We start from the raw sequence: 72,089 nt of genomic DNA, 5'->3' as shown, positions 1-72,089 counted from the left end.
CTACAGTTTTCTTCACCAATGTTCTGAGCCACCCAAGTGGGGAATGAAAGATATTTCAGCCTGCATGGAGAAAGGCTTTGGAAGGCATTAAATCACAGGGTCCAATTGAATTCATTCTTGGAAGTCTTCCTGTTTTAAACATTGTCTTAATTTACATCTGCTACTTGAGACTATTAATTCACAACTTCTTTTTTTCTGTTTGGCACCATGTGTTACCTATCACAAGTTATTTTAGGTAAGATTTTGCTCGCCTTTATTAGCTGATGTATTTAGAGACATATGTATTTATCTGCTTACTCATGTGAAATATTTATATTCTGCTTCTCTCTCAAAGAAGCAGATGGGTCACATTGCAGACAAGACCTTATTAATGTAAGAAAGAGGAATGGATGAAACCATGCAATGAGATGTTATTCTAGAGTTTCATTTGAAGCACTCTTGGATATGATAGTAACTCTTTTCTTCGATTTTTTTTAAATCAAAGCATTTTGTATAGCACTTTGGCAGCATAATAGACCGCCTTCCGATTGAGTCTGCCAATCAATTGGCAGGACATGGATTCTCTTCTAGTGACATAATTTTAAAATCATTTGCACTCTATCCATTCTGAACAGCGTTGATCCCGTAGATTTTCCCGTAGATTCCAAAGAGATCCAAAATTGATTGGTTAATCCAAAATAGGAGACAGACAAATGTTCTCACTCATCCCAAAGTGTCCTTCAGCATCTGTACTGTACTGAAATGGGCCTGGTGAGGAAAATCCTATTGCTTCCCAAGACATCCTGCTGGTGCTTAAACATCTATCATGGTGAAGGTATTTCTTCAACTGTTCCATCAAAGTGTATTACTCTTCAATTAAATAATTAATTTGGTAAATTTATTTAACTTCCCATCTCACATACATGATTCTGAACAGGATACAAAGTTAAAAAAAAACAGAAAAAATAATATAATAAAATAACCAAAAAAATAACAACAGATATTCTAGTTCTCTAGAGCAACTAAAAATGTCATTGTATTGTGTTCCATTGCATTCCATTGTATTGTGTTCCATTCCATTCCATCAGCTCCACAATCCTATTATTATTTGTGCATACCCATCCAGGATTCAATGACGTGCATTTGTGAAAAGAGGACAATTCAGCCCTTACTGTCACCCTTGGTTTTGATCTAGCACTTCACCCCTATTTCCCTAAACTGCAGTGGAGTGGGTTTTTTAAAAAAAACACTTCCCATTTTCTCACACCTTTGGCAAGAATTCCAGTGCCTAGTAAATAAAGCAGCTGCCTGCGTCCCTCTTAGCAAAAGCCATATATCTGCTCAGAGTTGTGATTTGCGCTGTTTATATCCTTTGCCCTTGAACTCTGCTTATTAATGCAATGTTTCTCCAAATGATGCCATATAAGTCTGCTGCGAGCATCTTCAGGGTGAGATGTACACAAAAGCAACTATAGGAGCAAAGAGGGAAAAGGTGGAGGGGGCAAGGGGAGAGGAAGGAAGGATGGAGGAAATTGAAGAATGGTGTAAAAGAAAGAGAAAGAGAGAATGAGAGAGGGAGGAAAGGAGGGAGGAAGGGAGGAAGGAAAGAAGGAAGGAAAGAAATTGAAAAATGGTGTAAAAAAGAGAGAGGGAGGGAGGGAAGGAGGGAGGGAGGAGGGAGGAAGAAAAGAAGGAAAAAAGGAAGGAAAGAATTGAAAGATGGTGTTAAAGAAAAAGAGGAAGGGAGGAAGGAAGGAAAGAATTGAAAGATGGTGTTAAAGAAAAAGAGGGAGGAATGAAGGAAGGAAGGAAGGAAGGGAGGGAGGGAGGGAGGGAGGGAGGGAGGAAAGGTAAAGGAAAAGAAACAATAATCAAGTTTCATGCAGTGCAGATCATTTGCTCATATACACAGATTTTTAAGCAACTCTCTCCAATTGTTTCAATAAGCTGTGAACTGTACGTCAACCTCTCTCTCTCTCTCTTTTTTTTTTTTTACCCAAAGCATGATGCCTGACTTTCTTGATGCATGACTTTCAAAGGAAAGAGAATGTTAATGCTAAGCTGATCTTCCCAACTATATTGTAAACCTGGGCAGTAATATCATCCCTCTATTTGACCCATTTTACTGCGTGGGAATGTAGTCAAGAGATTGAGGATGGCTTGTCTATTAGGCCTATGAAGATTTGGAAATGATTGCAGGGTGACTCTGTCATTACTCCACCATTTATTAAAGAAGCCAAGCCTTTTTTAGATCACAGTGAAGGAGTAAAAAAAAAAAAAAACATGTCTACCTTAGAAGTCACATGAAAATGTGTTGCTTTAATGATTTGATACATTAAATCAGCAGCAGATATCTTTGATCAGTTTTAAGGAGGTCTTCAAGTCCAACACCCTGCTCAAGCCTCAATACCATTCCAGACAAGTAACTGTCCAATCTCTTCTTAAAAGCCTCCAGTGATGGAGCGCCCACAACTTCTGGAGGCAAGGCGTTCCACTGGTTAATTGTTCTCACTGTTAGGAAGTTTCTCCTTAATTCCAGGTTGCTCCTCCAGGTAGGTGGGTAGGTAAGTAGATAGAAGAAGTAGGTATGAATGGCAGGACACCTGCATGCCTTGCTTGGGTGTGTTATCCATGTGGTAGGGTATGCTGAAAAACCCTGCACACTCCTATGAGAATTTCACTGTGTTTTATTCTCCTAAGAAGAAGGTGATTTCCATCAAACTGAACATGAATTATGTTTTTATTTTTTTATTTATTATTTTTTTAAAGAAGATTTCAGCAGATTACGTATCTCACCAGGGGCAACTTGTTTTATTTCCAAACACCCTTTGAGGTTGCTAGTTCAAGAGAGAGACATCTGTTTGTGCCAGCTCAATCAATGGTTGTTTGTCCTAATTGAAAGCTCAAGATCCTTTTATTCTGAGCTGAAGCATCCATCAATTTTACCCTGTCAGCCCTTTATTTCTCACATAGTGGAGGAGTCTGTGAGGTCATCAGCTCTCTGAAATTAAGACATTAGAACTGACCATTGCCTTTTTCAATAGGAAATCAATAAGTCCTCCACAGGGGCTAGCAAAGCTGGAAGTCACAAAAATCACAGGCTAGCAACCGAAGACGCCTTTACACATAGCCCTTAACTGACAACCACAATAGAGACCCAAAAAAAAATTTTTGGGGTGGGGGGGGGAGAAGGCAGTTAACTAGTTTTGCCCCATTTTATGATCTTTTTGCCACTGTTGTTAAGCTAATTGCTGCAATTGTTAAGTGATTTATGTGGTCATTAGGAAAATCTGTTTTCCCACATCACCCAACTCATCTGGGAAGATTAAAAATGCAACCATCATCAATACATGCCAGTTGCCTAGTGGCCGAATTTTGATCACGTGACCTTGGGGATGCTGCCATATTGGAAAGATGAAAACCAGTCATAAGTAACTTTTTTCAGTGCCGTTGTAGTTTTGAATGGTTGCTAAATGAATGGCTGTAGTCAAGGACCACCTGTAGTTTGAGAGAGCCTGCCCTATCATAGGATGATACCCTAGTGATCTAATGTGGAAGGGCAGGACATTTTGGAGATATGATGGCATTGTTCCAATATTTGAGGGGTTGCCACAAAGAAGAGGAGGTCAAGTCATTCTCCAGAGCCCCTGAAGGCAAGACAAGAAGCAACAGATGGAAACTAAGCAAGGAGAGAAGCAACCTAGAACTAAGGAGAAACTTCCTGACAGTGAGGACAATTGGAATGGCTTGCCTCCAAAACTTGTAGATGCTTCATCACTGGAGGTTTTTAAGAGACTGGACAGCGACTTATCTGAAATAGAATAGGGTCTTCTGCTTGAGCAGGGAGTTCGACTAGAAGACCTCCAAGGTCCCTTCCAATTCAGTTATTCTATGTTATTTTCACAATCCTGGCTCTGCGATCTAATGGTTACACTATTCTTCCCCTATAAATCTCTTTGTCGAATTATTTACTATTGGAGATATAGAAGGAAAGAGTAAATCTACTTTTCCTTTCTCTGTCCCCTCTGAGTTTCATGAAAATAAATGTACTTTTGAGATGGCTTTAACAGTTTTGATGAATTTTTATCAAGGGAGACTTTATTGGCAGTTACTTGGCAATGAGGTTATGGAGAAGGTGAGACTGTCCTGTTTTTCTTTGTACAGACTTACACTATTGTCGTCAGCTCTGCTTTTGAGGAAAATTTGAATATATTCCTCCTTTTCCTGAAGAAATGTGAAGAAGCCATCATCCTCAAAATTGCTCTGCCTACAAATTTGGTTAAAATAATACTGCAAGGATATTTGCATCCAATCCTGTATCAGTCAGTTTCCAGAATTACTTTTGTTAAGCGATTAATTATTTAGCTCCCTAATCAGGCATTTATATATATTTTTTGCTGTACTTAAAGTATTGCTTACTATGTGGTGGTGTCTGTCTGAAATGCTTTTTTGCTTTGTGTTTTAATTTCAGTTTTTTAAAAATGATCTCTGAGGGATGTTTTTAGTACAAATAAAAGAATAGATAATGTCTTCCTCACGCTGAGCTTGATTCCTGCTGACTGGATGGGGGTTGCTGGCTGAAAATAACATGGAAGTAGTGTGGCTTAGTCTTCTTCACAAATTTATTACAAATTAATAATAAATAACGTAGCTTAGTTATGTATGTCAGGGGAAATGATGCTATTAATAAGAGATTCTGATGTAGTTTTGTTGCATCATGGTATGATAGTATCACATTATAACGATGCCATGAAATGTGAGATTTTCCAAAGAGAAAGTATGGATGAGAAAAGGGAGGGAGGGAGGGAAGGAAGGAAGGAAAAGGGGAAGAAGGAGAAATGGTGGGAAGGAAGGAAGGAAGGAAAGAAGGAAGTAAGGGAGGAGAAGAGGGGCAATGTGGTTAAGATGTTCTTTGTGAGATGGCGGTTCAGAAAAACTCAATCAACTCTAGGAAAAGAGAGTTAACATGCACTTAACCTAGGGTAAAATGAAATTGAATGACATGTTAGTTACATCCGGCAGGAGACATGGTGGTTCTTTCCCCCATGCCTTGGAAGTGGTCAAATTTTCAGCTAGCTTTCAGAAGAACATCAGCTTTGTCCTTCTTTTCTTGTGCAGCTATTACCTGCATGATGATAAGGTTGATGGTACGCTGCATATACCGATTAAGGAGATATGGCAAATGTCCATTCACAAGAGAACAATTTTCCTCCCCAGATAGAAGGAGTTGGAAAGGATAAGGAGAGACAAAAAACAAAAGGGTTTTTTCCCCTTTTGAACTCCCCCACAGTTGATTATTCTACTTCCTGCTGCCTACCCATGTGTGGTTTGTTTATTTCATATTTTCTGAGTTTTTTTGGATGAGTAGAAGCATGGCTGATAATGCAAACCATAGCTGCTGCTGCATAATATCATTAATAGGAATTGGATGAATTTCTGCTATTAATAATCTTTTAGAGGATTTTAACAATTCCAATCAGATAACTCCTGTTGGCTTGTCTCCATTTGGGGCAACAGGAATTTGAAAGCTTGTTTATGCATCATTGTGAAATTAGCAGGAGAATCACTGTAAAGGAGGCAGAGTTACAGGAAAGGACTACAGTAAATCCATTCTGGTTTCTGGGGTCCATTTGACCTGTAAGGCACTCGGAGTAAATTTGTGAGATAGTTGCCCACCCCAGCTCCGGGCAAGGGGAAAAAAGTCACATTAAGTCACAACATGTCACACGATGTGGCGAGTTTGACACCCCTGTTCTAAGGTCATTTCATGCTACATATACACATGATTCTGAACTTCTAACAGTCAAGGCGACTTGGCATCCTCTAAGAGTTAATGGATCTGAGGATGCATTTGACCTCAGCCTCAGACTCAGCCTGGTCTTCTCCTACTTCAAGGGGATTTTGGGAGGGTTGGCAGTAATTTGTGTATGGAATTCGCTACCCTCCAGGCATGACCACCAGCTGACTCAATTTGATTTTACAACTTGTACTGATTAAGAAAATTGGTCCAATTCAATTTGGCTATTCTAATAAAACCTCGCTGATTTGATTAGGATTTCCAAATTGATGCATACAAACCTGTTTCTGTGAATGTCAGAACCACCCCCAAAATAGTCCAAACCCATTCAGACGCATTGTCAGAAGTCAATCTTCCACTTTCAAAAAGTCAATCTTGCTAATGAAATCTGTAAATCAAATACCAAGTAACAAAAGAGCTCTGCCTTTTGGTTGTTTTAGGTGACTAATCTTCTACAACCGTCAGTGATTTCAAATTACTTTTAATTTGTTATTACATCAAAGATGAATTTTCTTTCCTGTTTCTTTTCAAACCTTTGATAATATAATTGATACTTTCCCCATTTTTCTTGGGATTCCTCTCTCATTTTTTTTTTGTTTTTGTTTAACTTTAGCTACCACTTTCTACCAAACCTGAAATCTCAGTTTCTCTTCCAACTCTTGTTAGGAAGCGTCTGATGACTTTATCTCATATAATCCTGTCTCCCCTGTCTGAACTAAATGCATAATTTAAAGAGCTCTTAATCTATAATGTCATTCCCATTTGGTCGGAGGCAGCTTTCACTTTAACTTTTCCAGCAAAGGGCAACAACTTTTTCTTTCTTTTCTTTCTTTTTTTTTTCCTCCCCAAGGATGCACTGCAAGGCAATTTCTCATGTAAACCATTTATTCAAGACGTTTTGACATCTTAGCATAACAACTGGGTGACAATGGATAACCTTCATCCCTCCACTCTCTATGGGAGGAAAACACACTGATGGAGGGAAGCTGATCCAACAGGGCCACACAAAAGATCTTTGGAAGAAGGAAAGGAGGAAGGAAGGAAGTTAAACCAAGGTTGTCATTTTTTTTCTCCCTCTCCTGACACTTTCAAATTTATATTACTCACAGTCCATTCAATTAAAAGAACATTAATAAAAAGCTGTCCAGTGGACAAGCTTATAATCCTAGGAAGGGTGGTGCCACATGAGAAGTTATTTCAGGCTCTCTGTATTTTCTTTTGCCATTTGTAAAATTTCCTAAACTTGGTGCCTTGCAAATTTAACATCTCTTACTCCTGTCTCTCTCTCTCTCTCTCTCTCTCTCTCTCTCTCTCTCTCTCTCTCTCTCTGTGTGTGTGTGTGTGTGTGTGTGTGGTGGCAGAGGGGAGTTTTAATTGAGTTTAGGTTGATAATTCAAAGTTAACTCCATGGAAGATATGTTGGATATGTTCACTGCCTTGAGTTATTTGTAAAAATAATAAAGGTGTGACATACATAAAATAAATACATATTTATCTCTCGTCCTTTATAGAATAGAATAGAATAGAATAGAATAGAATAGAATAGAATAGAATAGAATAGAATAGAATAGAGTTGGAAGGAACTTTGGAGGTCTTCTAGTTCAGCCCCCTGCTCAAGCAGGAGAACCTATACCATCTCAGACAAGTGATTGTCCAGTCTCTTCTTAAAAATCTCCAGTGATGGAGTGCCCACGATTTCTGAAGGCAAGCTGTTCCACTGGTTGATTGTCCTCACTGTCAGGAAGTTTCTCCTTAGTTCCAGGTTGCTTCTCTCCTTGATCAGTTTCCAACCATTGTTCTACCTTTTTAATCTTTCTGCCTTGCCTCCCACCTAAACAAATCAAGAACAGTCCTTAACCCAGTAAAGCTGTGCGTCCTTGCGTTAGAAAATGAAGACCGAAAAGGCAATACTTCAGAATCTGTCCAATTACTACCAGCATGATGGTTTAATAAGAGCAAAGATGGAAGAGGTACACTGTGGGATCACAGCCACAGTAGGCTCCAGAGTATCTGGTTACTGTAGGCTGTATAAAAAATAATTGTTACTGTTATTATTTCAGCAGGAAAAACAAGAATGGTATTACTAGCCACAGCTTGAAACCAATGCAGCCCAATATTATATATGTTGAAAAAAAAATGCTCTATTACTATTGTGGGAAAGGATTCCTTTAAAAAAAAAAAAGTATGGACGTAGCTGTTACTTTTCCCTCTTCCCATCTTTTACTTTTTTTTTTTTTTTTTAAAAAAAAAGCCTATTTGTCCTTCATTTATAAAGAGCTTTGAGATATTGGAAAGTTAATATCCAAACATTTCACTAAGAAAGGGAACGAGATTCTAACAGGAGTCTCACAATCTGGGCCAGCCAAATTCAATAGTAGATTGAATTGAATAAAACTATCATTGTTCAATGTCTTGCAGATGTTGCTGAACATGTCTGCTGTGTGAAGTAAGAGAGGAAAAGATTTGGGAATTCTTCAGTACCATAAAAGATTTGTTTTGAGTAACTGCGTTTTTGAAATGACCTAAGCATTCTTAGATCTTGGTTGAATTTAACCATTTTGTTTCCATTTCCACTTGATTTAAAACCAACCACCTCAGGATTTTATTTTCCTGCTATCTCTGAAGAAATCTACATTTTTGCTAAGAAAGGAATGGAGCTACAGCCTTGCTCATCCCTCGTTTTCTTACATAGAAAAAAAAATCAGACTTTTCCACTTAAAGGTTGGTGGTTGGCAAGAAACAATCTTTGGAGTAGAGCTTATTCTAAATGGACTTTCTGTAGTCTATGATGTTTCAATTCAAAGGTCCATGTAGCCCCATCTTCTATGTTGATCTGTCTCTCTTCTGAATGGCCTCTGAAACCTTCTGCAGATCGTCTTGCAAAAATTTGTCATAGCTCTTGAAGTTCATCATAAAATAATTCTCTATCAAATAATTTTTCATGGTTCTTAAAATTCATCACCAAAAGCATCTTGCGTCCAACAGACAAATATATCAAAAAGTGCAACATGTTTCCACAGCAAATACAATTACCTCGTACAGGGAGAATGTGAGCACTTACGCGGATGCCTGTTTTTATCAAAGGACACACTCAAATGACAAAACAGAAGCTGTGCTAGAATTGAAGGATCTGCAAGTTCGAATAGCCCAACCTCAGACTCATTTTATGCAAAAGTACAGAACGGCGTTGAGCTGAAGGTCACGTCAGGGTCATGGTTTTAAGTGGATTTCAGTCTTGAAATGGCCATAAACGAAGACAATAGGAAGTCCGTGGTGAAGCTGAGGAATAATATTTAGATAATTGTGAGATCCTTCATCCGGGATTCAGAAGAAGTTCAACTCAGCAGGAAGTCAGACTTGTGTTTGAAGAGGCCTCCTTGCCTTCAGAGAGTTTGCCGGTACTGAGAGACAAGCAAAGCATAGAGTATCTTCTCGACCTTGGTCCTGGAGGAAAATCTATAGAGGAAACCAAACAATAAATAACCCAAATTATATTTATAATGGCTGTGGCAACCCATATACAGTATTGGCTAAGAGAAGGACAGGAAAATGTTTTCACTGTCATAACAACTTGAGGCCCTTTAATTCCAGCCTTTGCGAAACATGCTTAGCGGACGTCTCTTCTGGGCACATGTGCATTTAATTCAGTTGCTGTAATAAACATATATATATATATATATATATATATATATATATATATATATATATATATATCCCCTCCCCCACAAGAGGACAGAGCCGTGGCTATATAAAAGGACATAAAATGACACATCTTCCATCTTCCAGCAAATAAAAAAGCTATCAGCTCATAACAAGGCGGTGATAAAAGGTGCTGAGGCCAGTAAGATTAAGACTTTGTAATAAGGTTCGGGCGCCAAAACTGACAGCCATTTTCTTTTATATTTATCATGTCTTCACATAGGGGTGAGAAGCCATGGCTCTCTCCCATTGCCAGCCAGAATTTATGGCAGCACCATTATTAGGAGATTGAGCCAAAATGGGATTGAGGTCCATTTCCCCCCACCCTCCCTTTCTTTCTTTCTTTTTCTTTCTTTCTTTCTGTGGGACACCACAATAGCCTCTTCCATTATGAAGCTGACAGCTTTGTCAGTGCTTAGCACGGAGTCTTGTCGAGTACTTTAATATCATTAGCACTATTTTCTTAATGCGTCTGCTGTTTCCAACAGCCTGAAAAATATCATAGATCATCCCAAAGGGGGGGGAGACGTTATCTCACCCCACAACCCTGTTTTGAAGTCCACTAGTCAAGTGAGTCTTCAGAGAAGAGTGGATTTCTTCTTCCATTATTTTATTGCCATATCTGGGGAGGGGGGGGGAAGGAGCATTTTAATCAAAATAATGGGGCCATTCCTCTTTATTGATTAACAAGTAAATATGTATAAATAAGTAGTTAGCCTGGGCGACCATTTCAAGGGGATGTTGGAAACAATATCATTAATAGCTCCATGGGCAACATTAGTGAGTGTTTGTATTCATGCTGTACCTCGCTTCTTGTATTTTTTTTTAAATTTTACTGATGTTGCCAAGGTGTGTGCATGTTACGTACATGGGGTCAAAGGTCACAGAGAATGAGCTTCCTTCTCATTTGCTGCACACCCTGTTCATTCAGCTTTATCACCTCAAAGGTATGTAAATGTGCAGTTTGGGAACCAAATGCCACTGTGGTAACAGTCAATTATAATAACCACGATATTAGAAGAACATCAACGGTAGACCCATTAGGATATACTTAATTCTAGGGAGTGTATTCCATCCATAACTCTTCACCCTTAGTACAATTGCTCCTGTTCTATGTTTGGTATTGGTGATATTGGTTTATAATTGTTGAGGAGGGAGGGAAGGAGAAACTAGAAGCAGAAAAAGGGAGAAGTAATTATGATGTTTGATTGGGGAACTTCCATTGAAGGCACATGGATAGAAGATCCATGGCAGGGAAGGAATAAAATTTGTCAAGATGGGAGCCAGAACAATGCAATCAACCCACTCCCTTTCACGTATGTTGCAACTCACCCCAAAATGGGGTGGGTTTTGATCATGGGCATCCTGACTCATCGACATCCTGGATCCATGATATATGGATCTGATAGGACTTCCTTAAAGTCTTCCACATTGTTAGAGAACATCATCCCTCATTCTGAAACATGAATATAGAAGAAAGTGTACTTGGGCCATCCAGAAAGCACCAGGCTGGAACAAGATCAGTCTAAATTTTCCTGATTATATTTATATCCACTGAGAAATGGGGCATCTATAGGTGAGAATGCAAGAATCAGGATGGTAGACATGCCTATGCAAATGAAACCCCACCTACTGTCAGGCACAAAGAATCAGGACCATTTGTGAGGTTGCAGCAAAGAAGATTTTTTTCAAGCCTATACACAAGGATCTGATCAACTAAAGTTCACCACAAAATTGGCACCAGCTAACGGTCAATGGAATTCAGGAGGGGTTGGACTTGGAATGCTTGTGGGAATGCAACAACTCTAAACTGATGACATGTTTAACTCCACCCTCCCAGCTCTGCCTGCTGTTCTAGTCCAATTGTTTTTACATGCAATGCATGTAAAAAAAAGGTGGAGCTTTGATTGTGTGGTCAGAGCCACCTTCATGACTTTCTGGATTCCCCCATGGAGACCTCTGCCCCACAATGCAGCTTTCTCTCTTATAAAGCAAGGGCCTTTATTTAGTTTTATACTCATCAAAGCTTGAAATGAAAGGGGTCTTGTTGGCTTGAATGCCATGCAACACATCTGCCACAAGAGCTCTGGTTAATTTCATGACGTCCCCAAAGGATTTAATTAAGTAACCCTTCTAGAAAGGGTGAATTCACCCCTGGCTTCCTTCCCAAAGAGAGAGCAGAGGTATGGACTGGTTTTCTTAAAGATCCTTTTCATGTGCCATACCGACGTTCACAACATTATTGCTTCCATAATCACCCTCACTGAATTCTTTCCTAGAAAAATAATCTCCTATATCCATCACACTTCTTACCTTCACACTAGAAACAAACAAGTGCCAACAGAAGATGTTCATATTTGGAATTGACCCTGAGCTGTGTTTGCATTATACAGGAGATTTAATGGACATTCTGATCCTTATGTTTGGACTATCACAGCCCAGTGTTTGGTTCAGATGGATATCTGCTGATGCCTTGACTTACGTTAGGCAAAGGCTTATTTATTTATCCTTTTGTTTCCAAAGTGTCTCATATGCTCTTGAGCAAAAGAAGAAGCCCTTAAGGTGGGCTTCAAGAAATGTTAGGTTATTATGGGATGCTTCCCCTCCCCATTCCTTTTTTCTCTCACCCAGCATTGATGCTTAAGGTATTTCTTTTTCAATAGTGTTTGAATGCCGCTTATATAGTTATTATTTGTTTTCGTTATTTACAATTTGAGAAGTTTTCTTATTATTGATTTGTATTGTTAGCAGAATAACAGAGTTGGAAGGGACCTTGGAAGCCTTCAAGTCCAGACAAATGGCTGTCAATCTCTTCTTAAAAACCTCCAGGGATGGAGTTGTTCCAGGATGGAGTGTTGTTGTTTTCCATTCCCCAAACTGAATCAAAGATTGGATGCCCTTTCTATCTATGGGGGTCGTGGATGTTCAGAGGCATGTGTGTTTGTCTTTGCTTTGAAGAAGGCTTGAGAAAAAGTGCTCCCCCAAGACTGCTTTGTGAAATAGGAATAGCAAAACAAGAGCTTCTAGGGCCAATGCAAAGAGGCTTCTTCGCCTACTCTGACTGCCTTGGATGGCCCTTATAATATCCTGAAGAGGATCATGTCCATGGACAGCATTTTCCTCCAAAATTCTAGTCAATTGCTGGAAATGTCCAAAGAGATTTTTGCAGAGGACGCTTCTGACTTATTCAAGTTGAGCCTGCCACACAATGTTAAACTATCTCACAAAGATTTACCTATTTTTAAAAAAAGAATATTCCACCAACTTTTTCCCCGTTTTGTTTCATCAGGCATTTTGGTGTCTTGCTGGCGTGATAAAGGACTTTTAACTATATCTTTATTTTGCTCAATTAAGATGTAATTGTCACTGCAGATGGAGATGCCGTATCCAATTGCAAGAAAAGGTATCTATTATAAAAAAGACAGTGACACTATGAAAAGAGTGCAGAGAAGAGCAACACAAGGTGATTATAGGCTAAAAACATATAAAGAATAGTTGCAGGAATTTGGCTTGTCTAGTTTATTTATTTATTTTTATTTTATTTATTTTTTAAAATTTATAAGCTGCCCCACTCCCGAAGGACTCTGGGCGGCTAACAATAAAAAACACATAAAACAGAACAACAGTACAAAGACAATCATCCAGGGGTCAGGTTTTATAAACCCCAGGCCTACCGGAAAAGCCAGGTCTTAAGTAGCTTACGGAAGACCAACAGGGTGGGAGCGGTCCTAATCTCCGGGGGGGGGAGCTGGTTCCAAAGCGTGGGCACCATCACAGAGAAGGCCCTCCTCCGCGGCCCCACCAAATGGCACTGCTTGGCCAACGGGGCCTGAAGGAGGCCCAGCCTGTGGGATCTAACTGCACGTAGGGAACTATGAGGTAGTAGGCGGTCTCGCAAATAGCCTGGCCCTGAGCCATATAGGGCTTTAAAGGTAATGACCAACACCTTGAATTGGACCCAGAGACCAATAGGCAACCAGTGCAGCTCACGGAGGATAGGTGTAACGTGGGTGTATCGAGGAGCACCCACTATCACTCACGTGGCTGCATTCTGGACCAACTGTGGTCTCCGAATACTTTTCAAGGGTAGCCCCATGTAGAGTTGAGTGAAGAGAAAGACTAAGGGTGACATGATAGCAGTGTTCCAATATTTGAGGCGCTACCGTAAGAAGAGGGGGTCAACCTATTTTCCAAAGCACCTGAAGGCAGGAGAAGAAATAATGGATGGAAACTAATCAAGGAGAGAAGCAACTTGGAACTAAGGAGGAATTTCCTAACAGTGAGAACAATCAATCAGCGGAACAAATTGCCTTCAGAAGTTGTGGGTGTCCCATCACTGGAGACTTTTAAGAAGGGACTGGACAGCCACTTGTCTGGAATGGTATAGGGTCTCCTTCTTGAGTGGTGGGTTGGAATAGAAGACCTCCAAGGTACCTTTCAACTGTATTATTCTGCTATTTAAAAACCAGGGCACAAATCAAAGCTTCATCTTGCAAATGGAAAAGACTTTGGCTGCATTTTTTTTTTTTTTTTTGGCCATTAAACCCAGATTGGAAAGGCAGACAGGCTGCACCAGGAATACTTCTTACGAGAAACCTGGAGGCCTTGCAAACCATTATTTGATTGCTCTGGTTTTTGGCTGTCATACAACTCTACCAGCAAAAAGCAAGACTTCTGTAATACAAGAACCGGATGCTGCGGTTGTATTGACTTTTATGTCATGTTTGTTTCAGCGGCTCAGTCAAAACAACCTCAGTAAATTTTCCTCACTGTCCTATATGCCCAGGCAGCCTTATGAAAATGAAGCTGTCTTGTTTTCTACTTCATAAATCACTGTCAAGCCAAAGAAAGATGAGAGAAATGAGTGCAGATTTCTGAGATTATGACTCCTGGAAATGACGCTATTAACTCTACAGAGAACCACTTGATTTTCATAAGCCCTGTTGACTTAGCAGAACTGAGACCTTGCTGAGTATTAGTAGAGGTAGACAGTAATTGGAAATCAACATGCAAATCTCTTCACTTTTGCAGTCCTCCCCACATATGTTTCTCTTTTATCTTTTTTTGCATTCACAACCCAAGACATTTGTGCACTCATGAAAACCCCCCAAAGTAGACCCACAATCACCACCCTTACGGACCTTCTTCTGCCCAGCAATTTCATGATTTGTTATAGATTAGATTAGATTAGATCACCTTTACTGTCATTTTTTTCCCTGTGGGCAATATGGCACACCTTAAAAATGAAATTTAGTTGCTTGCTCTCCAAGTATACACATACACAGCTCAATTTGGGCATCTTCAAGTCAGTTTAATGATTTGATAGATGGGAAAAGAGCAATTTTTTTTTTACTCAGATGGTGAAATCCGATGGATCGTAGGCAACAATTCCAAGTGAAAATTTGAGTCAAACTAGTTGGAGGATTTGAATAAAAAATATACATCAAAGAATCAATTCAAACCAAGGCTGCCATACAGATGATACTATTTACCCAAGACCAAATATTTCAGAGAAATTAGTAAGATTACTATAAATAGTGTGTTTAACGGATGCTATGGATGACCCTCACTTTGACTATTGTTTTATTGTTTGAATTTTCTGCACTGCGTTGGTCATCTTCCAGAAGACGGTAGAAACTTTTTTATAGATGAGGACATTAACATGCCATGAATGTTATTTATTTTCAGTTCTAACAGCCTGTGCCTATGAAGAAAAGAAAACAAATAAGCAGTTTTTGTTATCATATATAATTTCCCAAATATACATCTTTTTAATATACTTTTCTGTATTGTGCACAGTTTTGCAAACAATAGTCTCTGCTGTTCATTGGGGATATTGAACTCTCTCCATTTCTAACACCCATTTTCCTAGCACCTTTTTTCCTCATATGAAGATTGTCCAGCTGTAGAATTTTTGCAGGCCCTCCTCAAATATTTATGCCTTAAGATGCAAAATCTGAAATCCAAGAATTATTTTGAGATGTTACTTGCAACTTCTAGGACTTTTCAGCTTGTTTAACTGACTCTTCTGGGAAGAAATACTTGTGGAAAAGTCCCTCAACATGACTCATTTAGCTCAATAGAAATGCAAAGTTTTCTATCATTAAAGTCACACATTGTGTTTATGCCAGACAAAGTACAGAGAAGAAAAATATCAAATTGGTTTCCTCAAAGGTTAGTGAACACTCAGAACTTCCTATGTCTCTACTCCCTAGAGCAGGGCTCTTCAAACTTGGCCCTTTTATGAGTTGTGGACTTCAATTCCCAGAATTCCTCAGCCAGCCATTTTGATGAAACTGCGGGCTTGGATCCAGACCAGGGGTCTTCAAAATTGGCCCTTTTATGACTTGTGGACTTCAATCCCAGAATTCCTTAGCCAGCGTTACAACATCAAATATTTCCTCTTTTTCCATTAATATCTGTTATCTCATTTGGGGCTAGTACAATTCTTATTGTTATCCACTAAATGAAAGCATCTTTGTTACAGTTATCAATAATTTTTAGCTTATACACATTTTAATTGCGCTTGCACTTAACCCTTGTATACAATCAATGTCCTGTTATTGGGTTGTTGTTTTTTCCCCCAGGTTTTAATTTCCCATCAAAATTCAAAGTAATGCCAAGGATTCGAATTTTGATCATGTGATCATGGAGACACTGTGATGGTCATAAGTGTGAGAAATGGTTGCAAGTTACTTTGTTTTTCAGGGCCGTTGTAACTTTGAATGGTCCCTATACAAACTGTTGTAAGTTGAGCATACACAGAAGATGACATAAGACGACTACAGAAAGATCCTGCAGAACATAGCTTGGATACCATGCCAGGATCTCCATGTGGGGCTTCTGACCTTGTTTATGGGGATCTACATTGATGTCTTCCATTGCAAATGTCCTCTACTTTTCACGTTGCACCGGACACCCTTCCTCCTCTCCCCGCCTCCCCCAACAGCTTAACAATACGAACAATAGATGTTAACCTTTGTCACTTTCCTTTTCGGTGGTTGTTATTTTATTATTCGTCTCTGCTTCCACTACCGACTCAGCGCAGAGGGCTTTGAGCTAATTATGTTCCGTGTGCCGGAGCCAAGACTCCGTTGCTTCATGCTGACATTCAGATACATCTGGGCCTGCTAACAATTACAAATGCTCTGAGCAAACATTAAAGAAAAAAGCAAAAGAGCTTACGTTTTCAATGTGAAACAGCATGCTTTATGGCTCATATAATGGTCAGATAAATACAATGGACTCGGATCTCTTTGAGAGCTTCCCCTCCCCTTGGAAACATTTGGCAAAGATTATTTCAGATCAGGAGACCATCAAACCGAGAGAGAAGCCAGGAACTTGTTTGCTTATTTGTTGGTTTAGCAAAGAATTGCCAGATTTAGGCAAGATATTTTAGCCAAGGCCTATATAAAGAAAAAAGTCTGGACTTCATTCCCTTGGTGGTCCTGTTAGGATAACAACTTTCTGCATATAAAGAATAACAGAGATAGGGAACCCTGGAGATCTTCTAGTCCAACCTCCTGGTCAGGCAGGAAACCCTATACCATTTCAGACAAGTGGTTGTCCAATCTTTTCTTATGAAATTATGTTGACCTTGATACAAAGGCAGTTCTTTGAATAATCCAATATCTGAGCTTGTGTGTCTTAATATAAGTTTTTTTAAAAATAATATCCAATATCTGAAGACATTAGGAACAGAAGGGTTAGTAGTTCAAAAGCTGCAACTGTATCATTGAAAATGCTAGATTTTAATAATTTTTTTCCCCAAAGATCTTGGTTTTAGGAACTTAATGGTGCAACTTTATATTTAAGTCCTGATGAAATGTCTCCAGATCCTCTGCTTTAGTAATCTTCTAGTTAAATCCTGCACTTTTAGTTTGATTTGCAACAAAAGAGATGGAGAGAAAGAGCAGAATAAAGCATTGCAAGAAATTTTAGCACACCAGGGCTCTTTCTTAGATTCCGTACGAAAAATAACAGGTAGATAAAATTTGGTCTCTGTGGTTTAAGTATGTACGCAGGCATGTAAGGTTGCATGTATATATGTATTCTACATTCGACTGAAATTCTAAAGAATTTCAGAATTCTGACATTACACAATAGGGGATTATGACTGAAGTTTATTGAAGTTTATAAATAAAAGAAGGAATTAATCATTTTGACCTCATAGAATTCTGCAGCAAAGTCCATAGAAAACAGGGAGAAATTAAAGATTTTTTTTTTCTCTTTCACTAGATTGCTCCAACTGGCCATTTCATAAAACGGAGCACTTATGTACTCTCTGTGTGTTATCATTATCAGAAGACATACATCTTTCCTTAGTAAACAGTTGTTCAGTCATAAAACTGAGTGGCATGGATAGGTTTAACCTGGCAAATTTCCCTGAATTTCATGTTTACATCTTCTGAAGTATATCTTTGTCATATGGCTGCAAGGCTGTTTTACAATCTCCAGTTTCTTTGGCAGGACAACAGACACTTTTGCTATCATATTTGCAAATACGTAATCCACTGGTTGTTATTCCTTTTGCTTTCGTTTGAAGTGAAAAATCCTTATTCCAACTTGTGCACAGAGTTAATTCTCCATCTCGGCACTATTGAGTCTCCTATTCTGAAATGCATTGAAGAAGAGATGTTTTAAGGGAGACATGGGTTTTCAGGAAACATCTACATATATATATATATATATATATATATATATATATATTATATATATATATATATATATATATATATATATATGTGAGTGTGTGTGTGTGTGTGTGTGTGTGTGTGTGTGATTTATGTGGGAGAATTAATTGTGCGGGTGTACTTGCCTGAAGGATGGGATAGAATTTTGTTTGATTTGCAAATGGAGAAGAAGTTAGTGGATTTGCACTTCCTACCTTAACACCCACTGAAATCAAACCAACTTTCCATATTCATACTTCTCAGAAATTTGCAGCACAATATTCTCAACGGGCCAAAAACAGCTTACTAAACAAAGTTTCTTCTCTTTTTCTTTTTGTAAAGGCATTTTACAATAGGAAGCTGCAAACCATAAAATGTGGTGAAAAATGCTTATTTTTGGAGGAAGACACATGAAATCTACCTGAATTTTGATGCAAAAATTGTAAATAAGTCTCAAACAGATGTAGAAACAGGGTGAAATACATGTTTAAGGTTGGAAATTTTGAAACTGAGAGAGACAGACTGAGTCTCTTGTGTTTGTGCACATGTGTTCACACCTCCAGAAAGAGAGAGAGAGAGTATAAGTTCTGTTCCTCCCCACCCCCAGTTTTTTTCCCTCCTTCTCTTTTCTTTTCTTTTCTTTTCTTCTCTTTTCTTTTCTGGAAACCTAGCTTCCTGCATTCTCAGGGGTTATAAAAATGGGAATCATTTTTATTGGCAATCCACTGGAATAGTGCTGAGACAAATGGAAACTTGAAGATAAGGATCCTCAGAGGTGAAAACATGCAGCTGTTGGGAATTGCCAGAGATTCTGTCCAATAAAGGAAGTTGATGTTTTTCCAGGCCTGAAGTGAATTATTGGCCAAGACGGGTGTTGTATATTTATGCAAGGGTGCAACAAGGGAGTTTCAACGCCCGTATATTGCTGAAAGAGCATCATTCAGATCCATGCTAAGACAAAAGGTGGAAATGAAGCCATGTCCTGAGTGAAGAAAAGCTCATGACAGTATAATAACATTTCAAAGAGGGGGGTGGTGGCGTGCTCGGCCGTGGGTAGGCCTCCGAATGAGGAAATGATCAAGATGCCTTGTCAAGCTTTTTCAAGAGAGGGGGGGAAAGAGAGAGGGAGAGAGGAAGGGGAAGAGAAACGAAGTCCAGATAAACACAGACTCCCCTTCACTAAGGTGGCCTCAGCAAGAGTCCTTGGGAAGAATGGCGATTTATCTTTCTGAGAAATGCATACACAATTACTCGCAAACTTCATCAGCAGAGTAGTAAGCCAGAGATCGGTCTGCCAAAAATCTTAAGAAATACATACATCACGCCGTGTATTATAATTTTGATTCTGAGGCACTACTGTATTTATCAGTCTGAGGCAATCTCCAAAGCTGATTGCATTCACCGGAAAGAGTTTGAAATCCAAGAAGTATCCAGATTTTGAAAGCAGTTGTGATTTTAGGAAGATATGTAGTGCAAAACAAAAAAAAATGTTGCTTCATTATGGCTTCCTTAAAGTCCCCACCTCTGACTCCTATTATTATTATTATTAATAATAATAATAATAATAATATTTTCATGGCCCCGTGGTTATCTTCCTGCAAATAATAGTCAATAGATAGAAATAGGAAAAAAAGAGAGAAATCACTCTAACAGCGTTAAACTATCCTTGATGAATCGTTCTTTCAATCCAGAAAAATCCTGCATCCCCCAGAAGCTCAGAGACAGGATGTGAATACATTTGCCAATTACCTACTGCAAAGAAAAAAATGCAGAAAAAAGTTATTTGTATGGTATTTCCCCTTTAAGTTCTCGTTCTTTCAAAGGAGAAGAGACTTTTGAGAAATCCTCATAAAAGAAGGGTGGTCTGAGTGAAGTTTTTTGTTTACAGAATGGCCAAAAGAGATACGCAAAAGTTGTTCTCCAGTGCAAAAATGTTCTTTTGGTGATCTCACATCCCTTGGCTTCTTAGATTGAAATATACACACATACACACATCCCAACTCCGAAGGGGGGGGGAAATCAAGGAAAGATAATCAGGAAGGAAATTCTCTTAGGGAATTTTTCAGATTAGGAACTGTAGTTAGCAAAGGAGATGCTGAAAGGCAATAAAATGTGTTACAGAAAATGCACTGTTCAGCGTCCAGTCATGGAGCACCCACAACTTCTGTTCCATTGGTTAATTGTTCTCACTGTTAGGAAATTTCTTCTTAGTTCTAGATTGCTTCTCTCCTTGGTTAGTTTCCATCCATTGCCTCTTGTCTGCTTTCAGGTGAAAAATAGATTGGAAAATAGATTGACCCCTTCTTTTTTGGGGCAGCCTCTCAAATATTGGAACATATTATTCAATGCCATTTAGTGCAATTCTTATCTATAGTTGTCCATAAGGTAGTCCTGGCAATTCCTGGTTTTTAAAGAGATAAATTCATATCCTAAACTATGCTCGAAATCTTTTGTTAATTTCTCATTTGAACATGCCCAAAAAATTGGTTTTCGTATATGAAATTGTTCAATTGTTTCACAATTGTTCAAATTGTGGAAAATATGTTGCCATTTTAGCCATTACTAGCTAAAGAAATGTTGAATTAATTTTGGAATCCTGATTTGGGACACTGTATGATTGAACCTGACTTCATTGATAGTTTTCAGAAGTTGTATATCAGGGGTCTTCAAACTTGGCCCTTTTGTGACTTGTGGACTTCAACTCCCACGCCTGGCTGAGGAATTCTGGGAATTGAAATCCACAAGTCATAAAAGGGCCAAGTTTGAAGACCCCTGCTGTATATGATGCTGTAATAGTCCCCATAATTAATTTTGGGACTTGCTGACTTAAACCAAGTTATACCCAGTCTATTTAGCAGTCTGTTCAGGATTTTGCTATTGTCAATGATTGTTCTTATTAAAATAGCATACACAGTATTTTAGAGAAGCTAATTACATATGCATGGATATTAACATGGTCTATTCTCTCTAGTATATTATCTATTTAATTCATTTTATCATCTATTAGCTTTTGAACAATCCCAAGACTGTGTTTTTAAAGTGAGAGGCAGAATTACTGTTGTTGCTATTTTTTTTCTATGTGTTCTATTTTAGGTCATAGGTTTATGCTTTTATAGTTATAATATTTTGCTTCTTATAGTTATGAGATGGCTTGAGAAGCATAATCTGAAAAGTATTCTACAAAAATAATAATTGTACAAATAAAACTGAGCATGCATAGGCTTTGCAGTTGGGTTCTCAATTGTACAAGTAATATCCACTGCAACAATAAAATATTCATCAATATATACTTAGCCAATATTAATAAAGGAATTTTTGAAAAAAAAATTCACAGAATGGAATTATAAAAGAGTTAAGGACAAATGCTAATTAGAAAAAAACGTTTATCTTTCTGTTTTTAACTAAATGTCAAAGTAATCCTCTCTGGAACCTTTGTCTGTATCATATATTATATACACTAATATATGAATTACCAGGAATAAAAACAATGATAAGTTAATGTGGAAGCTTTCTACAAGATGCAATTTTTAAAGATTCATTGTGATGAAATACAGCTATTTCTGCAGGCATAACAGGGAGTAACTTTTTTGAAAACTTGGGATTTACTTTTGAGTAAACATGGGTTGAACTCTGTGCAGACATATCATTGTTGCTCACGATGGACATCTGTTTATAAAGAAAAAAATGAACAAAAGCTCTAAGACAAATAAAAATATTAAAGTTTAAAAAGAAAAACACTGCAGCTTGCATTCAGGATCTAGAGCAAATTTATCTGAAGCTTTTTATCTTGTTTCTTAGATAAACCAATTCAGCTTCCAATAATAAAAAAGTCAATATCAAAAGAATGCACAATGCATCCCAAATAATTTTAGAAGACCTATTTTCCTTTTCCCAATTCCAGGATCTGAATTTTTGCTCAGCAATTTCTCCCATGTGCAGAGCTGAAAGCCAAAGTATTTTTTCCAAACGGATGGATTCCGTTCCTTTTTTACTTAACTTACCAAAATTATTACCCTTTATACATTTAAAAAGGCAGGTAAGGGGGGGGGGAAGGGAGGCAAAGTTCTTGCATTAGTCCTTTTAGTTGCAAGGAAATTACAAAATGCTTCCTTGCCGACTAAGCAATTTCTGCAGTCTGCTGGGACATCCATCTTTGTAATGAGTCTTGTTTATAACCCGACAACACATTCCAGTCACCTACCCTGTTTACGTCTTTGGCCCCTTTAATTAAGAGAAGAACCAGTTAAAAGAAAAGTAAGAAGAAATATTAATACGATCTGATTAATTCAGCTAGCAGGAGGTTAGGGGGGGACCAAGGTTATTATAACTTATAAAGGCAGCACAAGTAAAGCTACGTTCATTTGTAATTTTATTAGGCGGAGCAAATTAGCGAGTTTGCATGGCAGTGACAAAAGAGTCTTGTCTATGCGCACTTACCCCCTGCTGAAAGGGCCAGGAGCAGAAAGTTAGGCCCAATATTAAGCAAATGAGAACTGATAAATCTCAGACACGCATCTAATGAGGCCCTCCAGATACAGAACTGTGCTAATTTGAAAAGATTAGCTGGACTTTCTCTCCTCCCTCCCTTCTAGTTTATCCAAGAGGTCCAATGAACTCAAAAGCAACAATTCCAGAAAGAAAAGGAGATTCGGGGACAAAAAAAAGTTTATGTTTGGGAAAGAACACCAGTTTTAGGGAAATTGGAAAACATGACAACAGAATAGGCAGCACTATTATTAGGTGATTCCCAGGGTGCTATTTGCTTCATTGAGAGGAAGAGGAGTTTTTCAGATGTGGCATTTTTCTGCTTATTAGCTCTGGTTTGCAAGTTATAATTGATTAGGTTGAAATACAACAGCCAACTAATGAATTTGTCTTCAATGTGGAAATTTGTTCAGCTTGCAAATATCTATACGAATATATACTCTTCATATTCCACGAATGTGTAGCTGAAGCAGAATGATGTAGTATGTATAATGTAAGAGTGTGCAGAGACACACACATTTTAGAGAATGTACAGGAAAAAATAATGAGTTAGTGAAAGTTTCGTGAGAAGAGTTTCACATGCAAATGTGCACATTGAAAGATATGCATGAGCATGTACGCATATTTTCATGCAGTCTTTGTTGGAAAAGCATGCAGACCAATTCACTGAGCTGATTTAAGGTTGGAAAAATGAGAAACTGAACAAAATACAGTAATAATGGGTGGATTCTTCTGATACTCACAGAAAGGTAAGATCTGAAAGTCAATTCTTGAATCCCTAGATGTTATTTCTTTTATCAGATTTCTCTAACTTAGCATCTTTGAGTCTACCAGTCCCAGAATTCTTAAGGCAATAAGGGAGTTATAAGTATTACAAGTCCAAGATATCTGGAAGGAACCACTTTGGAGAAAGTTGTGTTAAGCTCTTTTTTTTTTATTATTAAATCTCTCCCATGCCACGGTTCATGAGAAGTTCAGATGCTAGGAGAATAACAGGAATAGTTCAGCATGAACTATGATCTACAGTTCAACTGGTGGCCTTGCTCTTCATTAATTGTTTATATATTTCAAGGTTAAAATGTTTAATTGATTGTTCAATAAATTATCACTTTACGGATCTGGCTGGTCTCTTGAACAACACTCTACTCATTGTGTTAACATGGAGATATAAATGATGTCTTCTCAATAGGATAAACACTATTCCCAACGTATGGTAGGTGTGGCAATTAGCTTATTGATTTTAGGTAAATGTCTTGTTAATTATGCAACAGACTTCATGTCTTCTGTTAATTAACTTACTCCTTCAAAAAAATCAATAAGAAATAGTCCATGAGGAGAAAAAACATTGACTTCATGGACAGCAGGCCAGAGGGAGAAAAAGGCGTGCTTGTCTCTATTGAAATGGGCATCTTTCCCATTTTAAGAAGATAAATGGCAATAGAATATAACAGATCTTGATACAGCTATATATCAAGCAAAGTTGAACGCACAAGTTTTTAAACTAAGGGAAGATATGTCTCATGTACATTAATGGCTGTCCAAGTTCCTCAAATAATTGAAAAGTAAATTCATTACTATTACTATGAGGTAAAGAGAAAACAGAAGACCTTGGAGGTGTTCTAGTCCAACCCCCTGCTCAAGCAGGAGATCCTATACCATTCAAGACAAGTGATTGTCAGGTCTCTTCTTAAAAGCAACCAGTGATGGAGCATCCACAACTTCTGAAGGCAAGCAGTTCCACTGGTTGATTGTTCCTACTGTTAGGAAGTTTCTCCTTAGTTGTAGGTTGCACTTCTCCTAGATTAATTTCTATCCATTGTTTTTTGCCTTGCCTTCTAGTGCTTGGAAAATGGAAAATTTTTTGTGGCAGCCCCTCATGTATTGGAACACTGTTATCATGTCATCCCTACTCCTTCTTTTGACTAGACTAGACGAGACACACCCAATTCCTGCAAGAGTTATTCATATATTTTAGCTCTTTGTGCTCTTCTCTGCACTCTTTCCAAAGTCTCAAGATTTGTGGTGACCAAAACTGGATGCAGTATTCCAGGTGTGGTCTTACTAACTAAGGTTTCATAAAGCCTTAGTAAGGAATGAAAAATAATATCTGGATTCCCATACTGGACAGGGAGCAGGAAAACTTGAGTTTGAGCCTCCCTTAGCTACACAACCACCTGAGTGATTTTAGGTCAGTTATTTTTTGAGTGAAGAAAACGCAGGATCAGCTATTTCCAAAAATGTTGCTAAAATAAATCCACGGCCTTGTCCATGTAATTGCCAGGAGTCAGGGTTGACCTGAAGGACAGTGCCAACAAGACATGCACAGATCTGACTAAATAAATATCTAACCCAATGCAAGAAACAGTATTTTCTTTAGTATCTATTTTAAAAGGATTTTGCATTCTGTTTTTAATTCAGTGCAAATCCAATTGTGTTGTAGAATTTCAGCTGTGGTTTTGAGCAGCTCGTATTGTTACATTAAGTTTTAGAGATTTTTTTTTTTTTTGCCTCAGAAAGTGAAACAAAAATATCTGACCCAGTGTTTCAACTGTCATCTTAAGCTGCTTATATTGAACATTGCATTTTAGAGTTTTTATCATGCTGCTTTGTCTTGTTTCAGAAAGTGATATGAAATATTTTATCACTAAATGATGAATGGGAACAATGTATAATCTATAGAAATCTATGCAAATAAATGTAGTAGTATTGAAGTAAGGAGATTGCAGATACATTTAGAAGTACACATTGATTCCTGTTATCTTTGCACAGAAAAACACAGATCTGAATTTAAAATAAAATAAAGCTTTTTTTTTATATCACTTCAGGAATATATAATAACTTTCAGCTCATCCAATCAGTTTATTCTTTATTGAGAATATTTTATTTTAGACTAAAATTGTTTATTCTAGTAGAGTCCCATTGTTTGAATTAAACCAACTCTATTCACATAAACAAACTGTAAAAATCAAATCGTTATTATGGTCATAAACCAGTGTATAAATTGCAAACAGAATTAATTATGGGTAAAAAGGTACAGTCCCAATCCTGAAGCTAAATAAACACATGGATATCAAAAGGAAAATGACTTTTCAAATTCAGGAATGAAAAACAAAACGAAAAATAAAGAAATGAAATGCCAAAAGAAAGCATAAAAATATATATTTTAAAATTCCTAAAGTATGTTTTGTATGAACTGCAAGTAACAGCAGTACAAAACTGTTGGCAGAGCAAAAAAGGCCACGAGAAAAACACAGTACCTTCTTAAAGCCAATCCTGATTAAACATGACACAGTTTACATGTCTCTGATGTCTAATCAAGTGCATATACTGTACATATCTCGGAGTCTGAAATTCTAAAATAGAGACATCCAGTTGAAGGCCTCCAGATGTTTTGTATTGCATTTCCCATCATCCCCAACAAGGAAGGACTAGAGGAGACATGATAGCAGTGTTCCACTATTTGAGGGGCTGCCACAAAGAAGAGGGGGTCAAACTATTCTCCAAAGCACCTGAAGGCAGGACAACAAACAATGGATGGAAACTAATCAAGGAGAGAAGCAACCTGGAATTAAGGAGAAACTTCTTAATAGTTAGAACAATCAATCAATGGAAAGACTTGCCTCCAGAAGTTGTGGGTGCTTCATCACTGAAAGCTTTTAAGAAGAGACTGGACAGCCATTTGTCTGAAATGGTATAGGGTCTCCTGCTTGAGCAGATGGTTGAACTAAAAGACTTCTAAGGTCTCTTCCAATTCTCTTATTCTGGGTATAGTCCTGCTGGTTTCATCTGAGCATTCATTGTGATATCAAAGGCCTCCTACACTGTTTTAACAGCAAAAGCCTTAATCTTTTCACCAAAAGCCATTCAAGTGACTTTGCTCATTATAGACACTTCATGTCTTTTTTACTAGGAGATAATTTGAGCATTAGCCATAATCATGGAGCGAAGTATGGGAAGGAAAAGTGCAGAAGACATTCCTCTTTTCACTTTTTTTTTTTAAAGGAGAAGGCACACCCCTCTAATAAAATAGTACAAGTTGGAGTGCGGTTCCACACTGATGTTTACACGAGAGCCTGTTATACATAATTCTCCGAAGCTGTTCTCAATCATGCAAATTATTTTTTTCTTTTTGCAATATGCTAATGCAATCTGATTTATTTCAGTTGTAAAAGTTAATTACAATGTGTTTGTGAGTCCCTAAAGATGATGTATTAAATGTTTATAACCAGGATTATTAAAATGTCCTGTCTCGATTACAGTGCTTTCTTTCAAACACTAGAACTAATTGTAGCCTTAAATCACAACAACCTCACTATTAAAATTAACACAAGGGCAACATTGCATAATTTTAATTAATTTTAATTTGGCCAAAGCAAATTAATTTTTGCTTTCTGGAAAGACCACTAAACTCTCCTGCAGCCATCTTCCTGATTGAATATTGAGTTCAAAATTCCTCCTGTTTTGTCCAGCCATCCAATTTTTTTTTATCTTTTTTTCATTATTCTGTATATTTATGTTTTGGTTTTTCATGTAACTTTAGTTGTGCTCCACTTATTCCTTTCCTGCTGTGTAGAACAAAACATTTCTCATTCAGTTCCTGCAGACTCATTCTTTATGGTGGAAATATTATTAATGTTTTATCAAAATGAATAAAAAAATGTTGGAAGAGGCTTCACTTTCAAAAATTATTTTAAAGAAGAAAATATTTCAGTGGAATGGTGATGTGATGTTCTTGGAGCTATGCAGCTAAGAAGCATATGAATGTCCTGTCCATCACTGTATCGTCATCCAGCCAGAGAGGCCATTAGAGTCGGAAGGGACCTTAAAGGTCATCTAGTCCAACTGCCTGTTACATATATGATCCTCTAGAATCTCCTTCTCTTCAATCAAAGGAAAAACATCAGGAGAGAATTGCCATTTTTTTTTGTTAAAAAAAGATCCTTTGATTTGTTAAGTGAGAGCAACCAGGGAGAATATACAGTAAAAGGGTGGAAAAACGTATCACAGAAAATAACACCAGCAAGAGTTAGCCTCTTCTGGCCCCAAGAGAAATTAAAATGGAACTCTTAAATTCTTTGAGAATAAGATAGGAAAAACAGAAAGCTGTTTTACAAGGAAAGAAAGCGCTGGAGAAAGCAGCAGACACAATTTTTTTGCTGGATATCAAGTAATATGCTCCTTTAAAAAAAAAAAAAAACATTTTCTCTTACTTCCAAAGTAAGGACATGGAAGTTATGGCGCTCCAACACTGGAGGTTGTTAAGAAGAAATTGGGCAACTATTTCTCTGAAATGGTAGAAGGTTATTTGTTCTTAACTGTCAGAAAGTTTCTCCTTAGTTCTAGGTTGCTTCTCTCCTTGATGAGTTCCCATCAAGGAGCCGAGGTGGCACAGCAGTTAGAGTGCAGTACTGCAGGCCACTTTAGCTGACTGTGTTCAGCAGGTCAGCGGTTCAAATCTCACCGGTTCAAGGTTGACTCAGCCTTCCATCCTTCCGGGGGAGGTAAAATGAGGACCCAGATTGTTGGGGGCAATGTAAATATATATATACATTGCTTACTGGTGTACACCGCTTAGAGAGTGCTTGCACTTAAAGTGGTATATAAGTCTCATAAATAAATAAATAAATAAATAAATAAATAAATAAATAAATAAATAAATAAATCCGTTGCTTCTTGTCCTTCCTTCAGGGGCTTTGGAGAATAGCTTGACTCCCTCTTCTTTGGGGTAGCCCCTGAGATATTGGAAGACTGCTATCATGTCCCCCCTCGTCCTTCTCTTCATTAATACTTTTTGAAGCACTTGCTGAATGAACCACGCACTAATTTGAGTTCTCTTGGTCCTTCCAGGAAGAGCTTTAAAAGGAATTATATCTGCATTGAGCACTGTTATAAACATGCGGAGGATTTTTTTTTTCCAGTAAGAGTTTAAAAAAATAAGTGATTCCCCCCTCCCTCCCAAAAAAAACCCTTTACCTTTTTTTTTTCAAAATTATGTAGCCACCTCTCCAATTTTTCCCTTAATGCCTTTCTGTCTGTCTATCTATCTATTCCACATAGCCAGCTATCAACAGAACATGTTTACACTAATTGGCACATCCCACATGTGTGGGGGTTTTTTTTTTATGTGTTGCAGCCTTAATCAGGACCATTGATTCTGAATGTGACCTCAGTCCACACACTTCCCCTTTCCAGAGGATTCTCATTCAACAGGAAGTGGAGAAGATTAATGAAGTTGCAGCTTGGTGTGGAATCCCAATGACTAAGATGATAAATCTCGCTCTGGACAAGCTTGCCAATAAGTAGACTGGCATCTTCTAGTTCTATTGGATTGCAACTTCAATAGTCAGCCATTGAGGTGACTGCATTACTGCTATTGGGTGGAGGGGACAAAAAAAAATGACCCAAGTGATTGATACTCGCTCTTGGCTCTCTAAAAACTCATTTATATTTCTTGGAGATCATGGCCGGGTGTAGAAATCTTCTCTGGCACTAATTCTCTGAGTCAGAGTGTTGTGGCAGCCGCCAAAAAAAAAACCAAAAACAAAGCCAATACGATTCTAGGTTGCATTAAACCTAGAATCCAGTTCGGGTGAATTTTTAATACAGCTTTATAAAGCTTTAACAAGACCACACTTGGAATACTGCATCCAGTTTTGGTCACCATATTAGAAAGATGTTAAGACTCTGGGAAAAAAAGTGCAGAAAAGAGCAACAAAGATGATTAGGGGGCTGGAGGCTAAAACATGTGAAGAATGATTGAAGGAATTGGGTATGTCCAGTGTAATGAAAAGAAAAACCAGGGAATGACATGATAGCAATGTTCCAGAAAGAAGTTGCCACAAAAGCACCTGAAAGCAGGTCAAGAAGCAATGGAGGGGAACTAATCAAGGAGAGAAGCAACCTAGATCTAAGGAGAAATTTCCTAACAGTAAGAATAATTAGCTAATGGAATAGCTTGCCATCACTGGAGGCTTTTATGAAAAGACTAGACAGCCACTTGTCTGAAATGGTGTAGGATCTCCTGCTTGACCAGAGGGTTGGATTAGGAGAGCCCCAAGGTCCCTTCCAATTCTTTTATTCTGTTAGAGTATATTTTCTGCTTCTGAGGTCTGGATTGTTTAGTAGCTATTAGGAATGTACAAATCTTAATGTGAAATCTTCAGAGCAAAGCAAATTGCATCTCAATATAGAAACCAATCTGGCTTGAATCTTCTTGTGTTTGAACTTAAGTTTAAAATGAGTCATGCCATATTTGAATCTGCAAATTTGGGTCAAATTATGGTAGGCTCAGACACCCCTACTAAATATTCTTGGCCCAAATAGATGGACATAATGAAGAATCAAGCAATGATCAACATGCAAGCTCATTAAAGAGTGACCCAAAACCAAGGATCAAGGATACATTTTCTGACAGCAAGAACAATTAATTAGTGGAACACTTTACCCCCAGAACTTGTAGGATGCTCCAGATTCATTTCAAGAAGAATCTGGAAAACCATTTTTTCTGGAATGGAATAGAGTCTCTTACCTGAGCTGGGGGTTGGATTAGGAGACCTCCAATGTCCCTTCCGACCCTATTATTTTATAGTCTATGACCATTTGACAGAGTTTCAGATATCTGGATGCTTAAGGTAGATTTTCATCATCATCATCACCACCATCATCAAAAATAACCAGAGCTGAGAGGCAAATTGGTCTAGTGGTTAAGGCATCTGACTAGAAAGTTCTAGTCCTGCCTCAATCATGAAAGCCAACTGGGTGACCTTGGGCGAGTTAATCTCTCTCAGCCCAACTCATCTGAGAGGGTTCTTGTTGTGGAGAAAATAGGAGGAGGGATATGCTATTTGGGTTATTTGTAAAAACAATAAAGTTGGGACACAAACAAACAAACAAATAGCAACGAAGAATGATGCCCTTTGATGGTATTCTTCCCCATCCATGAACTAACTCCAGCTCATCCTGTCTGAGGGTAGAGAAGATGCTTGCTCAAACTCCTTCTGACATCTTATGAATGGAACACCTATATTTAGCTTCTCACCAGGGGAACTTTGACCTCCATTTAAATTTCAATCTTCAAATGATCTATGTTTTCCTCCCCTTTGGATTACAACAATGTCTGCATTTGCCTGGCAGACGTAGCATGTGACTCCATTGGAAGCAGCTGCCCCATTTTTATCCACTTTTGATCGAGGAAGTAAAAGTGCAATTAAAAACAGCATTGTTCTCCGATAGGCAGTCACGCTGAAGGGGGAAAAAATGTAATCAGCGGCTTTCCTTTTCAGCCCAAGGTGCGTGTGACCAGGAAGACCTTTTCAAATAAGGTTGTAAAAAGTAATGTGATATTAGATAAGACTTATTCTTCTATTCCTTAGGAGGAGATAAGCAAAAGAAGGAGAAGATAAGGCATCTTGCTAGTGAGACTCCTGTTTTTAGACAAACATATCTGGTGCTGAGCTTGATTTGGAGCACAGAATTCTCTTCCTGCATTTATTGGGTAAGAATGGATGTTACTGTGGGCACCAGATTAAAGCTGGAAGCCAGACTTCAAGGGGCGAACCTCTATTCATCCTCCCTCTACAAGTTATGGGTGCCTGACCTCCAAAGGTTATCAAGGATGTAAATGAAATTTTCCCTTCTCAGATGTTGCTGGGAATTCAAAGAACATTAGGAAAAGAGAAAATAATGTACGGAAAAGCCCCAGAATAGTTCTGTCACAATTGGCAAAGCCCATATATTAATGGGTTTCTCATAGGAAAATCTTTTCCTGGAGTAGAATGGAAGAAGTGGGGCTCTTCCTGAAAATGGTCTCTATCTCAATCAATCAATGAGATATGAGCGGGAAGGGGCCTTGAAGGTCTTCTAGTCCAACCTCCTGCTCAAGCAGGAGCCCTATACAATTTGAGACAAGTGGCTGCCCAGTCTCTTCCTAAAAACCTCCAGTGATGAAGCACCCACAACTTCTGAAGGCAAGTTGTTCATTGGTTAATTATTTTCACTGTTGGGAAGTTTCTCCTTCATTCCAGGTTGCTTCTCTCCCTGATTAGTTTCCATCCATGGTTTCTTGTTTTGCCTTCTGATGCTTTTGAAAATAAGTTGACTCCCCTCTTCTTTGTGGCAGCCTCTCAAACACTGGAATACAGCTATCCTTTTTTTCCTCTATACTAGCCAAATCCAGTTCTCTCTCTCTCTCTCTCTTGGTCCTGTTCCTCAAAGAATGTTTAGTGCAGGGAAAGAGGCAGACTTCCCAGGCAAGATGAATCACATTTTTCAGAATTTCCACATCATGGGGGTTGAGGACATGTTCTCCTAGAAGAAGCCAAATGGGTGTTCTCAAAAAGGGAGAGCAATTGGCTTCCCCAGACTGCCAGTTCATGGCCAGGCTGACCCTCCTCTTTCCCCCCCTCCATCACTCCCATTTCTGGTTTGTGTCTTGTCACCTAAAATATAAACAAAGCTGGGGAATTCAACAAGAATAATGAGAGGGGCACTGGTCCTTGGGGGAGGACAAGATGCCATTTCCTGCTTTTTCTTCCCACTATCTGCTCTGAATGGGAACATTCCAGTCCCACAGACTTTCAGGCAGATAGAGTCCATGTCACTTGGCATCCCTCAAGAGGGGTGGCTGCAAGCAGAGATTCTGCAGGGCTTTACTTCCTTCACCCCCTCCCGCCAACTAGCAAAATACTCATTTGTTTGATGTGTTCTTCCCTTAGAGGGGAATGTGTTTTGCATCCAGTGGGTGAAAAGGAGGAACCTCTATCAGCTTCCTTGGTGTCTGCAAGAGGTTTCAAGAAGTTTCAAATGAGGACAACTCTAAATAGTGACTAAGAGAGACATCCAAGGTGCCCCCAGCTGATAAGGATATCTCCATTTGAGAATATAAACAAGAGCTCTGAAATCCAGAACTGACCAGTTTTAAAACTCCTTAGTATAAACAGAGGCATAGAATCAAGATCACACGAAGTATTATTACCGCTTTATAGAAGCCAAGTAAGACCACACCTGGAATACTGCAGCCAATTTTGGTCAGCATACTACAAAAAAGATGTTGAGAGTTTGGAAAAAATTCAGAGAAGAGCAACAAAGATGATCCAAAGGCCTGGAGACCAAAAACATTTGAAGAATGGCTGCGGGACTTGGGTTTGGCTAGTCTAAAGAAAAAATAGAAATAGGGGAGACATGATAGCAGTATTCGAGTATTTGAGGGGCTGCCACGAGGTAGAGGGGGTCAAATTATTGTCCAAAGCACCAGAGGGCAGGACAAGAAACAATGGTTGGAAATTGATCAAAGAGAGAACCAACCTGAAATTAAGGAGAAACTTCCTGACAGTGAGGACAATCAACCAGTGGAGCAGCTTGCCCTCAGATGCTGTGGGTGCTTCATCACTGGAGGTTTTTAAGAAGAGACTGGACATTCACCTGTCTGAGATGGTATAGGTTCTCCCTCTTGACCAGGGGGCTGGAGTAGAAGACCTCCAAGGTCCCTTCCAGCTGAATTCTGCTCCGCTCCGCTCCGCTCCGCTCCATTCCATTCCATTCCATTCTATTCTATTCTATTCTATTCTATTCTATTCTATTCTATTCTATTCTATTCTAAAATCTTTAAACCCATCTTGTCCAACTAGACCTCTGCATAAAATAGATGGGATTTCTAAGAATGCTATCTTGGAAGTCCTGGATTTTAATCTGCTACTAGCAGCCTAAATTTGGCTTCCAGGAATGGTCGTTTACATTTGTCAATGTCACCTCTGGGTTAAGTTAGACTCTCTCTTTTTTTTTATTTTAATAATCACTTGGCTGGAAATTTGTCTTTAAATAGAACAGACCATCCCTGGTCTTCTAATGCCAAGTTTGAGACTACTGTAGTATATCCCTTGATTGTTTGGAGTATTGTTTCAAAGTTGCATGAAGTGAGATAAGAGAATTGGAAATTCCAGCAAAAGTAACAGGAACATCAGAAATGGCTTGTTAGATCTCAGGTTAATTGTTTTATTGCATGCATAAACTGAAATCACAGAACAGTCCCTCAAAGGGATTTCCTTAATTGATTAAACTTGCCCAATTTCTGATCATTGGCTTGTTAACAGGCTCACCTAAGGGAATTAAAAACTGCTCTTAGATCTTTAAGGTGAACAGAGAATTTTGATGCCATATGGCTCTATTCATTTTTAAAATAAAATATTATTAATGATAAACTACAAAAGCCCTTTTTAGGTATCCACATTAACTGCACCTCAACATCTTCTAAAAAGCATAAAAAATGAAATTTGGGGTTTTAATCATATTTTATAGTTCTTATGATTGCAGGATGGCAAAAATGAGTTTCCTATGAGTTATTTCAGAGATGCATGTACTGGATGCATGAAATATCCAGAGGGGATCAGCTTATCTTCCAAAGCGCCAGAAGGTAGGACAAGAAGTAACGGATGGAAACTAATCAAGGAGAGAAGCAACCTGAAACTAAGGAGAAACTTCCTGACAGTGAGAACAATCAACTAGTGGAACGGCTTGCCTCCAGAAGCGGTGAATGCTCCAACACTGGAAGTTTTTAAGAAGAGACTGGACAGACATTTGTCCGAAATGGTGTAGGGTTTCCTGCCTCAGCAGGGGGTTGGACTAGATGACCTCCAAAGTCTCTTCTAACTCTGTTATTCTGTGTTCTGAATGTAGATGAAATACAAAAATGGCTTACTCATTTGAATTAAGCACACTGAGGTGGGTTGGCCATATAGGGAGAATTCCTCAGCCTCAAACTGAAAAACAAATCTGTGAATCGGGAGTGAATGGTTGAATAGACTTGGTATGTTTAAAGAATTTAAAAAGTGGAGAAGATGAAAGAAAAAAAGTCAAGTTAAGAAGCAGTGAAAGGATGAGATGCAAGCAAAGATGACTTGCGAGGATAGGAAAGTTAGAAAAGGTAGTGTGAACGGTATTTCTCTAAACTAGATTTGATTGATTATGCGCCCTCAGATTGGTGTCATCTCCTAGTGCCCACATACGTAGCTCGTCTCCAGGAAAATAGATTTAGATATATTTCTTTTCCTACTTCATATCCTTAATTTATTTGAATTACTACCTCAAAAGAGAAAAACATGATGAATTTGTATGCATGTATATCTAACTATCCATCTTAATTCATAATAGCAAGCCCCAAATTTTCTTTTCCTTCTCTTTTTTCCTTTTGGAGTCTGGCTTTAGCACAGGAGAATTTTAGATTCCCTGACACTTAGACAACAGAATAGCAGAGTTAGAAGGGACCTTGAAGGTCTTCTAGTCCAATCCCCTATACCAGGGGTAGGCAACCTTGGCTCTTTTATGACTGGTGGACTTCAACTCCCAGAATTCCTGAGCCAGCATGGCTCAGCATGGAAACCTCTCCATTTCTCCTCAGCATGGCTGGCTCAGGAATTCTGGGAATTGAAGTCCACCAGTCATAAACGAGCCAAGGTTGCGTACCCCTGCCCTATACCAATCCAGACAAGTGGCTATCCAGTCTCTTCTTAATAGCCTTCAGTGATGGAACACCTACAACTCAAAAGTCATTCCATCGGTTAATTGTTCTCATTGTTAGGAAATTTCTCCTTAGTTCTAGGTTGCTTCCTATATATTCATAGCATTTATAAAATGTCTGGGAATTCCTGTTTTTCTATTAGGACACAAAGCAGCCTGAGATTAGCCAGGCGATCAGCCTACGGGAGGATCCTCATTTAATAAGTGCTAACTTTTATTTTACTAATAGAGTTGGGAACCAGTAACACCATGTCTGAGATATGATTTGATTAAATTGACCCAGACAGCTTGGAGAGCTTTAATATGATTAAGTGCCAGGATGCTCATTTTTCTGGGGCTGATGGATAAGATTCCTACTTTCCTATTCCCTTCAGAGACCACGGTTTGCAAGGATGTTAACCAGTTCAAGAAACCAAATCACTCCAGACCCCTTTCAAGGCCCGCAGTGTGTTCTTTGTTGGTCATTTAAACACAAGGCGGATTATTCTAAATGTAATACTTTTACTATTACCAACAATGTCACAACAAGAAGCCTGCGGTGTCATTTCTCATTTCTGTAGAAAGCTGTGGAATGTTCAAGTAGGGAGGGCATTGCCAACATCTGTGGTACATATGTGTGTTTGTGTGTGTGTGTCTGTATATGTTGGTAAAAGAACAGGCAGAATGTTGTCCTCTTTGGGTATGCACCAACATCACACATAAATTTGGTAGGGCTTACATGGAGACACCCTGTCCAACATCTTGCCAATTTGCAGACTGGAAAGTAACAATAACAGTATAACGGAGTTGAAAGGGACATTGGAGGTTTTCTAGTTTCCAGGAGAATTAGGGGAGGCAGAATACATATATGCATACACATACACAAGCATGAAAAGCATGCAATATCATCAAGAGAGTAAAAGAATTGAAATGGAAATGGGCTGTCACATAGCAAGAACAACTGGTGGCAGGTGGACCGAAGCAATCATAGAATGGAGCCCATCCACAAAACAGACACAAAACAAGATGGTCATCAGCAAGTATGGCAGACCCAGCTGGCAAAAGAAAGCTCAGCACCATAAGGGTTGGAAACATGAGGAAGAGGCCCTTATCCAGCAGTGGGGAGACAAAGGCTAGATTGCTGACATGCATGGACACGTAGACTCAAGTCCATTTACAGCCAGCTCAGAAATATCCCAGATAAATAAATATATCTTATATAAATACTGAACAATGTCTAGAGGTCATTGCCTCAAGACTCAGTAAGACCATGACTTTTCCCCATTCCACTGCTACAGACCTTTGGATTATGTTACAGTTTAAATACCACTCTCTCTAAGGGAACCTGATCCAGAAATTAAGTTCATTTGCCAGGACTTTGTCCAAACCCCACCCAGCCATCGTAAAGCCTGGAGACTGCTTGCTTGCATGCAACGTTCTACTCATTCCTGGGGTCTAAGGACCGTCTTGTAAGTCTCCAAGCATTGAGCTGGCAAGGAGAACTGTCTCCTTGAGTAAACTTCAGAGGCTCGCCATTATCACACTATGGCACAAATGCTATGACAGCATTTCAAAACAGGCTCAAGTTTCTGGACTTGCTAATTCTCTTACTCAGAAAAGGCAACTAAAGATAGTGTACAAAATGCTGGCAAGACTTCTCTGTTGGTTTGACACTGGCCAAGTCTTGCTATTTGACCCCTTTGCCCTACGAAGCATTTAAATATTCCCTGGACCTTCACATGTGATAAGGAGCCCAGTTGCAAAGAGGGAGGCCAGAGTTGAAATCAAAGTAGTGCAAGTCTGATCCTTCCTTATGAAAGTGGTGGCTTTAAAATTTGTCCTAAAAAGACAGGTGCTCTGCTATCTTAAGAAACTCTCTTTCGTCTATATCCTTCAGTTTGTTGTTTTTGGCAAGGGAAGGGGGACACAAAAAGACCTATCCTGACACCAGAATGCAAATAGCACAAATTATGAAATTGGCTGTGAGCTTTGTGCAGTAACTTTATAGAGTGTTGGGATCTGCAGCTCCTTGAATTTTCATAAGTTGTCCTTTTGGCAAAGGAATTCTGGGAACTGCAATCCCAACAGAGCCGGCGGAAGCTAGATTGAAGAAGAATGCTCTATGAGATATCATGACATTTACCCAGAAATTCTGAAAATAATATTTTTATTGCCATATAATTCTCTATGTCAAGAACAGAGAAGGGGACTCCCCCAATCCCACCATCCTAACTGGAACATTCTGGAAGCTGAATTTGAATGCTTCTAGATGATATCTAGCTGGGTAATGTCCTGACCAGTGAAGGGAACTAACTAAAGAGAGAAGCAGGATTGGCAATGATATTGCTGATAATAGTGGTAAGATCACACTTGGAATACTGGGTCCAGCACAAAAAAGATATTGAGACTCTAAAAAGAGTGCAGAGAAGAACGACAAAAATGAGTAGATGACTTAAATAGATAGTTTCACTCTAACAAAGAGAAGGACTAGAATTGATGTGGTAGCAGTCTTCCAATACTTGAGAGGCTGTCACAGAGAAGAAGGGGTTGACTTATTCTCCAAAACACCTGAAGGCAGGACAAGAAGTAACGGATGGAAAATCATTAAGAGAGATCCAACCTAGAACTAAGGAGAAATTTTCTTACAGTGAGAATAATTAATCAGTGGAACGGCTTGCCTCCTGATATTGTGTGCACTCAATCACTGGAGGTTTTCAAAAACATTTATCGAGAATGGCATAGAGTCTTCTAGACCCTTGGGCTAGCAAACCTCTAAGGCTCCTTTTCCAATTCTGTTATTTTTACCCTATATATTAGCACAGCCTTATGCTTGACTGTGGAAAAATGGGAGCAACGTTACAGAAACAGGATAATCAGACTGAAAAACCAGAGGCCTCTTGTGAATGTCCTCACCAGCTTCAAGGTAGCCTAAAATATTACCTCTCTAGCTGAGCTCACTTAACATTCTCAAAAGACACAGTAGCTGCATTTGCAGAATATATTAAGCTTGGTCAATTTTGATCGTGGTGACAGTTATCTTCCTATGGCTTAGCATTGTGTATAGATCTATCTGTTTGAGCAGTTTCTAATCCACTACATTGTAGAAAGATAGAATATGGGCAATTTAAAAACTGGTGGTAAAGCATGTTGTATGAACACAACCAAATACAAAGCCGAAGATGGAAGAGAAACATCATTGGTGACTGGGGAGGGAGAGATATAAAATGGGATGGAAAGCTAATTAGTGGAAAAGTTATGTTTTGGATCAAAGAGCAGAATCCTCAAATTCAACTCATTGCTTCAACTGTGAATAGGCCAGTCCCTGGAACTGATTTCATCTCTACCTTAAATCTTTTCCCCTTAGTCTTGTACAAAATTGTATTTGTTGACCTTTGATATTTTTAATATTATTACATTGTTTCTTCCCAGAAGAAAAAAAGAGAAACAAATCCGACAAACGTTACCTTTTTACTACCCCTATAAGCCAGATTATTTATTATTACTATTATTATTTAACACCACATTTCATCTTATGATACCTTGGTGGTATATAAAAGATAATTAAAACATGCACATACATCAATAAGATTAGATCCTCAATCCGCTCCTGTGAAAATTGTTGGCAATAAAATAATACCTTTAGTTTTTCACTGATTGGGGGGAAAAAGAGAAATTCCAAGCTTTATCTTATGAATTGCTGTAGAAAACAAACTATGGCTTTGTAATTGCACACTGACTTCAGCAGATATCCGGTTTGGTATGGAAGAATTTAAGAATCCCAAAGAAAAATTTTAAAGATAGATTATTAGCTGGAAGGTACAAGTAGTTATGATTTTACTTTTTGGGAAATTGATCTTGCCCGTTGGTTTAAACCCATTATTTCTCAAAGTTATCAAGCATTTTTCCTCTCACCCTACTCCATATCCCTGTTACTTGTAAATAGAAATAAATGAGCAAAATATTTATGCAATTTCCTTCCTGTCTGCCTGCCTGCCTTCCTTTCTCTTTTTTCCTTCCTTCCTTCCTTCCTTCCTTCCTTCCTTCCTTCCTTCCTTCCTTCCTTCCTTCCTTCCTTCCTTCCTTCCTTCCTTCCTTCCTTCCCCCACCCACGCCTCTTCTTTATACAAGCCTATACATTTCCTTTCTCTTCCCCACTTCTTGTTAATTTTTACTCAGCCAGGATTCACTTAGCATTTGCTTTGGAGGGAAATTGACAGGCAAGATGACACCTATAGGAAAGAAAGCCATAAATCAGAAATAATTTCCAAAATTGGTTGAAGGGCTGAAGTGTTGAATAGGCAAATACAGGTAAAAATCTCTTTATTAGGCTTGACAGGAACAGCAAATGTCAGCAGAGGATTTTTCTCTTGTGCTGGAGATTAATTTTGTGGGTCCTTCTTCTCAGCTGCTTTTGTGCTGGGCACATGACTGTTCTCTAACCAGTCTATCTGTGCCACTTGTTTAAGACAGGAAAGTAGGTTGTTCATTTGTCCTTACTTGATGAGTAATTACAGATATGCAGAAAGGGAAAACCATATTTATTATGTAGTTTACCTGCCAGGCTAAAATTCACTTGATATTGTAATTTCGTAAGGAGAAAAACACCTTGGAAGAATACCTGTGGAAACCATTAAGATCAATCTGTCCAAGAAACCTCCCAGTTCATTATCTCTGGAAAACTCAGAATCAGAATGGAGATGGAAGGGACTTTGGAGGTCTTCTACTCTAACCCGCTGCTCAAGCAGGAGACTCTCTACTATTTCATAAGAGCCGAGGTGGTGCAGCAGTTAGAGTGCAGTACTGCAGGCCACTTTAGCTGACTGTGTTCAGCAGGTCAGCGGTTCAAATCTCACCTGCTCAAGGTTGACTCAGCCTTCCATCCTTCTAGGGTAGGTAAAATGAGGACCCAGATTGTTGGGGGCAATGTAAATATATATATACATTGCTTACTGGTGTACACCGCTTAGAGAATGCTTGTACTTAAAGCGGTATATAAGTCTCATAAATAAATAAATAACTAAATAAATAAATAAATAAATAAATAAATAAATAAATGGTTGTCCAATCTCTTCTTAAAAACCTCCAGTGTTGAAGCACCTACAGCTTCTGAAGGCAAGTTGTTCCACTGGTTAATTGTTCTATTAGGAAGTTTCTCCTTATTTCTCTTCTTGATTTGTTTCCATCCATTGTTTCTTGTCTTGCCTTCTGGTGCTTTGGAAAACAAATTGACAACTGTAATACGAAGCAAAATGGTTGGTCACGCCAAAACAAAGATTCCCTTGAAATTCAATCCAGAGACAACAAAGATAAAAAAAATGTATCAAGGAGTGGATCTATTTCTTTCAATATCTGATGAAGCTCATATAATATACATTGACCATGCACATGTAGGATTGCACTGAAAGGAACCTTTAGTATGTAAGGCTATTTCTGCCTCTTGACATCCACTCTCCTACTTGGAGAAAAAGGCTGAAGAGGCTCTGTGCATCCTCCCAAACCACTCCAGGATAAGATGATAAGAAGATTACAAGTAAAGCCTCTGTTTAGCAGTTCCACCATTTCCCCGTCAGACAGGCAAGTTAAATTACTGTCCTGCCTGCCAATGAATTGATCATCCACTCAACCTCTACAACCTAGGGGTGAAACATCCTTGACAGGGATAAGTGAACTAATCTCAGGAAAGTTTATTTTACTTGGGCGGAGCTGAACAAGTGTGCTGTGAAGATCTTCTGTTAAGACACAGGGGCCAAGCAAGTCAATTCTCAGTTGTGTGTGTGTGTGTTTGTGAATGTCCTAAAGAGATTGATTCCCAAAAAACATCTCTCCCATTGTAATGCTACAACTCAAAGTAGTCCAAAACAATTGATTGGTAATACATTCAGGGACACAGTGACTATTCTTCCAATAAGGCAGTGGTGGTGAACCTATGGCATGCGTGCCAGAGGTGGCACTCAGAGCCCTCTCTGTGGGCATGCGTGCCGTTGACCCAGCAGAGTTCACCAGAGTAGTGGGCACATGGCGTTTGGAAGCGACAGGGCAGGAAGTGAGCAAGCAAGCAGCAGTAGCCTCCCAGGAATGCCCTTGAGATGGCAAGAGATGCTCTGGCCATGCTCACTCAGTCTGCTATGACCACTGCAGCCATGCCCACCCAGTGGGTTAGGTCACCATGACGATGTTGGCGATGTCCATTTTGCTCTATGAGTTCATGGTGACCTAACCCTAACCCTAAGTGGAATTTTCCTCCTATGGGATTTTCCCATGTATTTTACCAGGAAACATAGATAAGGCAGGCTAGAAAAGTCAGTGCCCTCCTAACCATACCCAAGCACTCCGAATTTGTTGGCGACATCCATTTTGCTCTATGAGTTCAAGGTGACCTAACCCTAACCCTAAGTGGAATTTTCCTCCTATGGGATTTTCCCATGTATTTTACCAGGAAACATAGATAGGGCAGGCTAGAAAAGTCAGTGCCCTCCTAACCATACCCAAGCATTCCGAATTTGTTGGCAACGTCCATTTTGCTCTATGAGTTCATGGTGACCTAACCCTAACCCTAAGTGGAATTTTCCTCCTATGGGATTTCCCCATGTATTTTACCAGGAAACATAGATAGGGTAGGCTAGAAAAGTCAGTGCCCTCCTAACCATAGCCAAAGCACTCCGAATTTGTTGGGGAATCATTTTGCTCTATGAGTTCATGGTGACCTAACCCTAACCCTAAGTGGAATTTTCCTCCTATGGGATTTTCCCATGTATTTTACCAGGAAACATAGATAGGCAGGCTAGAAAAGTCAGTGCCCTCCTAACCATACCCAAGCATCCGAGTTTGTTGGCGCTGTCCATTTTGCTCTATGAGTTCATGGTGACCTAACCCTAACCCTAAGTGGAATTTTCCTCCTATGGGATTTTCCCATGTATTTTACCAGGAAACATAGATAGCGCAGGCCTAGAAAAGTAGTGCCCTCCGAACCATACCCAAGCACTCCGAGTTTGTTGGCGCTGTCCATTTTGCTCTATGAGTTCATGGGGACCTAACCCTAACCCTAAGTGGAATTTTCCTCCTATGGGATTTTCCCATGTATTTTACCAGGAAACATAGATAGGGCAGGCTAGAAAAGTCCGTGCCCTCCTAACCATAGCCAAGCACTCCGAATTTGTTGGCGATGTCCATTTTGCTCTATGAGTTCATGGTGACCCAACCCTAACCCTAAGTGGAATTTTCCTCCTATGGGATTTTTCCATGTATTTTACCAGGAAACATAGATAGGGCAGGCTAGAAAAGTCCGTGCCCTCCTAACCATAGCCAAGCATTCCGAGTTTGTTGGCGACGTCCATTTTGCTCTATGAGTTCATGGTGACCTAACCCTAACCCTAAGTGGAATTTTCCTCCTATGGGATTTTCCCATGTATTTTACCAGGAAACATAGATAGGGCAGGCTAGAAAAGTCAGTGCCCTCCTAACCATAGCAAGCACTCCGAATTGTTGGCGATGTCCATTTTGCTCTATGAGTTCATGGTGACTAACCCTAACCCTAAGTGGAATTTTCCTCTATGGGATTTTCCATGTATTTACCAGGACTAGATAGGGCAGGCTAGAAAAGTCAGTGCCCTCTAACCATAGCCAAGCACTCCGAATTTGTTGGCGAGTCCATTTTGCTCATGAGTCCATGGTGACCTAACCCTAACCCTAAGTGGAATTTTCCTCCTATGGGATTTTCCCATGTATTTTACCAGGAAACATAGATAGGGCAGGCTAGAAAAGTCAGTGCCCTCCTAACCATAGCCAAGCACTCTGAATTTGTTGGTGATGTCCATTTTGCTCTATAAGTTCAGGGTGACCTAACCCTAACCCTAAGTGGAATTTTCCTCCTATGGGATTTTCCCATGTATTCAGAGTGCTTGGGTATGGTTAGGAGGGCACTGACTTTTCTAGCCTGCCTTATCTATGTTTCCTGGTAAAATACATGGGAAAATCCCATAGGAGGAAAATTCCACTTAGGGTTAGGTTTAGGTCACCATGAACTCATAGAGCAAAATGGACATTGCCAACAAACTCGGAGTGCTTGGGTATGGTTAGAAGGGCACTGACTTTTCTAGGCTGCCCTATATATGTTGCCTGGTACAATAGATGTGAAAATCCCATAGGAGGAAAATTCCACTTAGGGCTAGTGCAATGGTGGCAAACCTATGGCATGCGTGCCAGAGGCAGCACTCAGAGCCCTCTCTGTGGGCATGTGTGCCTTTGACTCAGCAGAGTTCACCAGAGTAGTGGGCACATGGCGTTTGGAAGCGACAGGGCAGGAAGTGAGCAAGGAAGCAGCAGTGGCCTCCCAGGAATGCCCTTGAGATGACAAGGAACTGGCCCTGGCCATTCTCACCCAGTCTGCTGTGACCACTGCAGCCATGCCCACCCAGTGGGCCACACCCCTCACGTCTCCCCTCAGGGCACCACAATGCTGATGCAGCCCTGGCGCTTTGTGATAAATAAGTGGGTTTTGGGTTGCAGTTTGGGCACTTGGTCTCTAAAAGGTTCGTTTTTTTTTTTTGTTTGTTTGTTTTTGTTAGCATGTGTCCAACTTTCAGTCTTTCCTTCAACTTTCCAACTGGCCAAGATTTGCTGTTGAAGGTTGCTCAAAAGTCAATTAATGCAAAGGCCACTCATTTGTCACATCGCATTATTTCTTTCCTGGCTTCTCTGACAGTGAAAATATGATAGCAGCATCTTCATCTTTGGATGGAAACGGGCCTGCTGTCCTGTAGTTCTTCGTTCCTGCTGATTCTGGAAAGATTATTGGGGCATTCTCTTGTGAATGTTTATTTGCCCAATTGATCTGTATCCCAATTCCACCTGCAGGAAACGTCCGCTGGTCCCAAATGCAGGTAAAGGAGAAACGTTGACCCCCTTCCCAAGAAACGATGAACAAAAACAGAAAATGCTACCACATTCTAGGCAATCAATGTCCCAACATTGGCACATCACTGGGGCCAGGTGGTGAAATGTTTGTGACTAGCCAAAAAACCGATTATGGGGGGGGGGGAAAACAAATTTCTTATATCAAAATTGGACTTCCACATAGCTACCTGAAATATGGCAGCACCCACAAATACAAAAGCTACTGAGGTGAATGCCTAATTCTACCAACCTTTGCAAAAAAAATCTTCCATTTTCACACAATGTTGAATCCTTATCTTACTTTCAAGAATATAGATATTTTCTTCTAGTTTGTTTCTCCATCTTATTTCTTTTATCACTTCAATTATGTTGGCTTCTTACAGTTTTATCTACCTGTATCTTCCAAATAGCTTAAGGGTTGAATTCTTTCCATATCATTTCATATTTGAAGTGAGCCGTGAAAGAGGTAAGACTGAACAAATAACCCTTCATCACAAACATCCAGGAAGCTATAAGGTTGGGTAGGTAGCAAAAAAATTAGGTGCAATTTTCTAATATACTAAACATGCACCCATGTTTTCTGTTGAAATCAATCCCTTCCTTCCTTCCTTCCTTCCTTCCTTCCTTCCTTCCTTCCTTCCTTCCTTCCTTCCCCTTTTTCAAACATTTTTATGATATACATCTATATGAAAAAAATAGAATTCCTCTTTCCTTCCCTTTACCTCTTTTCCAAACAAGTGCTATTCAGAATTGGTGGGCAACTGTCATGTTCTCTCAGTTAACATTTAGAGCCACCATAATTCAGATCGGACTGCTTATTTTAATCCTCTCTTCTCCCCAGTCTTTCTAATTCTACGGTATTATTCAGGGTCAAGTAAATTTTGCCTGGGGAGCGCTACTTAATTAATACCTGAGATAGGTTAGACAAATACAGTGGCAAAAGATCAGGTGGAGATATAATTATATCACTCAAAGCTTTGGACAAAGGATCTTCAGCTCTATTTCTCCTTTCTTCTTTCTGCATGTTTCAAAGGTGCTAAGAGGTGTCAACACATATTTTCTTATTTTCCAGCCCCAAATTAGTAAAAACATGGCACCACGTCCGTGATTTGCCAGCTCAGTCGATGGCATGATCTTGAAGAACTTCAAAATTGCAAATTAAAAGGATCAGGAACTATGTTGCTACAGGTGAGTAAAGGCTTGTCTACCTTTGGTCTACTTGGGTTGGTTGGTTGGTTACCACATTGATCTTCAAGTTGTGCATGACTTCTGGAGACCTCCAGAGATATATCCAAGTGGGTTTTTTTGTTTTTTTTTGTTTTTTTGATATGAGGTAGAAGTGGTTTTCTATTTCCCTTTTTTATGGACTCCCTTTACCTAGTTCCAGTTTATTAGCACAGGATATTCTGGATATACACATTAAAAAAAAGCTTACTCAGACCTTTCCACAAGCAGATTACTCTAGTGGAAGATCAACAAGGAGTTGCAAATGAAGAACTGATGAAGTGTGGAGAAGAAAAACCATTCAGCAGCCTAGTAGAAGTACTTGTGATAATAAGAGACGGAATGTATAATTGTGTTAATTAGAGACACTGGTTTATTTAACTTTATCATTAAAACATTGCCCTATTATTCGGGATGTTTCTAATGCAGGATCTGCTTAACAGCTATTCCTGCTTTGAGTTAGAGTGAGCTCTGGCTGAACCAAAAATGCAGAAACACAACCCTTGCATGCTACTCACCTCTCTTTGGGAGATGGGGAAAACCTTTCTTCAATAAAGGAGAATATTGGTAGCTCAGGGTTGAAATGAGAGGTCCTTGGTGCTCTCTGAGCTTGGTTGTTTTCTTGCAGATGTTTCATTACCCAAACTAGGTAACATTATCAGTGCTACTGATGATGTTTCTGCAGCACTGATCATGTTGCCTACTTTGGGTAATGAAACATCTGCAAGAAAACAAACAAGCTCAGAGAGCACCAAGGATTCCACAGTCTCCTCCTCCTCCTCCTCCTCCTCCTCCTCCTCCTCCTCCTCCTCCTCCTCCTCCTCCTCCTCCTCTCCCTTCTAGAACTGATAATGTTCCCTAGTTGGGTCATGAGACGTCTGCAAGGAAACCACCCAGTTCTGAGAGCACCAGGGACCCCCACAGTCCTTCCTCCTCCTCCTCCTCCTCCTCCTCCTCTCCCTTCGTTCTGCAAACTTCATTCCTTTCTAGTACTGATGTTATTATCTAGTTTGGGTAATGAAACATCTGCAAGAAGACAGCCAAGCTCAGAGAGCACCAAGGACCCCTCATTTCAACCCTGAACTACCAATATTCTCCTTTAGTTTAGTTTCCTTTTTCTTCTTTTTTTCCCTCCAGAGGCAGTTATGATGACTAAGACAGGAATAATTGGTCATAAAACCCTTTTTATAGTTTCACAATTATTTTTGCATTGACTAAAAGTGGCAAGGAAGATCTGGTTCTATGAGCAGGTCCTTTAATTTTGCTTTCATTTAATTTCCCAAGCTTCCCTCCCTTCTCTTCCTCTTCTCCTTCCCAATCTTCCTCTTAATCTTCAGATCCAGTGTATTTAAAAAAAAAAAGAATAGCAATGTTACTTTTCCAATTAAAACTAATCATCAGTCAGTCAATAATCTAACTTTAGCAAAGATTTCTTCTTCTTCTTCTTCTTCTTCTTCTTCTTCTTCTTCTTCTTCTTCTTCTTCTTCTTCTTCTTCTTCTTCTTCTTCTTCTTCTTCTTCTTCTTCTTCTTCTTCTTCTTCCCTCCTCCTCCTCCTCCTCCTCCTCCTCCTCCTCCTCTTCTCCCCTTCTTTACATTTGAAAAAAGAGCAGTTTTAACAACCTAAGTTTCAAGTAAACGAATATCATAATTTGTCAGGAATAGCAATTTGGAACATGGCAAAGAAGTAGGAAATAAGCAAACATTGGAGAAGCAATTCAGGCAACGACTAAAGAATACAATCTGTAATGGGGTAGGGGCACAGGAATTTTGCTTAGTCTGTAAGAACCTGGGTGTCACTCAAGAAGCTCTTCCATTTTTTTCTCTTGGATAGACCAGGGAATAATAAATTTAGCTTGAATGTACACTTATCCAGTGTTTATTTTTAAACCAAAACTCAATTATCCTTTGAAGATTGCACTTCACTGAAGTTTACAGTGTAGTTTGTGAATAAATAAATAATATGTTATGGGAAAAGGCTGCAATCAAGTAATCATATATTCATAAGCATCACATCCAAATTTATTCTGCAAGAGGCTATGTGTAAAACTGTAAGCAGAAATAAGCATGCGCCACAATGCCAACTGCTGTGAGAATGGACCAAATACCCAGATGAGGGATTGAAAAGAAATTGAGTCAGCAAAAGTGAGAAAAAGAAAAACTGAGTTTGGGAGAAACTTCCTAGTTCCATGAGAAATACATAATCAGGAGTGATAATGTCACTTCATAGCTGCCTGTCCTTCCTTCCTTCCTTCCTTCCTTCCTTCCTTCCTTCCTTCCTTCCTTCCTTCCTTCCTTCCTTCCTCTATCCATCATTAATCTATCTATCTATCTATCTATCTATCTATCTATCTATCTATCTATCTATCTATCTATCTATCTATGTCATCTGTCTGTCATCTATCTACACACATGCACACACACACATATGTCATCTGTATCTCTCTCTCTCTCTCTCTCTCTCTCTCTATGTCATCTGTCTGTCTATCATCTATCTAATACATGCACACACACACACACACACACACGTCATCTGTCTGTCTGTCTATCTATCTATCTATCTATCTATCTATCTATCTATCTATCTATCTATCTATCATCAGTCTGTCTATTCTCTATTTTTTTTAAAAAAGGCCCAAAAACTTTTCAAGGGCAGATTCACAACCTGTTCTTTGCATATTCTCTTAGTTTGCAAGAATGGATTCTTCCCAGCCACATCCAGTCCTATCCCATCCACCACATGTCATGCTGCAAATATAAATGGTTGATTGTGCGGCAACTCTCCTCCTCTTTTAGACCCTTTCTAAAGGTCTTTTTGTTAAATACACCCAGACACCATTTGACAGATGAGTGGCTAATTGCTCTGCGAATTACCTCCATCGATTCCTGTTTCATGTTGCGCCAAACAAACAAAAGATATTAATGCTTCAGAGAGGGAAAAAAATGAACCATGACCTTTCTCTGCAAACACAGCTTGCGGCCTCTGATTATTGGTGATTCCAAAGAGCAGCGGTCAGTCACAATCGCTGTAACTCTATGATCACTATAATAAGCTTCCCTGACCTTCTCTGCCATGTTAAGTGGTTTAAATTTATTTGCCCAACAATACCGAAGCTTTCATTTAAAGTCACAGAACAGCCAGTTCAACGTTAAGAGGCCATAATGGGGGTTATTTGAGGGGTAGGTTGCTTGCTATTTATGTATTTGCTTATTTATTTACTTTAGCGCACATCAAAAATGTGCGCTGTTGGGTGTCTATATATCACAATACTAAAATTGCCACTGGGTAAGGCAATCCTAAACCATGATTCCAACTACGATCAAACTGGAGGTTCCGAAGCTTCTAAAGTTCTTCGGGAATGGATCAAAAGGGTTAATATGAAGGCAGAAAAATGATGGTGTCTCTCCATTCCTTGTAGACTCTTCTTTTTAAAAAATTGAGCATTTTTCCTCTTGCTGCAAGCAGGAGAAAGTGAATAAGTAAGACCAATTTAAGGACAAGCCTTTTCCCTGGCTCAGAAATATGGGAAAGTGAGGAAAAACCTCATCACATTATTTATTTATTTATTTGCCATCTCTCTACGGGTATCTGCGAGGGAAAGTGACTCAATAAAGTCCAGCGGGTGGTATTAGATTCAACTATGAGACTGAAGCTCCATTTATTTGAGGTGGAGTTCAATCAGTGATAATGAAGTTGCACCTACACCTTTGAGCCAAGTGTCAATGTTGCATGCACATACAAAAGAGCAGGGATTTGATCACACGGTTGCAACTTCTCCATTTTGAATGGAGAAAAAGTTGTATCCTCCTGATATATAAATTATTTATTTGGGGAACTAGGTGTCCTCTTCTCTCCCCTCGTCTTCCTCTTCCTCCCTTCTCCTCTCCTCCAATGTAGGAGAATGAGGAGCGGAACCTGGGGGCGGAGTTAAAAGAGAGATCAGCCTAGAATCCCTACATAGTCACAAGTGAACTAAGTAAACTTCCCTCGAATTTCTTTGGCCCTTATCTAACTCCAAGCAGGTGCTAACCATTGATTGAGAAGATTCCTGTGCATAGGCCTGAGTAGCAATAAATCAGTTTAATTGGACCTTCATGTGTAAACCTGATCTTTTGTGTCTGACATAAAGTGATCTATCAAATTCTTTTTAATGACTTGCAATAAGACCAAAGTGGAAACTGGAGCTATTCTCCAATTAAGAGCAACTTCACCTGTAAAAAAAAAAATGGTGACATTTCCTAAAACGGAAACAGATAGATGTAACAGGTAGAACAAAGAGTCCCTCTTTGATGGAGATGTATCAAGGAGGACAAACTAAGGAACAGGGTTATCTCTATGTTAGAAGAATTTACAGCTGCACGGTTGTTGTGCACTGCATTTTATTTGAATTCTCCACTGGGAAAAATTATCTAACTAAGGGCAGGGAAACTCACATTTAGTATATATAATGCAGCCGACCATTATTAATATGGTAAACTAGTTTGTCCCTAGTAGAGATGTCAAGAAAATGGTTAAATAGAGTTGAAGTACTTGAAACTCTTGAGTAGATGGGAGAAATTGAAATCGTTTCACCATGTAACAGAGGGAGTCATTAACATATTTCACTTCTGCTATGGTATTCATCTGTCTGTCCCAAAGGACCCACCCCCTCCCTTGAAACAAGGGGATAGTAAATCCATTACTTTCATTTTATAGAGGTATGGAAATTGTACAAATTTATGCAGCTGGTGAGTGGCAGAAACAGTAATGGAACCAAACGGTTTTCTCTGGGGTAAAACCCCAATCAACGCCTTTCACTATTTCTTGGGGCTGTGACTACATTCTTGATTTATTTAGTTGGTTAGTTGGTTATCCAATTTATCTTCCCATTCTCCACTATAAAAATTAGCTTTCCTGAGGCCTTACCACTATTGGTGACCGTTCCTTGATAGTGATCTGGAGAACATCTTTGAGGTAAAGTTTTTATTTCCTATTATTTTGTTTTATCCATGCCTTTAAGTTGTGTGTGTGTGCATGTGTGTGTGTTACTCTTTCATATCTCTTCTTCTTACTTTTTTCTGCCCAATGTTCCTTACTTCAAAAGGTGAGGTGGATACAAAAAAAAATAGCAATTATTATCAGTCCAAACTTCTCTGTCTTGGTTGTCCTTTTAAAGTTTCAAAAGGAGTTTGTCCCACTTTTTGAGCCCAGATTTCCACTCCATCCATAATTTGAATAAAGGAGAATTCAGCCTAGTTCCAGGAAAAGACATTTTCTTGCATTTCACCCCTCAGGAGTTCTTAGTGGAATGAGAATGTGCTTTTTTGCTGTCAGAGAAGTAGAGTGTGAGGTTTTTGTTCTTACTTACTTAAAGATGGCAAAGGGACGTGTACAAATGTCTTCTCTTCATTTATATATTTGATTTATAATCTATATTTCATTCAGAAGCTCAAAAAAGCATATTTAGCACTCCTTCTTTCAATTTTTCCTTACACCAATAACTTTGTGTCGTCAGTGAGAGACGCTGATTACTGGAAGCTTCCATGACTAAGGGAGGACTAGAACATGGTTTCTTGACTCCTAGTCCAGTTGGTTGGTTGGCCTATTTTGTGTCAGATTTTACCCTCCAACTTTTGGCAGGGAAGGGCCAAACAATTTTAGAATGGAAGTGCCCAGTTATCTGATTTCAATAAAGAAGGCTTACATTACAAAGATTAGCCCCTAGTTGGTTTAGTGATGCCATAGAGCTGTGAAAAAATATTTGCTTCAGATTTCAGATTTGAGCATCCAGGGAATCAAAACTGAAACAGAAATAGCAATAGCACTAAGACTTATATACCACTTCATGGTGCTTCACAGCTCTCTCTAAGCTGTTTACAGAGTGAGCCTATTGCCCCCCAAAATCTGGGTCGAACTGCTAGCAGAAAGCATTGCAAAGAAACTTAAGGGCCTTGCTGTGAAGCATGATGGGAGCAAAACCTTTGGCAGCTTTTCATGATCCCCATGAAAAAAATGTACCAGTCTAAGGATCAGTCCAATTTCTCCCACCGCATGGGTTTTCTAAACAAGATTCCTTAAACCTTCTACTTGGTTCCCTGTCTGAGTTATCACTGATCCTTGATTGTTGAGAATATTGGCTTTCTGACAGACTTTGGAATGAAGCCATTTTTATTAATTTAGTTATTTTTGCTGATATAAAAGATCGTCTATCATGTTAATGATATATCGGCCTGTGGTACCACTGAACAATAATTACAGAATGTTCTTAATAGTAAATCATTTGTCACAATCACGGTTCTCTGAAACAATCTTTTATTGAGCAATAGAATACATTAGGGGAGAAAGCAATACACCTTTATGCTTACCAATTAAAAGGTCCTGGGCATATAGAATTCACATGAAATCCAGAGCATAGTATTATAAATTATGGCAGCTGCTTGGGAAATCCGGATAGGCGCATAACTTGCTGCTAATTTCTTACTTGTCAATTTATATATGTCTTTTCAAGTGTAATTAGAGACACAAAGATACGGGTATGACATTGTGTCACACCAAAACGTAGGAATTTGGAGAGGTCAGAAAATATGAGGAGGAAGATAAATGTAAAATAGCAAGTTTATTATTCTTAATATAGAATACTTCCTTCCCCCCTACTTTCTTTCCCTGTGTTTTTGTTATCAGTACAATCACTTTTCTTTGTGTAGTATATTACTGTCTGTCTGTCTGTCCGTCCGTCCGTCCATCCATCCATCCATCCATCCATCTATCTATCTATCTATCTATACACACAAACACACACACACACACACACACACACACACAGTACACACATGAAATATATATTTATATGGTCCTTGGTGCTCTCTCAACGTGGTTGTTTTCTTGCAGCCCTCTCATTATTTAAACTAGATATATTTTTTCTTATTAGCCAAACCCTTTTTACCTGCTTTCTTGGGTTATTTGAGCTACAAATATTCTCTTCTGTTAATTTTTGACCATATACTTTGAAATAACACTTTAAGCAATCTTGATGAAGGAGGGGGAGCATTGAAATCATGGCCTGCATGGCAGAAATACAAATTTCCAGACCACACACCATCAGGAGTCAGGAATAAACCCCTGTATTAACATCTTACAGAAGATTCAACTTGTGGTAAATCATCCAAGCACTGAGAAATATGCCAGTAGTTTGGAATACAGTCCTTCGTGAACCTGTTAGGTACTCTAATTATTCTTTATTGACTCAGTCTTGGTGCAATCAATACTTTAAAAAGTGAAAGATGTACCTTTGGTTTCAACATAACACAGGAAATACTTGTTTTTATCATATGAAATCTTCATCTCTCATTCCACTGAATTGTTCTCTGTAACAGCCCAGGGTGGGCCGAATATGCCCAGAAGTACAGATTGAACTGTTGGGTGACCATCAATGAAAACTCAAAGTTCAAAATGATACACAGGATGAGAGCCTTCCAGACTGCAAAGTTCAGCTGCCTGTCAAAGGTGTCTAAACTTACAGCGAATGTATTAGTTTAAATTCAAAGTATTAAATCCTCCATGCGGAACAAGATATCATCTGGAAACTGGAGGAGGTACACCCAAGTAAAACACAGAGGGGAAACATTCACAAAAATAATTAGTGAGGACAGAGCATATGCAATTGATTAATTATGTGCCATCAAGTCATTTTTGACTCCTAGTGACCACATAGATAAATTTCTTCTGTGACAATTTGTCCCTAACCTGGTCTTGCATGTTTTTCAAAGGTACCTCCACTGCTACTATAACTAAATCTATTTACCTAGCTTCTGGTTATCTTCTTTCTCTCTTTCGTTCCACCTTTCCTAGCATCAAAGTCTTCTTCCGACAGAGTTGGGTTTTTGCCTTGATTGGTTGGTTGATTGATTGATTGGTCATCAACTCAGTGTCAATTTTTAGCAACCACATAGATTTTGTCCTTTGCCTTTGCACAGCCCAGAGCTGTCAATTTCTCTCCTTTGATTGCAGCGCAAGAGACAGCAGGGGAAAGAAAAGCGTTCAGTTTGGCAACTTTGGGCCTCAACCTCCCCATTTCATTTGCTCCTGCTTCTGAAGCTGCTTTTGAACTGCAAGGACCCCTGGCTGCATCTCGTGAACTCCTCTAAACCCTTTTCAATGGAGATGAGGCTTTCAAAGCTGAAATCCCAATGGCTTCCCTTCCCCATCATGTTCTGAGCCTGGCACCCACCTCTTGCCATGTTCAGTCCAGAAGAAAAATCCCTCCAAAGCGATGGTTGTTTTTATTAAATTCTCCTCAATAAAAAGCTCAGGCAGGATTTATTAGGTACTCAGGGCGGACGTTTAGTATTTCGCTAGTTATTAAGTGAAAATCAATAGAAAGCAAAGAAAATGGAAGTCACTGCTCTGTTAGCACGGTGTTGTCGCCTAGATATTATGTTGGCTGTCTTGTAGATTCATGACAGACGAAAGCGGTCGGGCTGAGGACTCTTTCTGCTTACATTGCAGGAGCCAAAGTGGGGTTATTCATTAGACTAGGCAGCTGGCCAGATGGATTTCCAGCCTAGTTTTACCATTTATCTTGAAAACGTCGGTATCGAATGAGAAAGAACACTGATATTATGTGATATCACTGGCAGCTTTATGTATCTAAATCAGGATTTATCGTTATTTTGTTCGGAAGACCTCTCTCTTCTCTCTCTCTCTCTCTCTCTCTCTCTCTCTGTTCTTTTTTTTTCCTCTCAAGAAATACCATTTCACAGGCAGACAATAATAGCTAAAACCATGTCAAAGATAACCTTTCACGATGTCTGTCCACCATGTCCTGTAAAACAAATAGAACCTGGGGTATTAATAGGTTTAACCACTTTCAGACAAATCATACTGTCTTGGGGCGATGTCTGTGCACCTCAGTGGGATGGGAAGGAGAGTTGAGCAGGATTGTTAGGAAGCTTCAGCAGTTGCCCTCTGATGATTAAAACAGGAGCTCGCTCGGTTTCCTGGCTACTTTCCTTGCTCACACTTTGGCAATAAATAACTATGGAATTAGAGTTTGTTTTAATAGCCTTTTGAAACATTGGGAACTTTGCAGCTTGAAAGATTGCAACAGTTTTCTGGTGCTTTTGTTAAAATGATCAAGCCAATTCTCTCCCTCTCTCTCTCTCTCTCTCTCTCTCTCTCTCTCTCTCTCTCGCATTCACTCTCAATAACAGCTCTATTTGCCCTTCATTTCGATATTAATCTGATAATACAGCAGCTTCCATTGTTTCTTTTTTTGCTGTTGTTCCAAACCTTAAATACTTCCTATTCTTAATTTTTTAAAACTGTTGTCCTTTCTTATTCAACTAGATAGAGCTGTATTGTATAAAACTGACATCGCATTATTCTAAAATATTTTAAAGTATTTCCTTTTCATAGAGGAATAAATCTTTCTCTCTCCTTTCAATTGATCTATCTATTTTCTGTCTATCTATCTATCTATCTATCTATCTATCTATCTATCTATCTATCTATCTATCTTCTTCATCATCATCATCTATACATGCATCCATGCTTCTATGCATGTCTGTCTGTTATCCATCCATCCATCCATCCATTATCTCTCTCTCTCTTTCCCTGTAATCGTATGTAACTTTATCTCCTTTTAAGCATGTATGTATTTGCATGTGTTCCTCACTGAACACAGTGTCATAATTAACAATAATAGCAATGACACACACAAAATACACACTATTTTCCAACTGTTTGGGGAGGGAAGACCGAAAAGGAAAACTATTTGATTTTTTAAAAAACTATTGCAGACATTCTTGCCCAAAGTATCTCCTTCTGTTCTTAATTTCTACCCTGATATCTTTAATTTCATTCTCCTGGAACGCAGTATCTTCCAAGCATGATCATATTCTGTGCTCTTTCTTTGTCTCACGTCCTGCCATATTATTCCCATGAGTGCATTTCCATGGATGATTTTGCTCCTATCCTGTCATTTTGTGCTTTTTTGCACACTAGCATATATGTAAGAGAACTTTTGTGCACATTTTTCTAAAGTACAGACTTCTATATATGTCATTTAAATGGAGACATGTTTAGAAGGTTCTGAATATAATAAAAGCTTGAGAAATATGAATCGGATCAATTCCCACTAAAAAAAGAAAACTTAATGGATTTCTCATTCATCTTTTTATGCACAACTCCTGTCAGCTGACTGGGGTCTCAAGCTTTTCTTATTGTGAAGATCTGCTAAAGTTTAATAGTTTTGGTCCCCTGAGGGCAAGTGAGGCTCTGAGAAAGCCTCATATTCCAGAAATAATTTCAAATATAATCCTTTGAAATTAACAGCGATGTGTTGAAAACTGAAGGTTCTGTTGCCAAATTATATCAGAACTTTGGACGATGCATAAAGTTTATCTAGGTCCTCAACTTGTAACCACAATTGGGGCCGTTGCTAAGCAAGAAAGTTGCTAAGTGAGTCTTGGCCAATGTTAATTTTGCTATTGTTGTCAAGCAAATCAGGGAATACGCAGCTGAGATTCACTTCGGCCATTGACTTTGCTTGTCAGAAGCTGTCTGGGAAGGTCATACATAGGTATCACATGATCTGGGCCTGCTGCAACAGCCATAAGTACACGCCAGTTGCCAAGCCCCTGAATTTTGTTCACATGATTACAAGGATGCTACAGTGGCCACAAGTGCGAGGGTCAGCTGTAATCCCTTTTTTCAGTTCTGCTGTAACTTTGAACAGTCACTCCATGAATGGTTGTAAGTCAAGGAACACTTGGATTGTATATTCATGGTCCTCCAAAACATCTTTTCAGAGCCTTGTTACTTCCAGGTGAATAGATTCTCAGATATGGCCATTGCTTAGAATTCTGGGAGTTGAAATCTACGCAATTTGGTGAAAGTGTCAGGACCCCAAAACCTCTATGTCAGTGGTTCTCAACCTGTGGGTCGGGACCCCATTTGGGGTCGAATGACCATTTCACGGGGGTCGCCAAACAATGCAGTCTGCCATTTTTCCCCCTTTTCCTTAGCTGTGCTACTCCCTTTTGGCTTTTGAAAGCCAATAGAATAGACTCTCTTGAATAGAGTCTAATTCTATTGGCTTTCAAAAGCCAATAGGAATTGTCCAGGCTGTCTCTGCCCTGCTGAGTCTGCCAAAAGTCCCATTCTGCAAACGGTGCTGCACCAGTTGAGTAGTCCTCGACTTACGACCAGTTGAGTAGTCCTCGACTTACAACCGGTTGGGGGTCGCGGCATTAAAAAGGTTGAGAACCACTGCTCTATGTTTTCCCTTGCATATATATTCTACTGTTGGGGCCTGCCATTCTGCTGGGGGGAGGGGGAGCTTGGGGTAACTTTGGCTTTCTACTTTGCCTCTCCTGCCTCTATCCTGGAGAAAGGAATGTGTCTGTCCTTATTAGGGAGACGGTTACAGAGAAACGAAAGCTGGAGAAGATCTTGAGGGGCACACCATACCTCATGTGGATTGGCTGAATTTGAAAGTTAGCTAAGTTTCACCGAACAGAAAGAAAAACAGGCAGAAAAAAAAAATGAATCAGAATTTCTCTGTTCAGCATTAAAGAGGATACCATGGCCACTCCATGTCACCCTGCGTAATGTGTGGTGCTCAAATTATGATTGGACTCTTCCCCCAGCCTGCAGTAAACACATCTGTGCATATGTGTGTATGCATCGTCAGTGTGAAAACGAATGGGATATTTTCCCCATAACACCCATTCATTATAGTGGCTAATGAGGTATCTGAGTTCTTCCCTTCCTTCCTTCCTTTTCTTTGCTGCTTCCCTCTCTTCCCGTTCTTGTCTTCTAAATTAAGCATATTACAGGGTGCCCCTCCCCTTTCCGAAAGCAGCTTTTAGATTAATCATATTATCTTAAGGTTCTGAATCTCAGTGTCTGCCTGACCTTTCTTCCCTTGGAATCCATTATCTTAAACTATCACCCTAATCCTGGCTTCAGGGAAGAGGCGAGGAATGCAGAAATCAAACCTAATAGATGGCAAATCAGATTAATGTATGATCTAAGTACCGATTACACTTGGACCTGCCCTTGACCAGCCAGGTGTAACCTTGAAATTCGCATCTACTAAAGATGCTGCAATTAGATTGAAGGTCCCAGAAGACCCTCAAAGGGCAGATGACAAACCTCGCCATCTCCACCAGCTGGTCTCTCCCACAACTTATTCCTGGCTATTGCTTGTGGATTTTTATTTTCGGTTTTTGACTGCTTCTCCTTCAAGAAGCTTCATCAGTTCCTACAGTTTTTCCTCAAGGAAAAAAACAATCCAGTTGCCTCTTCAAAAAAAAAAGCACCTTTGAGACAACCAGGATATGGATGATTGAGGATCTCCATGGACAGCACCTTGTTTTGTTTACTGTACATATTGGATGCTTAGCATTTTCTTTGGTATATTATTCTTATTAATAATACTACAATCCCAACTATTTTTTTTTTTTAGATTCTTGCTTTCAGTGGCGCAGTCTGTTTGTTGGAAAAGTATAACCGACTGAGGGGCTACATGAACTTTCACCTGGACCACACAAGAGGCTAAAGCTGTTTTTCAGAACCTGTTACATCTCTAGCATGCAAAACAAGTAGAAATATTTTCTTTCAAGGCTGACCCAGAATTCTTGCCAAAAAAAACCATCGGCTCAGTGCAATTTATCTTCCAAAGTCCTTGCTTTCCAAGCTGGAAAGTCTGGGGATGGAGAGAAGACCTTTGAGATAAGAAAGAACTTGGCTTCATCAACCCTCAATGCTCTGTGTGAGGTATGTTCTAGAAGGACATCTAACGAGAATAGTGCAACATCAGCTCACTAATCTTCTCAAATGCATTTCTCCACTAACTTGACAATGCCAAAAATGAGAAGCTAAACAGACACAGAACAGTGTCTTCTCCATCTTATCGTGACCACTGTAGCCTAATGCTCAGCCATGGTCAGAGTATTCATTGACCCCATTTAGCCCCAGCAGTAGAGGGAGTGATAGAACCATGGCATAAATCTCTACGGAGATTCTCAGTCATCCAGGTCATGGTTGTCCCAAAGGTGCTTTTTCAAGAGGCAACTGGACTTTCTTGTTTTTCCTTGAAGACGTTTCACTTCTCATCCAAGAAGCTTCTTCAGCTCTGACTGGATGGTGGGGAATGGAAGGATTTATACTCCTTGCAGACAGCTGGTCCTTTGCCTTCTTTTAGAGAGTTGTTGAGGCCACCTGGAGGTTTACCTGTGTCCTCAGGGTCACCTGAGTGGTGCAAAGGTGTGTGGACCCTTCTTGGCTGCAGGATGTTTTCTGCCCTGCGTCCTGCCCCATCCCTGGGTCTGCCCCATCTTTCCTGGGAACATACACCTGTCCTTGAATTTGGGACTGCTAATGTAGCTGCTAACTGAATTTGGGGGAAACAGTCAGTTGCTTTACAGAGGTGCAGACAGATGCTACCAGGAGCCCCAAAGCATCTTTTTGAAAGTTGATGGAGATTTTCAGTCATCCAGATCACGGTTGTCTGAAAAGTGCTTCTTCAAAAGGCACCTGGACCTCTGACTATCAGAACTGAAGTAGCTTCTTGTATGAGAAACGAAACATCTCCCTCAAGAAAAAAATGAAGTCCAGTTGCCTTTTGAAGAAGCATCTTTGAAAAACCTTTTTGGAGCTTCATTTGATGCACTGTGCGGTGTTGCTGAGATCATGATTGCTGTGGGACATAATCATCTCTTCAATGCAGTGCAGTGCAGTACAAGTCTGGCCAGGAGGTGAAAACATTTGGCCAAAGATTCCCAGGACTAGTGATCTAAAGAACCCAAAGACCACAAAACGGTTGTCTTTTGCTCACACAGTGTTAACACTCATGAGTACCCAGAAGTGGAACAGACAGCCTTGATACCATTAAGTTAGAGCGAGTAATGAAATTTCATTTAATTTGTCAGGAAGAAAGTGCTAGTGTTAAAAAGCATTAAAAAAGAGGGAGGATTCTTTGAAAGGAAGACTTTAAGTAATTGCCTCAAGTGTCTTAGGCCTACTCACAAGAATATTTACATTAGTGTCTCACAGTGCCAAAGTGTAATTCAATTAGCACTACATTTACATTCTATCCTCTCCCTTCTCTCAGTTTTTTTTTAAGAGATGCCGTTTTATTAACAATTATATATCTCACATGTTCAGTGAGAGGACTACTAAGTTACTACACTTGGAGTAAGAATTCCTCTTACCAGTTCTAGAGAACATATTTATTTACTTGACTGTACTTTTAACCAGTCTCACTTTGATTGACTTTAGTAATGGAATAATCCTAGAGATGTTAAGTTCAATGCTACACAATGGGATACAAAAACTACCCTGTTCCAACATATACATGTGCACAATCACACACATACACACAGTCACTCCCAGATACAGATATAGTTTTGCATATGGGCATATATATGTATATATGCATATATGAAGTAAATGATTTAATTGAGAGTTTTGTATCAACAGAGAAACAATGTATTGCAGGAGATGAAGGAGTTGGAGTAGTTGTTCTCCAGCTGGGCTGGTGTAGAAGGGTAGAAGTCACAGTCCAACAGAACTGGGTTAGTAGGGAAAGAAAGTCTGATTAAGAAAATGCTTACCACTTCCTGGATGAAAGGAAACTGAACCTATTCTCTTTGGTTTCCAGAGAATTATCCTGCTGGTTTAGTAAGTTCTGAAACCCTTTATGTTCTGTGGGGTTGGAAAGAATAACAAGATAAGGAAAACCTGAAGAACAATCAGTAAGTAAGGTGTCTGGAGGATAAACCATACAATGAACAATTGAGGGAACTAGGTATGTCTAGTCTAAAAAGAAAAGGATTGGGGTCACCTGATAGCAGGCTTCCAATACTGTACTTGAGGGACAGTCACTACGAAGAGGGGGCCAACCTGTTCTCCAAAGTACCTGAGAATAGGAGAAGAAGCAATGGATGGAAGCTAAACAAGGAGGGAAGCAACCTAGAACTAAGGAGCAATTTCCTGACAGCGAGAACAATTAACGAGTGGAATGGCTTGCCTCTAGATGTTGTGAGTGTTCCATGACTGGAGATTTTCAAGAAAAGACTGGACAGCCATTTGTCTGGAGTGGTATAGGCTCTCTGACTTGAGCAGGGGGTTGGACTAGAAGACCTCCAAGGTCCCTTCCACCTCTACTATTCTATGGTCTACAACTTGGCTACCAGAATTCTTTCCAACTCTCTGGATCTGGGGGTCATGAATACAGCGACAGGCGATTAAAATGAAGCAATTGTCAAAATGACAGCCCAACTGTCTTTTTCACCATTATGGGAAATTGTCTGTGTGTCTGTGCGCATGCACTGAATCTGGGCCATTTTGCAAGTCAATCTTTCTTTTGCCAGCTTTTTCCTTAACACCAAATTTGGCCCTGTTTTGTTCAGTTTTGGGACAGTTATCTTACCCATAGACAGAAAAAAATCCTCTTCATGCAATTTCTTTCCAATGTTCCTTTTGGTTGGAAAGATTAAAAACTGTGTTTTGGAAAGTTGCATAACAGACAGAATCTATTATCTATGCTCTTGGCTCATAATTGTTTAGTTATTAAGTCTTGGCTTTATTTTTTTAATGAAAAAATATAGTATAGTAGATCATCACTGTCATCTTGAGGGTGTACATCTAATAAAAGTTAGTATGACTTAGTTGTCATGACATATTGCAAATAAAGTCACTTCACTGTTGAGCTTAAAATTTCTGCTGCTTTTCTTCTCTAAAGTTGGGCTGGTCAAATATATCTAGATGGAATTCAAAATCTGATGGAGGATAGGTAAGGGGTTAATACATTTTCAAAAGTGGTAGTGGAAGAAGAAACATGTGACCCAGAACAATATTTTTTCCTATATTGGTGATTGAATCTTTTAATAATCATATTGTCTTCAGTAATTATTATCGCCCTACTAAGAGCTATCTAGATGTTTTGCATAGGCATTTAAGCATCATTTTAGTTTATTTGTGGATCAGATAATTATAGCTGGAGGTTTTAATTGAGTTTTAGATACTTCGTTAGATTGTACTCCCATTCTAGCTAAATTTAAGCCTCATACATGGAAAGTGTTACAGTCTTATATGTTGGAGTCTAATTTAGTGGATATGGTGACTTGAAATGTTTATAGCAAGAATATTTTAAAAGTTGAATGGATGAATGGTTGTTTGCATTCTTTTTTGTTGCAATGCATATTCTGATAACTATCTGTTATTATAAACTCAGTGCACGTAAATATTTCAGATAATTTATCTTAGGTTAATGTCAATATAAATAGGTGGTTAAAAAGGTTGTTAGTACCTTATCTGACTCTCAGCTTCAACATTTTGAACTGGAATCTGCATTTCTCTATGGGTTACAACTAATCAAATCCAAAACTCACAATGGGGGGGGGGGTAATACATAATTATGTTATCTTTTTCATACCATATCAGGGATTTGTTCCCTTTTTAAAATTTAATTTATTTAGTAAATGTATGGGCCACATTTCATACACATGATTCTGGGCACTTCACAATTAAATTTGTTTGTTTGTTTGTTTATTTATTTATTTATATGCCACCTGTTTCACTGCTATGTTATTTTTGTAATAACAGTATAGTATTCCCACTATTAAAGTCTGCAAGGCATGTCTGGAAAAAAGTGAGACAAAAGTACTCATATGATATTCTTGAAATAATCCCAATTTGACAACTGCAACTAAATCCCTGCTGTAGTATTGATGGGCAAATAGTTGCCCTAAAGTTAGACAATTGCAGTATATCCAGTTAACTATCAGTTATTATAAACTCAGTGCACAAGTAAATATTTCAGTGTCACCCTGAATCTACAATGAATCTACTACACCTGATGACAGGTGCTTATGAAACGGCTGAATGATCAATGTCATTCAGGATAGTCAAGGTTTAATATTAGTTTTAAAATGGAGATTTTTAGTATATATATATTTTCTGTTCCTATTGCCTTCCTTTCCTTGTTCCTTTTTTTTTTTTTTTTGCTTGTTTGTATACATTGGAAGGAAGGAAAGATGGAAATAAAGAGTAAATGAAAGAAAGGTAAAATGAAAGAAGTGGAGTGAATTAAGTGAAAAGGGAAGAGAAAGCAATAAAGAGGAAAGAAAAGGAAAAAGGAGAAACAGGAAATGAATGGGGGGAGGGAGGAAGGAAGGAAAGAAGAAGGAAGAAAGGAAGGAAAGGAGGGAGGGGAGAAAGAAGGAAGGGTGAAGAAAGGGAGGAAGGAAAGGAAGGAAAGGAGGGAGAGAGGGAGGGAGGAAGAAAGGAAGAAAGGAAGGAAAGGAAGGGAAGTAGGGAGGAAAGGGAAGAGGGAAGGAAGGAAGAAAGGAGGGAGGGAAGGAAGGAAAGAAGGAAGGAAGGAAGGAAGGATCTTTTCATCACTAACCAAGAATTCCCTTTCTCTCCTTCTGTCTGTCTCCAGAGAGCAATCTTTCGCCTAAGATATGATGGGCTCATTCATCCCAGACGGAGGGCACGTCATTCTCAAATGACTGACAAGCTTTCCAAAATGACGGGCGAGCAAAATGGGCTCTAACCGCAGTGGGCAGCCTTTCTAGTCAAACATAAAGCAAATTAATCTGAGCACCCTTGTACCTTTTGTCTGGAAATGTCATAAAGTAATATGAAAGGGTACCCCCGGTTCTATCTACAGCTGGATTTCAATAGATTTACATCCTAAAGGGCATGGCATATTTCTTAAAGAGCGGCAATAATCCTGCTCTTGCGCACAGTCACGTCCGGGGATACTTGCAAGAATTCTGCCCGTTCGGACGAGGGGGCCGCTGACATTCAAAGGTTGGTTCATCCTGGTGGGCTTCGTGACCGGCTCATCTCAAAAGTATTTTTTTTTCTTTTTCTTTTAATTAAAATATCATAACGGAAAAGACATGTGATTGGTTTGCTCTTATTCAGTCTCCTTTTTTTTTTTTTTTGCAATAGTCTTTCACCTTTAGCATTCCTTATTTATGTATTTGCTTGTTTGTTTAATTTATTAAATTTATTTGCCACCAGCTCATTTCAAAGCAACTATGGGCCATTTACAGCATAAAAAAATAAAAATCTTCAAATACATATTTGTATGTATGTATGTATGTATGTATGTATGTATGTATGTAATATATGTATACACCCAATAAAATTCCAATACAAACAGAATAAAATCCATTGGATTCATTATCAAGAAAGAACTTGCCTCAAATTGTACTTGATTTCATATATTCAAGAAAATATTTATTTAAAAATGCCAAGAAACAGAATCTATCATCTCTCTCTCTCTTTTCTCTCTCTCTCTATTGCTCTATCATATCTATGATCCATCCATCCATCTGTCGTCTGTCTTTCTCTCTCTCTCTCTCTCTCTCTCTCTCTCTCTCTCTCTCTCTCTCTCTCTCTCTCTCTCTCTATCTATCCAGGGCTTTTTTTCTCATAGAATGCCCAGAACAGAGTTCCGGCACCATTTTTGGATGGAACCTTGTAGGGTAGGCAAGGCAGGTTGTATGACATGTGTGAGTTTCGGCACCTTTTTTTTAAAGCACTCTATCTATCTATCTATCTATCTATCTATCTATCTATCTATCTATCTATCTATCTATCTATCTATCTATCTATCTTTCAAAACTTTTGGCTCCAAATAAAAATGGGCATTTGAGGCTATCAAAAGATGGGGTGCAACACATCCAATAATATTATGAGATAGTAGGAAATCATACAAGATGATGTAGCCTTATCCTGAGCAGTAATAAAAACTCAGTTCAGGCATAATCATATCATGCTTTATTTAACTGCAGCTTTCAGTGGTGAGTGATCCCAGCCATTGCAGTTTATTTAGCAATCCATTATTCGTGAACCACAGTTAAACTGAAAGCTGGCTGAGTGAAAGAACGGGCTCTAACATCCGATTAAGAAATTCAAGTCATCTACCACCATCTGAAAAACTAAGGAATTATTTGCATTCTTTAATTTACAATCAAAATAGGAATGGTTATTTATTTTGGTTTTGCTTCTTTCTACACTTTCCCAATTGGAGAATTTTTTTTGGCTCCAATTTCATATCACAAGTGAATTTGGAAACATGCATAATTTGTACATAATTTCTAAACTTATAAGTTAAATATTTTGTATGCATTTTCCTGGTACATTTATTAAGTCCGTGCAGGATTTGATGCCCAAAACAATTTTCAAATCATATGGGAATGTGAAGGTAAGATATGTCTGTGGCCTTTTATGGCAGTTTCATATTTTCTCCAGATGAAAGACAGAGAGTGCAGACTCTCTATGCAGATGCTACATTTGAGTCCTCAGTTTAAGCTTATCCTATTTCTGAAATAACATGCATGCACACTCATATACACATAATATACTTAGTGTTATTTTCACTACTATATATAATTTATGTACCTGTTTTGAGTCACAAAACATCATATCCCAAAGTTCTAAAAAGTGCAGACTTAAATGTGTAGCCCTATTTAAACTCACACATAAATTTTGGAGGTGGACCCTGGACAAATTTGTATAAGCATCTGAAATAAACACAAATCTCCTCTATCCCGATTCTGAACTATTTTGGCACACAAGTAACAGCCAACATACCTACAGCATCGTTTTAATTAAATCATTTTCTTTGGGAATTCTTTTCAAATAGATTTTATTTGCCTCCGATTCTCAGCAGCCACCCACAGAAAAACTGCAATCATTCCTCCAGAGAACAGGAAGGAGAAAAACCTTCCGTTTTATTGTCTGGAAGTTGAGTCATGGACCTAATTTTCTTGTTGATTTGAGGTATTTCTCTAATCATCCAAGCAGCGTCGTCAGTCCAAGCAAGCTAATTAGGTAGGGTGTTGCTGGAATGTACTAATTCTTCCACACCAACCTCAGGAGTGGTTGGTCCCCAAAGAACATGGCAATGTGTCAATGAAGATTCTCAATCATCCAGGTAAATTTGTCTGAAAATTGAGTCACGTCAACTGGACTTATTTTCTGCTTGGTTTGAGATGTTTGATTATTTTATTATTAAAATATTTTTTAAAATGTATTTATTTGAAAATAAATTATTTTATTATTTCTGAGAATTGTTTCTGCCTCCCCCCAACTTGTCACTTTTTATTGTTTGGCATGCAATACAGTTGTTTTGTTTTTAGCATGCCTTGGTAAGACCACATGCCTTGGAATACTGCATCCAGTTTTGGTCGCCACGATGTAAAAAAGATGTTTAGTTTCTAGAATCAGTACAGAGAATAGCAGGAAAGATGATTAGGGGACTGGAGGCTAAAACATATAAGGAACGGTTGCTGGAATTGGGTATGTCTAGTCTAATGAAGAGAAGGATGAGGGGTGACGTGATAGCAGTGTTCCAATATCTCAGGGGCTGCCACAAAGAAGAGGGAGTGAAGCTATTCTCCAAAGCACCTGAAGGCAGGACAAGATGTAGTGGATAGAAACTGATCAAAGAGAAAACCAAGCTAGAACTAAGGAGAAATTTCCTGACAATTAGGACAATTAATTAGTGGAATGGTTTGCCTTCAGAAGTTGTGAGTGTTCCACCTAGATGTTTTTAAGTAGAGATTGGACAGCCATTTGCCTGAAATGGTATAAAGTGTCTTGACTGAGCAAGGGGTTGGACTAGAAGACCTCCAAGGTCCCTTCCAACTCTGTTATTCTGTTATTCTATTTTGTTGTTTTGTTTGCTAGTTTTTACATGGGTCAATTTGGGTGCTAATGAATATATACTGTAGCAACGTTGGTAATAACATCAACATTTATCCTCATGTCATCAAATGTGTAGCATTGGAGAAGCTTTTTGGGTGAGAAGCTAAAAATTTTCAAAGGAAAAAAAAAACCCAAGAAAGTCCTGTTGCCTTTTAGAAAAGCATTTTTAGGACAACCATGACCTGGATGATTGAGGATTTCCATAGAAATCCTGAAGGCTCTTCTGATGTCTGATGGGGAAAACAATCATCCCCTGGTTTAAAATGAATTGCCTTAAATGCCCAACAGATTCAGAAACATAAGGTTTTAGGTACCAGATTGAACTGAAGCAGCAAATCTGAGGCACTCCATACATCCCAATGGCCAGATTTGTACAACCTGCCACTCTTAGTTGGTTTCAGATAGTTCAGGATCCAACATCGGTAGGAAATTTATGGGTGAACCAGGCTCTCATTTTATGGTATAATATGACAAATTGGGAGGCATTCTTCCCTAACTGTAACTGTATTTTGTTAATTTGGTTTTAGCAATTTGTGTGAATATGTCCTGATCTTGGAGTTGCAAGGCAATAAATTGCAAAGACTTGAGGGAGTTAACATACTGTTCCAAAGTGCTTCCAGGGGTTGTTTCATTCAACAAGGCTTGATGATGTTCTGTCCAACAGATTGCCTGTTTGCTAAGGAGATTATCACTATATTATCTTGTAGCAAACAAAGTACTACACTTATCTACTCTGGATCTTTGCTCAATGTCTGCTTGTCCCTTTATATCTCCATTTTAAATTCATTACACATCAGGGAACACATCCCCTCTCTCTAGCAGTACACAACCTCCTCTTTTGACCAGCTCCCACAGCCTCTAGGGTGCAAAGAAAACCTCACTATCAAACAATTCAGCAACAGTAAGGCAACAGGCTACTCCTGTGTTTGTGTCTTGGTATGTGTGTGTGATGTGTGTGATGCTGATTTGTTATGTGAGTTTTCCCTGCTTTTTTATTTCTTAGCCAACATTTTGTTGTTCCCAAGAGCTAAATCATATTTTATAAGAATCAAAACAGTACAGTGGGTGGTAAGTTACACAAAGTAAGAATGCCCTGGATTTTCCCCCCTTTTTCCTTCTATTTTGGGGGAAGGAGACAGGGTGGGAATGAGAAGGAAAAAGAATAATTCCTTTTTCAGTTTATTTAGATTCTTCCTCTCCTCACACTGTAGCTTTTGTAAGTGGTTGGCTCAAGTTTATGGAAAACTATGACAACAGTTTTTGGTACTTGATCTCTGGGATTACAAGCAGAGGTTCTGAACTAGAGCTACAAATTGCCAATTTATGACAAATGATAGAGAAAAGGGATAAGTAGAGAAAAATAAGGATTTACATTTAGATAAGAAAAACCAAATGCACAAATATAGAATTCACTAATAGTAACTGCAAGAGGGATCTTGGAGTCGTAGTGGATGATCAGTTGAATATGAGCCAAGCTGCCAAAAAAAGCTAATATAATTCTAGGTTGCATTAATAGAGAGATAAATTCAAGATCACTTGAAGTGTTAATACCACTTTATAATGCCTTGGTAAGGCCACACTTGGAATACTGCACCCAGTTTTGGTCACCACGATGTAAAAATGAAGAAGAAAAAAATTGTTGATGAACTTAGTTGCTGCCCATCTCATATATGTGAGTGTGGTGAGTCAATGATACAAAGATGATACAAAAAATAAAAATAAAAACAAGTTTAAAAACTATAAAACTATTCAAAAGAATATACTATATATAAAAGAAAAGGCTTAGATAGATAGATAGATAGATAGATAGATAGATAGATAGATAGATAGATAGATAGATAGAACTTTTTTTCTCATAGAACGCCCAGAATGGAGTTCTGGCACCTTTTTTGGATGGAACCTTGTAGGGTAGGCAAGGCGGGTTATATGACATGTGTGAGTTCCGGCACTTTTTTTTTTTTTTTAGAAAAAAAGCACTGGATAGATAGATAGATAGATAGATAGATAGGAAAAAGATAAGATAGATGGATAGATGGATAGATAGATAAGATAGAGAGAGAGAGAGAGAAATAGAGAGAGATAGAGAAATAGAAAGATAAATAGAAAAAGAGAGATGATAAAGATAGATAGATAGATAGATAGATAGATAGATAGATAGATAGATAGATAGATAGATAGATAGATGTGGGACATATTCCATAAAGACCTTTTTTATAAGGTTTCATATCCTGAAAGGTTTACTTCAGTAGCTAGAGGCTTTTAATCTTATTGCTCTCATAAATGGATAAGTGAAAGAGACAGAAAATTTACACGTTCTTAACACACACAATTCCTTGGGGATTTTGTTTTCCTTTGTTCTCTGACAGTATGGATGCTTTCTTTCTTTTCTTACAACTTTATCTCTATTGATTTTATAAAAAGCATTATCTATGATAATCTACAACTTCACCCTATCCCCAGATGAAGTTATCACATTGTTGCATTTATGTTATTGTCCCTTGCACTTGAAGGATAAAGCTTTGCTTTCCAGGTATCTTACAATCGTTTTAGAAAAACTTATTATTATTCGCTTCAAAGAAATATCAAATCAATCTCAGGGACAAGATGCATCTCCACTCCCTCAAAATCTGGACCCAACACGAGCATTTTCTTAGTGTATTAACTACTAAATAGAGGTGGGCAAATTGAAAACAAAATAGATAATTGTCCTTATCCTGAGATAAGTGAGATAATATATATATTATTTCCTATTTTGTTTTTTACTGTTTGTAAGCTGCTTAGAGTTGCTTCTCAAGTAGGCAGCTTTATAAATTTTCTAAAATAAATAAAGTAAAAATAAGTAAATTATGCTATATCCCTGATTGAATGGCTCAGTTCCAGTTTTAAACTTTGAAAGCTATCTGTAGCCACCATTGTTCTCCACAAAATCCAACCCAATTGGTATGAAGAGTTTCACTGTTGTGGATGTTATGGATCCTATAGAACCTGAAAAAAAATATAGATGTAATTCTGAGACCTATACTGTAGTGGCATTGGAAAAAAAATTTTTTTTTTTCATAGAGGACAAACTTACTCAGATGATCCCCATTTGGGTCTTTCCAACTCAAGAGAGACATAAAACCTGTGGGCCACTTATTTCTTCACCTGTTTTGTGCCTCGATGATTGAGAGTTCTGCGAACAGAGAGAACTAACCATCTTTGGCATCCTATAAAACTTTTAGCAACAGGGCTAATGAAATGCAAAGCTTTCTGTGAGTCCAAGCAAGCCTTCCCATCAAATCATCTGAAATATTTATTTGTCCTCTTGAATAATTGATAGGGGCATCAGCTCTCCCGGTCAATTGATTTATTAAGGGGCTGTTCAGAATTAAACAGCTTAAAGATATTAGATTGAGCAGCGACCCTTGCTTGTTAGCATATTCATTTACCTACGGGAGCTCCTATTAGAAATTGTTAATACATAACATTCCCAGTCATGGCCCAGATCTCCTCAAATTGCATTGACGCTGGGGCTGTTTAGCCACCGAATAACAGATTTGATTGAGTACTCGGGTCTGGTGTAATTAGATTTTGCCAGAGATGGTGAGTGTGTGGGAACTGGTTTTAATGTGCTATGCATTAAACTAGATATGTCATCAGCATTACAGTAATTGGGAAACAGGAACACCATAGATCCAGCTGTGGGATTATATATATTATATTTGTGTTTGCGGCTTGTGTCTTTGTCCCTAAGATGGAACCTCAAGGTAGTAAGAATCACCATCACTGAGATATGCCTGTTTTGATCAGAGATGGTTGGCCTTTTTAATGAGAGCTATTGCCTTCAGATAATTAGTATCATCAGCAAATGGAATCTCTCCAATGGAATAACGGAATCAATTTATTGTCAGGTAATCATGCCAATTATTGAGGGAGTCCCCAAAAGGTCATCATAATGGCTAATCAATGAAGCAAATGCACTTGATCGCTCACAGATTCAATGGGAAAATTAGGTCTTGAGTTAATCAGGCTCTGCCATCACCAAGGAATGGAATTCCAGATGGATGAAAAACCATTGAAAGGTTGAGCTATGTTAAATGGGAGTAAGGTTCAAGTCTAATTTGCATTGAAAATATTAAGAATGATATTTGTTTAAGGTTGAAGAAGGAGAATACTAATGGGAGAAGGGAAGATCAAAGAATATACTATTAATTACTACACTAATTATGAACTTATAAAAATTAATTATTATTGACCGTTAATTAACTACTATTGATTTTTTTCAAAATATATGAACAAAGACAACAGGCTGTACACCAGGCACTAAGGATTGTTATTGTAAAAAAATCAATAAAACATTTCTAGACATAAATAAATAAAGAAAGAAAGAAAGAAAGAAAGAAAGAAAGAAAGAAAGAAAGAAAGAAAGAAAGAAAGTTTGCTTCTGATGAGTCTGAATAATTTCCATAAAACCAGGTGAAGAAGCATGGGTAAAGTCAACTGATGTAAATGTATGAAATACAATTGTTGCCAACTAGAAATTCCCCCAGGCTGCATAAAATTAATGAAAAAATGATCCCTAAATAAACCGAACAATAACACTAATTTTAATCTTACTGCTCCACACTTACTTATCACATTTAGCTAGGAGAAGACTTCATCTGTAAATCCAGATAAAAAAAGAAACAGAATTGAAAATAACCAATGGTATTTCGATACCAATCTGGATAGCATAGTTTTTTTCCCCAGACCCTGGCAAATTTCTCTCTGAAATAAAAGCACCTGCCAAATTAATCCATTTTAGTCACTGTGACATGTGCAGTTTTTTTTTAATAAGTAGAAATGACACAGGCATCAGAATGCAGATGGTGTGCTTTTAACATTGTTTCTTAAGTCTTTATTGGCCAAGTGTGATTGGACACACAAGGAATTTGTCTCCAGTGCATAAACTCTCAACTTTCCTCTCAAAAGAGATGTTCCATATTTCCTGGACTAAAATATGAATCAGATTTTTTTTTTCTAACTTTCTATTAAAAGTTCTAAAATGCAATTTTTAGAATCTTCAATAGCTCAAAACTGAAATCCATAGTTGGAGAGATAAAAAATAAAGAAATGCATTAGTTGTGCATTGATTTCTCTTCTTTTAATCAATTTATGTACCACTCAGAGAATAACAATTACTAATTAGGGTAAAATTACAGTAAATGAATAAATAGAAATGAATGCACATTCAAGCACACATTGTTGTGGAGAGTTCTTTTAAAGATTCAAAGATTAGTGGTAAATGGAATGGGATAGATTCATGACTCTTTTTCACATGTAAAACAGTCTGAAAACAAACATTTATTTCTCTCTAAACAAAATAAGTGGGACAACCTTTGAACTACCGTTTCATTTATTTTTTGTATATGATGAAAAATGTATTGCCTATGAATTGTTGAAATTAATATTGAGGGAACAAAGGGAAGAACAAATCTTCTGCAGAAACCTTTATTGGAAATGAACGTGTTTGAGCATATTGTCACATCTCAATTTATCCATTCATTTCATGTCTACTGAATCACATAATATATAATTCCTAAAAAAAAAAAAAAACCAAGAAGTAAAATTAATACATAGGTATTAATACCATTAAAATGAAACTACCATGTATCAGCTTGGGGGGAATTAACCGCTGTTATGATCATTTATAATAACTTTGCCATTTATTTCAAAAGGGCTGAAGTGAATTTTGATCATGTGTCTATAGGGGTGCTTAAATGGTCCTTAAGTGTGAAAAACGGTCATAAATCATTCCAGATAAATGGCTGTCCAGTCTCTTCTTAAAAACCTCCAGTGTTGGAGCATTCACAGATTCAGGAGGCAGGTTGTTCCATTGGTTAATTGTTCTAACTGTCAGGAAGTTTCTCCTTAGTTCTAGGTTGCTTCCCTCTTTGATTAGTTTCCATCAAACTGTAAAGCACCACGAAGCAGTATATAAGCCTAAGTGCTATTGCTATTGTCCTTCCTTCCTTCCTTCCTTCCTTCCTTCCTTCCTTCCTTCCTTCCTTCCTTCCTTCCTTCCTTCCTTCCTTCCTTCCTTCCTTCCTTCCCAGTGGTTAGAATGCAGTACTGCAGGCTAACTCACAGCCCACAGCCTGGAGATCAAGCCTGACCAGCTCA

Source organism: Crotalus tigris, unplaced genomic scaffold (genome assembly GCF_016545835.1).
Source record: "Crotalus tigris isolate CLP2741 ecotype Arizona unplaced genomic scaffold, ASM1654583v1 scf7180000019068.207228-45:434310, whole genome shotgun sequence".
Taxonomy (NCBI): Eukaryota; Metazoa; Chordata; class Lepidosauria; order Squamata; family Viperidae; genus Crotalus; species Crotalus tigris.
This window is presented reverse-complemented; position numbering follows the sequence as displayed.